Below are 71,364 nucleotides of genomic sequence, written 5' to 3'. Positions count from 1 at the left end.
TTTCAAAAGCACCTATTGCTGTACAACTAGTTTTTGTGCTACTGTTATAATGATACGTTCTAATACTTTCTTATTGTAAACTCCATTAATCAATCAGTTTATCTGTGTGTAGCAGTAGGTCGGAGTGGTTTGCATTTTATAGTTCCTATGCAGCAAGGCCCTTCATTATAAACTCTGAATAGCTTTGACAAGTGACATGTGACATTTCTGGTAACCATTGGTTCATTTGCGAATTATTCAGTTAGTAACAATTCATATTTATACTTGATATAACAATCTACCTACAGTTTGTATTTCATTAGTAAGGAGAAGTTCTTTGTGATGAAACTGGTCCGTTATGTTGGATATTTAGGCACTGCCAAAAGTGGAGCTCCTGATGACTGATGAGCAAAATATTTGCAAGTCCACAAAATCAACCTGAATAGAATAATATCATAGCATATGAACCACTGAATTGTGTAGTGTAGTGTGTTTCTCGTCAGTAAATTGCTGCATTGTCTTGTGACAGTGATACCAATAATGAAATACGCATGGCAGTTACGAATACATATTTATTCCTTTCTCTGTCACCGCATGCCATGCACCAGAAACAACACCACGACATTTATTATGGTGTGACTCTGCTGGGTGCCTGGTGGACAGCAGTGAACCAGTGCTTTCACTTTACATCATTACAATATAGTTACCATCGAATATCAAACTCGATATGTCAAACAGTTGTCTGGTTACATCTGTCATGTCCACATGCTTTGGCATGCATGCAGTATCATTACCATAATTACCATGCACCTGTTCCTGATTAGAGTGCAATCACAGCACATACATATAAGGATTTTCAGTAACACATAGACTTTTTGAAGTATATGCTCTGTACTCTGCATATGACATTATCAAGCTTTATATTTTGGATCGCTATTCTAGCTTTGACCCCGTTTGTGTTTCTGGACTGTGAGTATTATATTAACTCTGATATCCTCTCTGTGCCTCAGTCAACCACTGCCTGTTTTTTGACTCTGTCTTTGTGTTTTGGATCTGTTTGCCAATGTGTTTTCAATAAAACTCTTCCTGCACTTACATCCATCTATCACCCTGATGTGACAAAAACTGTCAACTGTCCAACAAGCTAGTGGACTAATAAAACTGTTTTAACTACTTTTATATGAAACTGTCATGAATATTTTCTGTAAAATGTGTTAGTAAATAATCCCACATTATTTTTTTTAAAAAAGCAAGTTAAAAATAAGTACTGAAAAAACTAACTGTCTTATGTAAACAAAGGTACAAATTTCATTGTCTGGTGGTCAAGTGTTTGAGATCTGTTACCTTGCACTTATGGTTGGGTTCCCTGTGGTGGCACATGTTCATTATTTGTACGTATGTACAGATGTCGTATGGTCAAAGTCATCAAAAATCAGGCCAATGCATTTATCTTAAGTATGGGGCTCTGCTCTGCTAACAGTTAGTTCAAATTATTATGTAGGGTTGTGCCGATTATATAATTTAAACTATTATTTGCGTAAATTAATTGAGAAAATGCATAATCAGAATAGATTAGTGAATCAAGGACACTTGTAGTAAAGCATCTAAAGCAGAGATGCCATCCACACATTTGGCAAGCTAAAATGTCAGATTGTTTTTTCAAGTTATATTTCAGTATAGGCTAAATTTAATGACAAAAATACTAAATACTGTATAAAAACCCATCTATATTATGTAAATAAAGATTAAAAAAATTTGTTATCTAGTGGTCAAGTGTTTCTGAGATCGGATCTTGCACTTATGATCAGGTTCCCTGGCGGTACACATTCATATGGATGGATGTCGTACAGTCAAGCCATCACAAATCAGGTTGATGCATTACCATATTCTCTTAAGTATGGGGCTCCGCTACAATTATAATTTGCGTTCATAGAATCTCCTTAAGCCCTGTGATGACCTGGTGACTTGTCCAGGGTGTACCCCACCTTTCACCCGTAGTCAGCTGGGATAGGCTCCAGCTTGCCTGCGACCCTGTAGAACAGGAAGCAGCTAGAGATAATGAAAGATGAGATGAGAATCTCCTTATTCAGATAATATACTGTCTATATTTCTTTCTGGATTTTTAAAGTTAAACATGTTTCACCCTGGTTAAAATAAATTACACCTGTATTAACCTTTCTCACCTTGGCTTAATTATCCAATTAATCTCACATGAAAATCTATGTCAGATCATCACCATTACCATAAGTACACTGAGCTACACAGTCAACTGACATGATGTTCAAACATAAAACAGCCCAGAAAATGACATGTCAACATGTCAACAAAGATCTATGTCATACAAATTGTCAATTTGACATCAAAATTGATTAAACCTTAGGTTTGCTGCCCATAGTAAGGGTAATGAGCTTATTAATTATTCTAATATTTTTTGCTCCAGATTTACTACAATCTGACCAGGATGAAGCACTTACTGAAAATGAATGAATGAATGAATGAATGAATGAATGAAGGAAGGAAGGAAGGAAGGAAGGAAGGAAGGAATCTTTTATTAGCATAAAACAGAAACAATAACACTTGTACCTGATAATTTAACTGCTTAGTATTTAGGACAACAAGCAAAAGAAGTTGGATAAACAGTTTCATGGTTTCAAGGCAAATTTAATTCATTTTTAAAAGCAAGCAAGCATTTGGTGATGAAAAATATCAGCACCAAGGAGTCTAATAACCTAACCTTAATATTTACCACTTTATACCCTTTGAACACTTCTTGAGATCTCCATATGACCAGCTTTGGTCCAAGCAATATTTCTATTTGGTAGTGTTGCACTGGGAAATTGTATTGCAAATGTCAAAAGGATCAATGTCCTACTTGTTCCCCAAGGATGTTTTGGATCTCACATATAGAGTGAAAATGATTAATGTTTCATTATAAATATTTAGGTCAATGTTAATATTCTAACTGAGGATTCTCTCCATGGACCAAATACATAATTCAAGGTGATATTTAAGCTTGCTTCCTATAGTTTGACAAGAAATGGTGTCAAGCTTAAATGAAGAGATTCTTCATAACAAATTACATAAACAAAATGATTATATTCAGCTCAGTAGCAAATCCTAGGCCAGACAGACATTATGCCATCAAAATGCTTCATAATTGTCTTCCCTTCCATAGTTAAAAAGAAAGGAGGGAAAAAAAGCATTATTTAAATGCAATCTTTGTTCAAGCATTTCAAGGTTATTATTTATAAAAACAACAAATCAGTATTATTTATCTTATAAAAAAAACCTAATGCATGGCTTCAGTAAAACATTTGAGGGCATTGACTTTAGACTTATAAGCATTTCCTCCACCCACACACACACACACAAAGCAAGCAGTCTGTACACACACACACAAACAAACACACACACTGCATCTAGTTTCCCAAGTGTTCTGGATTTGCCTCACAAATAGAGTCACGGAGGATTTTTTAGCACAAAAGCAGAGACTGTAATGAAGGATTAGTAGAGAGGTCTGAAATTGAACCTAGGCACGCATAAATCATGCATACATTTACAGGGCAAAAGCAAGCTTAAAGATCAACTTATTGAACTGCTGTAATAAAGACAGAACAATCAGAATGAGTGAACACCACTAGTCAGTCACAGCTGAATGTATGACTGCTACTGAGGAGCCGCAACTGCAATTGTCCTCTCAGTGTGCCTTGGAGAAATTAGAGGACAGAGAAGGTGAGCTGAAGACTTACCAGGCTCAAAGGAAACAAAAGCATTTGGACTTATCAGAGCAGCCCTCTGAAGGAAAATAAGTGCAAACAAATACAACTGTCACCTCTCACATCTGTTTTTTCAGAAGCCCACTAATTGCCTTGTCAAGCTCTTTAGGTCACTGAGACAACAAAAGCACAGGTTTTGTGCTTGACATAAACAAGCAAATAGACATACTGTATGTACTTTACATACATTATAGGAGAACAATGTGGTGTAATTAATTTTTTTTTATTGTAAAACAAATACGTGCCATATTATTCAGTTAAGAAGGAAAAAAATACGTGTCATTTGACAAAGTAGACTGAGTGCTTCATTTATTCCTTCTGGCTATAGTTTTAGTGTGGCAAAAGTGCCCCCTACAGCATAATCATGGTATTACACAGAGAGAACCCTAGCAAATGCTGCAGAGCAGGTGTGTTTAGATATGCTTTATTTTCAGCAATGAGAGATGTTTTTTTTTTTCCAGTGGGATCTTTTTTGCAACCATATTATATCCTTAACTAGTTTTTTCTTTTTGTTTTGGGGGGATTGTTTTTGTTTTTTGCTATTATAACCAATCAGAACAAACTGTAATAACATTTAACTGAAAATAGGATAGTGAATAATGTATCATTGCTGGGATAATTTCTGTGTGAGGTTTCTGTGAATGTTGTCTCTGTGTGAATTTTTGCATGTTGCCCATTGGTGTGAATGAGTGTGTGAATGTGTGATGGACTGGCATCTCATTCAGGGTGTGTCAGATACCTTAATGCCAGTGATCCTGGGATAGGCTCTGGATTCACCACAGTCCCAGCTAGGATAAAGCAATTACTAATAAAGATGAAGAAATGCAGTAATGCATTCTAACCTATCATTTTCATTTTCTTTTACAGCTAAAATACAAAATACTTTTACAGCTGAAACACTTTTACAGTGTTTGATCCATTTGTTAAAGTGAGTCAGACCTGAGTATCAGCATTAGTACAGAATTGCCCATTTAAAGAAAAATAAAATCAATAAAAGTTTTCAACAAATGCTTGATATTAGGTACATGAGTATGATCATCATTCCTCTTTTGGTGATGAAGACAATGATTTGATTTTTTTTTTTTAATGTAAAATATCAGCTAGTCATATCTTTATATAATGAGGCCTGGTGGTGTAATGCTTTTCTGTACCTGCCACAAACACACCTCGGCTCTCCTGTTTGGGCCTGTTTTAGCCCAACATGTCTATTGTCCTGACAGAGGAGTGTGTGAAGTGCTTCAAGTGCCAGGAACAGGTGTTGGGCAGAGAGAGAGAGAGGGAGGCCAGTGTGCTTGAACCTGGGCCAGTCATAACCTCCCAGTGTACTGAACTGAGGAACTGCAGGTAAGCAAAACCTACACACTATCCTCATTTGGCTGTATGATTTAGTAATATTTCGTTATTTATTACCATGATGGATGTGCTCAGAGTTGTAGGAAGCATGTAAAAAAAATTTAAGGGCAAATCCACATCTTTGATATATTTGACCATACACTGTCAGTGGAGGCGGAGGTCAGGAGGTTCAAAACCCTCTGAAGATGTATGGCCTGTATCTGGAAGCAGTGAATGACTACATAAATGAGTCCTATGGGGAGGATGTTTGGAGGCTTATCGAGGCCCGGGCAGAGATTCCTCACCTCAAGTTTGTACGGCACCAAATGTACAAGTAAGTCTCGTATTTATCAGTCGGTTCCAATAGAGTGAGAATAAGCAGTCTTAAATATTTATATTATATACAAGTGAGTGTAAAAGTTGTTATTCCTACATAGCAAAATGAAAACAAAATGTAATTTATGACTACTCCGGTCTCAGAAATGTTCTTTCATTATCAGCGAGAAATAAAATGGTCAAATAGTTTATGGCAAAATATTAATAGTGGGTGGAAAAAAAAACCTGACATCAGTAACCTAGTAAGTTGTATGGACACATTTTGCCTTTATAACATTATAACTGCCTTCAATCTCTTTTGTGTCCTCTGAGCAGTTTCTTCAGTCCTCTCAGTTGTAATATTTGGGCTCTAATTCTCAGTGACATATTTTTAAAAAAAAAATAACTTTTATAACAGGCTTCTTTTTTGTTGATATGTTTTGGATTTTTGTCTTGTAGCAGGAATTCATCCCCATTTTATTTTAAGATATTGGAATTGTATCTTTTATAGGTTCACTTTGTAAAATAAAGGAGCGTCAGTCATTTTTCAACAGAAACTATCAGGGATGCAACTTCAGCATCTTCCATATGTACTGTATGTTTATAGGTTATGCAGAGTGTTTTACATGAGTGGTAAGACAGCAAGAGTATTCCACAGCTCACAGTATAAACTCATCGTATACATTCACTAGTTATTTACAAATGTTTAAAAAGGAAATGCTTGAATTTCTTGTTCTAGTGACAATCTGATCCTTCGTCTGGCTAAAGCAGCTGGAGAGGTTCTGGGAAAGACCCATGATGAGCTGATGTATGCCTTTGGAGTCTATATGGTCAAACGAATAGGAAACTATGGCTATGAAAGGATTCTCAAGGTGACTGTGAAGTGCTTCGCAGACAAGAGCCAAGCTTCCAAATGAAATCTTACTTTACTTCATGCACATTTAAATAGAAATAGGCACTACTTCACATTATTTCACATTCCTAGCTCATGCACTAATTAATATACTCAAATACTCTAATTAAATATTAGACAAGTCCCAACCCCTTATTTCATCTCTGCACCTGTTTCCGTGTGGTTCAGGTGTTGGGTCGTAATGTACGAGACTTCATCAATGAGCTGGATAACTTGCACGAGTACTTCCGCTTCTCGTTCCCCAAAGTGCAGCCACCCAGCTTCTGTGTGGAAGAAGAGTGTGAGACGAGTCTGACACTGCATTATCGCTCCACCAGAAAGGGTTTTACTCAGTTTGTCAAAGGTAAGCATACACCTAAGCACAGGCTGGGTGTGAAAATAAAATATTTATCCAAGTAGACCGCATGGAAAACATGTTTGTGGAATCAGTGACCAAAAACAGAATCAATGCAAAATGCAATACGCAAAGTGTAGATAAAATGGAGATGCTGTTGATAACCTTGTTCCCAATGCATTATTTACCTTAAATATGCAAAAAGTCTTTTCACTTCCTTTTTATAGTTGGAATGAGTTAGAGCTTGTTCCACTTAATTCCCCAAAAATGTTTCTAAGCATAATGAAATAGATTTTCTGTTTCATATGTCGTGACTAACTAGCAAAATAAATCAGTTTTTACTACATTGTGCTATTAACCTCAATTTATGTCATGCATTTCTGTAGGGCAACTATCTCAAGTGGGCCGTCAATTTTACAACACAGACATCGAGGTAGAGATTTTGTCTAAAGAGGAAACCGAGAAAATGACATATGTGGTAAGTGTTTTAGGAAAATAAAATCAGCACTTGATCTCGAGTATGCAAAAGATGAACAATAACTGAAAATGTTTGAAGTCTCACAAGGCTGGAAATTTTAATCTGTCTAACAGATTTTTTTTTTTTTTTAATTTTCACCTCAATACTTCTTTAGGTGTACAAGATGAACTTTGACAATGCTGCATTTAAGCACCGCATGCCCCAGCAAAAAACAGCACCTGGTTATGAAAAGCTCCCAATGAAAAGGGGCATCTTCTTTGACATGTTCCCCTTTAGCGTGATCTTCCGGAGGGATATGACGATGTACCGCATCGGAGATGGGCTGAAGGAAGTGTTCTCAGATCTGCAAGGCAAAAAGGTCAACGAGGAGTTCACTCTGGTGCGGCCCATGTTGGAGTTTAGCTGGGACAATGTAAGTCGGGCAGGTAGATATGTATGCTTGAGCTTAGTAGACACTTTCTATTCAATAATGGAAAATGTGCCAAAGAGACATTTGGTGATTTATGAATTCTCAGCTACTTAAGATATACACAGATTAAAGAAGTTCAGCAATGAAAGATAACATCACTGGTCCATTCAAAACAAAGTGCATTATGAACAGAAGTTAGAATGTCAGCACAAAATATGAAATGAGAAAAGGCACAATGCTTCTCAGACACAACAAAGACATTTTCACTTATTGATTCAGGGCTGGCCTGTAGGCATTGGAGGACGAATTGAATTTACATCTCATTTCCCATCTTCCTGTGACACGAATCACTAACATCAGAACAGATAAAGGTGGAAGGTGGCTATATTAGAATAAACAGATAACTACACTGTCTGTAGGATCATAAGTGAACCCCCTGAAAGATAGAGACATGTGTAGATTACTGGAGCCATCTTATCAAATGAACTGCACAGAAAAACTATGAGGCCACACAGTGTTCTTTGTGGCTATTGGCCAGCGCTTCATTCTGTATCTGTAGTGAGCAGCAAAATACATATCCTATGTGTTCTCTTTCAGATCTACACTCACCTCAACAATGTGTTTGAGCTGTTGTCAAAAGCAGTTGTAGAGAGCAAGCAGAAGGTCAACATCCCTAAACTCAGCAAAGAAGAGCCAGAGGAGAAAGAGGAGAGTGAGAAGCCAAAGAAGGAAGAACGCGGTAAAGATTTGCTGTCAGGTTGCTATGATCTGACTGGAGCATAACAGCAACATTTTCACACTGCATTTCATCCCACTAGTGTTGAGTTGTTTGTGGTAAGATTAATAAAGTCCATTTCAAAGAACAGTTTTTGAAAAAACTGTCAAAAATGTTCAATATATAAAAGCTGTGTGAGACGTATTGATATAAAATTTTATTAAATATGAAAACCATGTTTGCTTAATATTTCACATTATGTTCATTCAAATGGTAAGACATTTACACCCAGTACGCATAGTGCTAATGAGCATTTTTTAAAGACGAATACATAATTGTGTTTCAAGTAATATGGTCCTACAGTGGGGCAAAAAAGTATTTAGTCAGTCACCAATTGTGCAAGTTCTCCCACTTAAAAAGATGAGAGAGGCCTGTAATTTTCAGCATACGTATACCTCAACTATGAGAGATAAAATGAGAAAAAAAAATCCAGAAAATCACATTGTCTGATTTTTAAAGAATTTATTTGCAAATTATGGTGGAAAATAAGTATTTGGTCAATAACAAAAGTTCATCTCAATACTTTGTTATATACCCTTTGTTGGCAATGACAGAGGTCAAACGTTTTCTGTAAGTCTTCACAAGGTTTTCACACACTGTTGCTGGTATTTTGGCCCATTCCTCCATGCAGATCTCCTCTAGAGCAGTGATGTTTTGGGGCTGTTGCTGGGCAACATGGACTTTCAACTCCCTCCAAAGATTTTCTATGGGGTTGAGATCTGGAGACTGGCTAGGCCACTCCAGGACCTTGAAATGCTTCTTACGAAGCCACTCCTTCGTTGCCTGGGCGGTGTGTTTGGGATCATTGTCATGCTGAAAGACCCAGCCACGTTTCATCTTCAATGCCCTTGCTGATGGAAGGAGGTTTTCACTCAAAATCTCATGATACATGGCCCCATTCATTCTTTCCTTTACACGGATCAGTCGTCCTGGTCCCTTTGCAGAAAAACAGCCCCAAAGCATGATGTTTCCACCCCCATGCTTCACAGTAGGTATGGTGTTCTTTGGATGCAACTCAGCATTCTTTCTCCTCCAAACATGACAAGTTGAGTTTTTAACAAAAAGTTCTATTTTGGTTTCATCTGACCATATGACATTCTCCCAATCCTCTTCTGGATCATCCAAATGCTCTCTAGCAAACTTCAGACGGGCCTGGACATGTACTGGCTTAAGCAGGGGGACACGTCTGGCAATGCAGGATTTGAGTCCCTGGCGGCGTAGTGTGTTACTGATGGTAGCCTTTGTTACTTTGGTCCCAGCTCTCTGCAGGTCATTCGCTAGGTCCCCCCGTGTGGTTCTGGGATTTTTGCTCAACGTTCTTGTTATCATTTTGACCCCACGGGGTGAGATCTTGCGTGGAACCCCAGATAGAGGGAGATTATCAGTGGTCTTGTATGTCTTCTGTTTTCTAATAATTGCTCCCACAGTTGATTTCTTCACACCAAGCTGCTTACCTATTGCAGATTCAGTCTTCCCAGCCTGGTGCAGGTCTACAATTTTGTTTCTGGTGTCCTTTTACAGCTCTTTGGTCTTGGCCATAGTGGAGTTTGGAGTGTGACTGTTTGAGGTTGAGGACAGGTGTCTTTTAAACTGATAACGAGTTAAAACAGGTGCCATTAATACAGGTAACGAGTGGAGGACAGAGGAGCCTCTTAAAGAAGAAGTTACAGGTCTGTGAGAGCCAGAAATCTTGCTTGTTTTAGGTGACCAAATACTTAATTTACCGAGGAATTTACCAATTAATTCATTAAAAATCCTACAATGTGATTTCCTGGATTCTTTCCCCCCATTCTGTCTCTCATAGTTAAAGTGTACCTATGATGAAAATTACAGGCCTCTCTCATCTTTTTAAGTGGGAGAACTTGCACAATTGGTGGCTGACTAAATACTTCTTTGCCCCACTGTATATGTGCACATTGTGTTGTATAAATACAATACAATAAAGACACAGATGGCACAGTGATGTAGTGGTTAGCACTGTCGCCTCACAGCAAGAAGGTTCTGGGTTTGGGCCCAGTGGCTGATGGGGGCCTTTCTGTGTGGAGTTTGCATGTTCTCCCCGTGTCTGGATGGGTTTCCTCTGGGAGCTCCAATTTCCCCCACAGTCCAAAGACATGCAGGTTAGGCTAATTGGTGGCTGAATGTGAGTGTGAATGGTTGTTTGTCTTTATGCATCAGCGACTTGTCCAGGGTGTACCCTGCTTCTTGCCCATAGTCAGTTGGGATAGGCTCCAGCTTGCCTGCAACCCTGCACAGGATAATGGATGGATGGATAAAGACAAACCGTTACTAATCACATCTACACTGGACATCTGCCAGTAAATCAGAATTGCAGTCAAATAATAAATCAATGTGCCAATGTGCTCCTTCAGATATCAAGGCAATGGATGAGATGAAAGGAGCTGATCAGGAGTACAGCAGTGCTTTGACCCAATACAACAGCTCAGCAAACTCTGGAGGAGAAGACATTGAACTGCTTGCCTTCCAGACTGTCACTGGTGAGATGTGATATTTATAGACCCACTTACAACCCCCCTGATCAGTACAGAACCATGCTAAGTAACTAGACAAATCGTGGATCATTCATAGATTAGGATAGAATACTAGATGCCATATTTAAACAAAATGTAAGATAAAGAATTATAACCTCAGTTTTGTTCAGCTAACACTTATGTCAGTTGAACATGCTTGAAAACACACTTGCACCGACTATGTACAGTAGAAGTGATTTGACTCACTGAGGCTCTCTTTTCTTTTGTTTCTAGGCAAGTGCAGTGAAACTATATTTGAAGACATGCGAGAGCCACCTAAAAAGCCTCTCCATCTGAAGGGCCAAATGAAATACGTGCCTCAGTGGGATTCACTTATCTTCCTTGGCACCCCCATGTAAGCTTTAATAACATATGCCATGCTCATAGTATGGCACTGTGGCCTGGTCTGGTGCAAAATGTAGCGTTTCCTGTTTAATCAATATGCTTGAAGCAATATAGAGCAGTCAATAGCCAGCCTGATCAAATTAGAGCCCAGCACTAAAGCTTAACATTACTTGGTTTATCATTTTAGATGTCCAATTTGATTGTCTAGATTTGTTTGATCAAACATACCATAAAGTCAAAGCTAAACAAGCATCTATGAACCAAAACAGTGCTACAAATGATTTACGCTACATTAAAACCTATCCAATTTCCTGTTTAGTATTGAGACTGTGGAGGACATGATTAAAATGGGCGTTTATGTCAATGACCTCAACCTGCATGATTCTAGCAGAGAGCTCATTCTCGCAGGAACTCAGCAATCAGCCGAACTGCAGCTGGCTCTGGACCAGGTACATACACCATGTTCTCAAGTGTCAGCACTTAGCACTTCCTAACCATACACTCCAAAACATTCACTTTCTGTAAATGAAAATATCTTGAAAATGCACATTTATCAAATATTATTTGTGATTATTATAAAAACAAATTACTGTGCCTATCTCTAGATATTGGTAATAATTTCAAGCTGAAAGAAACATGTTTTATTGGCAGATAATTTTGCTTCTTTATAGAAATAAGCATTTGAAATTAGTATAACCTGCAAATAGAGCAAGACAATTTTAAACTTGATGAAAATAAAATGTCTCGGATTAGTAATGTTTAATTTTTCCTATATTTGAATATATGTTGTATGTCACTTGATGAGGTGTTGTTTTTGTAATGTATGACACACTGTTAAATACCTGGGTTTTATAAGTAGGCATATCAGACACTTGCTGGCTATGCTGTGAAAATTGTGCATGCAGACGATCATCTAAGTTTCCAAATCTGTCATTGCTTAACTCTTGAATATTTTCTATTATGAATACTATCATTAAAAAGCTTATAATTTCTGCTTTCCAAAGAAATGTATCTCATTAAGATCTGTTCAGTACTTTGGGAGTAATGGCAGGTTGAAGTTGGTACAACAAAGTGAAAACTCTGCTCGCGTGACGTCAGGAAACTGCCGGTGCTTTTTGAGTCACGGGAAAGCGGTCAGGCGCTCTCTCTTCTGATTGGTTTCCGAGTGGGTTACTCATGAATCTCAATCAAATAACTTTTATAGGGATGTTCTCTCGCTCTCACTGTTTTTGATGAAGTATTCAGCAAAATTTTCCATCTGCTAGTTTTGATATTATGACTCACAGAAGACTTTGAAGTGTTTTCATAGCTTTATCTACTTATTTTTTTCAAATAAAATAAATAACTATTTTAGAATATAACTGTAGTTGTTTTGATGAAAAATATTGAGATGTTAGGGGTCGGAATGATATTTTAAAAAACCGGAAGTCAGAAAAACGAGTGTCAATTTCAATTAAATTAAATGGAATTGTTTATTGTATGTGGCTCATACAGTTTTTTCGAGGTTCGCCTTGAAAGCTGTGAATATTATCATTTATATTCTTTAATATAAACACTAGTAGGCCCTACTTTTGAGAAATACAAAGGCCTGCAGAGCACAAAGAGGGTATTAGAAATAATCTTTTATTACTTTTTTTACTGAGTGTACCAATTTAACATTTTACCTAATTATGATAATTAATACTAATTAAAGCTAATTTGCATAATAATTTTTACTATTTTTTTTCAAACTTTTTATTCAGTATACAACCATCTATGTGCCTGTCAATTTCCATGTACATATCTTGAAAAATAGAAAAGTTATTAAGAAAAAACATTTGATCTCATTCGTTAATGAGGCCCGTTTTGGACCATGTGATCCTAATACAGAATATTACATCTGTTTTCTAAAAAATTTAGACATTTTTTCAATCTTTGATTTGTAATATCTCTGATTTGTAATATCTCAAGAATGGGTAAACATATTTTCATTCTGTAAAAAGTATCTTGTTCTGCATTCAATTCTGAATTCAATGAGAACAGTTTCAAGCAATTTGGATTGAATTTGAATTTTCACCTGATATGCCTATTATAAGTCAAAAAATAAAGAACATTGTGGGGTTCTGAGTTTCCAGCTTAGGTTACAATAAAGGAGAATGTGTACTGCCTATACAGGAGCAACAAAAATATGCCCAGCTGCAAGAGATCATTAAGAAACTGGATGAGGAGAAGAAGAGAGGTGACTCTCTGCTATACGCTATGATACCAAAAGCTGTGGCTGATCGACTGCGCAAAGGCATCACAGCACTAGAGACCTGTCAAGTACACACACACACACACACACACACACACACACACACACACACACACACACAGCCTGTTGAGCTAATTAGTTGGCTAACCATTGCATCATTTACATAACAGGCTTTTGTCCCTTGCCAACACAATGTCCTCATCAGATACTCTGTCAAAATAAACTTTATCCCTGATAAGCAAGAAATGTTCATGTTATTATAATCCTGCTATTTGTAGTTTGTGGCTGATTTCTGTCCTGTGGCTCTATTATCCAGGTTTTCCCTGATGTGACCATCCTGTTCAGTGATGTGGTCAAATTTAATGAAATCTGTATCCACATCACACCCATGCAGGTGGTGGACATGCTCAATGAGATCTACATCGTTTTTGACACCCTCAGTGAGAAACACAATGTGTATAAGGTAACAAAAGTTACATTAAAAATGCACATCATTTAAAAAGGACATGAATCAAATCAATGAAGACAATGCTTTCTGACCTCTTTGTTGTTCCTGGTCAGTTTAGAGCTTCTGCTAAGCCTCAGAAAAGTAATAAACAGAGATTTGGGTTAACAATAACCGTATCTTTAACCAACTTGTTTAGAAATCCTATTCAGCTGGGTAACATGGTGATACAGCAGGAAGTGTTGGCACCTCACAGCTACAGGGTCCAGAGTACAATTCTGAGTTCAGGATACTGTCTGTGTATAGATTCAGATGTTCTTGCCATATTTATATGACTTCCCTCTAGGTTGACCAGTTTCTTCCCACCTCCTGAAAACACACCAATCTATAGATTGGTGACTCTTAAAAAAAAAAAAAAAGTGTGCGAGTGTGATGCCCTATGATTGCCTCCTTTGGGACAAGAATCCCATCCAGGGTGCATTCCTACCTTGTGCCCATTGTTCCTAGGATAGACTCCAGAGCCACTATGAGCCTGAAGATAAAGAGTTTATGGAAGATGAATAAATGATTGACTGAATGAGTCTTGGATTTATGACAATAACCAAGACACTCTGATGTATACTGTTCCCAGGTGGAGACCATAAGAGATGCTTACATGGTGGTGGCTGGAGTGCCTAATAAGACCACATTTCATGCTCACCATATCTGTGACATGGCTCTAGATATGCTGAGCTCCATTGATCACCTCAAAGACCCCTCGACCGGGGATAACATTCAGATTCGTGTCGGTAGGTGCACCATAACCACTGAGACCTGAAGCGGATCGTATTCATTTCAGAAATGGTAGTCCTCACACCTGACATTTAACGCTAAATAAAGGGACATTTTGCAGTATATCCAAGAGGGTCATTTCATTGGTCTCTTTTTTAAAGTCACATTCAAAATGTGTGGCAACATTTAAAAATATAATTAAAAAATTAGCTTGATAAATGTTGATCAAAGGTTGATAAGTGTATTTGTCCCTCACAGGAATCCATTCTGGTATGGTGGTGGCAGGGGTAGTGGGGCTGAAGATGCCACGCTACTGTCTGTTTGGAGACACGGTGAACACTGCCTCTCGCATGGAGTCCAATGGTGTGGTAAGAGATGATCTAATAGTGTCTCTGGTACTGTAACTATCCCTTCATTTATAAATTATGAGACAAGACAGCATGAGGCAACATAGCAGGTCTCAGGACAAACAAAGGATTAAGAATGTTAATCACATTAATTGGAATTGGGATGGAGTTATATGGATGTCTTGTTTATCAGTGTCTTTCTCTCTGATTAGGGCATGCAAATCCACATTAGCCAGACCACCAAGGACCACTTGGAGCATGAGCCATATATCATTGAAGAAAGGGGCAAGATTTTTGTAAAGGTATATATTACTCTACACTCCCATCAGAGTCTACTGAGCATAGAGTGGATTCCTAATGGATATAGAGTACGTGGCTTCCAGACAGTATATGCCAAGGGATTCCCAAGATTTTTATTTAATGTGCAATTACTTAATAAAATGTATTTATGAATATATAAAACAAAAATAATAATTATGATTAAGGGGAAGGGCTACATGAAGACATATTGGTTGAAAGGGAAGAAGGACCTGTCTTTTAAAACCCCAGCTGAGCTTCGGTACAGCAGCGAGCAGAAAGACTCTGAGGATCGAAGCTCTAACGGGTGAGTAATGGATTTTGACACTAGAATTGAACAAATTCACTGCAACAATAACTAGAATCATCACAATAATAATGGCAAAGATGGCAAACTCGGTATCATGATTTTATCAACACAGGCCACTCTTTGTTGCATTTACCTGACCTCTACCAATGCACATGACTGTTTCCCTTCTCTTTCCTTCTCATTGGTGTCTGCTTTGTGGGCAGTTCGACTTGTACCAATACCAAGCACTCTAACTCCAACCTAAACATCCCCAATGAGGAGCAGGCAGAGGGGAAGCCCACCCCTACAGACCTTCCCCCTGACACACTCCCACCATTGGAGGGCGCCACAGACTCCACTGTGGTTACTAATGAGCCTCAGGACAAGGAGAAGGTTAAAAAGATAAAGAACAACAAAGGAGGCAAGGCAGAAAATGCCTCGGCTAATTCACAGGACAGTTCTCCCCCTGCTGGTAGCCAGAAGGCGGCAGGCCCAGTGCTCAATAACAAAAAGCACAGCTTCAGGAATCAGTACGCACGGCTACCAGCCAACCTGCCCATGCGCAGTGCAGCCTGCGCCATTCTGTGAGATACAAGCAATCATTCATCCTGTACTTTAAACCAGACTGAACTTGTAAAAGCCTTACTTCACTGACAGAACAAAATCTCGAACCTGCTTAACTCAAATTCAGGAATACTTAGTTTATTACCATATATTAAGAGAACTGAATTCCAGAACTTGATGTGAGATGGTTCTGGTTGTGTATCCTGCAGTGGGAGAAGGAAAACTGGCTTCTGTGGAGATTTATACTGCATTTAAAACCTGTTAATTTATAATCCTTAATACTGTTGCCATAGCAATATGCTAACCAGACATCCCAACTGTTTTTATGACATAACTGACACCTGAATTCACAATCAGAGGAAGCATTTCAGTAGCACACTAAATGTATTTCTATGATTACTAAACTTTTCGTTTAAAAAAAGAGAACTGTTTGGCAGGTTTTATAGATGGAAACTGATATGAAACCCAGTTTTGTCCTCGTACAAATGTGGAGCTTGTGGTTTCTGTAAGTGAGTAAGAGGAACAAATGCAGCATATTCAAATCTTATGAAATCATAACTGAATCCACAGGATACTCCGACCACAAGCTGTGCTACATTCATGTAATAAATGTTAAAGAGAGCCATATGCTGCTGTTGTCAGGAGAAGAGAGGTGCTTTCTTTGAGCCAATGCATCAGACGTTTAGCATCATGCTTTCAAGTCTGATACGCAGGCTTACTTTCTTTAGTTCTCATGGTGGGATGTTGGAGCATATTTCAGTGTCTCATTTATGTATACACTCATTGGATTTCAGTGGATTAATTTCATTAGCATATATGTATGTACAGTTACATTTTCTTCTCAGATTCATTGATGACTGTGAATATAATAGGTAATATAATTGCTATGGGATAGTAAATCCACATCAAATCTGCATTGTATTTGTTTTGTCTTTGCTTTGTCAGAGGTGGGTGAGTATGTTGTGATTGTTTAACTGCTTTACAGTAAGGATATTTATGGAATAATGTTGTGTACCATTTTTTTATCAATACAACATTTTATGCCTTTTGATGTTTGGTTAATGACTAAAGCAGTGTTACACATACAGGAGGTAACAGTATACTACTGCACTATACTATTACATGCAGTATACTATTGGCTCACAGTGTGTAAATGTTTTAGATCTTACGCGTGCGCACACACAAATATCATTTTCGTGATTATGGGTAATACTAGCACAAAATATTATTATTATTATTATTATTATTATTATTATTAATGAGATTGTCAATGACAGCGTAGTTCACTCCAGCCCCATCTAGTCCAGAAGGAACAATCTAAAGTGGGCCACCTTGCGCAATAAATGTTGCAAGCTACGGTATATACACTACATACAAGCTATATATAGAAGCTCTATACACCCTAGGAATATCCATTCACCAGAAAGAATCCAAAACGGTGAAGAATTGACCAAGAAGAAGCTATTTTTGTTGAACTGCTCATTAAGGCCTAATTAGTCCATAACTTCATTAATAATTGTAACTAAGCAAACCTGGGTAGAAGTTATATGCACCCTAGGTACCCCTACCTTCATGCCAGAAAGAATCAAAATCAGTGAAGAATTGAGGGAGAAGAAGCGATTTGTGTGAAAACTGCTCATTAGGGCTTAATCACTCCATATCTTCATTAGTAATTGCAATTATGGAAATTTAAGTAGAAGCCATATGCACCTGAGGCAGACCTACCTTCCTGCCAAAAAGAATAAAAATCGGTGAAGAATTGAGAGAGAAGTTTTCATGAAATGTAGATGACAATGGATGATGGCATAAGCCTATTGCCTATCGGTTGCTTGAGATAATAATAATAAATCAACTTTGTGCAATTTTCCAAAGTCACAGTTTATTCAAAAGCTTTGGTATTTAGAAAATAAAATACTGTAAGCAAAAATATAGCATTCATTTGCAACTAAACAACATTAATGAAAATGAAGATTTCTTGTGGTTGGCCTTGGTGACCTAAATTGGGGAGTTTCCTGTTTTTTTTTTTTACTTTTTTTCCCTCGTTGAAGCTCAGGTAAAATGAAAACATGTATAGGTAAGCAAAACCTGGGATTTGATCAAGTTATATATTCCTTTCAGCAAGCACACATGCATGTAATCATTTCAGATGTCATGCTACGATAAAGAGGAAGTCATCAGGAAACCAAGTAAGCGACACTTCCTGTCTGTTGCCATGGAGACAAACCTAATTCCGCAGTTGCCTTTACTCTCCTTGCACTACTGTTCTGTTTCTGAGGCACAGAATAATTCTTATCTCAGAGAAGTGTGTTAAACAAGAAATCACCTTCCTGCGCAGTCCGATCCATTTTAACAGCAACACTAAAATAAGGCTATTTGCTTTGATTTACAATTAATCAGTGACTTTTTTTTTTAAACTACGTCCAAAGAAATAATAAGCCTACTTGATGTCTACTTTTGGGCAACCCTGGTCTAATATCACTTCATCTGTCCTCTTGAACTAATCCCTAAATATAAATAATTTTAGTTTCACATTAGTTTAAGATTTTGTATTCGACCATAGTAGTCATCTTCTTGTACATCCTCAAAAGGCAAAGGCGTTGTTTTCACAGCTTTGCACTCAGTGATATGATATAGATGACTAAAACTTAACTGACAAAGTTGACTACAACAGTAGTCTTACAGAAATAAATTGAACCATAGTTTCAGACTTCATAGCTCTCTGCAAGGTGTCACGGTGGTGTAGTGGTTAGTACTGTCGCCTCACAGCAAGAAGGTTCTGGGTTCAAACCCAGTGGCTGACGGGGGCCTTTCTGTGTGGAGTTTGCATGTTCTCCCCGTGTCTGTGTGGGTTTGCTCCAGTTTCCCCCAAAGACATGCAGGTTAGGCTAACTGGTGGCTCTAAATTGACTGTGAAAGTGAATGGTTGTTTGTCTCTATGTATCAGCCCTGTGATGACCTGGCGACTTGTCCAGGATGTACCCCGCCTCTTGCCCATAGTCAGCTGGGATAGGCTCCAGCTTGCAGGATAAGCGGTTATGGATAATGGATGGATAGCTCTCTGCAATTGTATATCACTGATCAAAAAGTTAGAACTGCATTTAAATTGACTCCAAAGTCTGCAAACAATTTCTGGGTAATGGCCAAAGCCAACAAGCCGCATGGAGATTTTAAGAGATTGATTGATTCTCGTCCAGATGGTTGTAATTCAGATAATAGACAGATAAGCATTCATCTTTGGACTTCGTCTGGGCTGTACTACGATGTGCACCCAAGCAAATGCATGATTGTAATTTTTAAAAATGAGGGGCTTTAAACCAGGCATTTAATTGGAGAAATGAATACTAGTATTTAAATAGTAAATTATACATAGTATATCCGAGGTGTGGTGTAATTTGAGTTCAGAGTACAAAAAAAATTTATCCAAGTTTTTTGTTCCAAGTTTCAAGAATGAGCTGCAAAAGCAGAGCAGTTCCTTGTTCATTAACCACTTCTACTAACATAATGCATATCTGCAAAATGTAGTTTCAGTTAAATGACATATAGCATGAGTGCTAGACCTTCCATGAAATTGCTTTGAGTTTTTCAGCATTCATCCAGGACAAAAAAAAATCATAAAATGATATAAACATCTGTGAAGGATTGTTGTTGTTAAAGATACACTCAGCTGGAGTCATGTCAGTTACTGGAACATTTCTCTGCAGAAGTATTAAAATTTTTCAAGCTTTTACAGTTGGACTGTATCACACTCATCTGCCAAAGAGCCAGTTCTCAGGGGACATGAAGATGAGTCAGAGTGCAGCAGTAGTGGTGGTGTTGAGGCTGGCTGCATTCCAGTAATAGTGATCACAAAAAAAAAAAAAAAAAAAAGAGTAAAACCTTCCCTCCCCGTTGAAATGTCCACATCCCGGGATTACTACTAAATACTTTACAGGGGTTTCACTTGTTGGGACACGCTGGTGCTCTGTCAGCAGCTAGCGGAGTGAAAGGGCGGTTTGTGAGAGTATCTGTCTGTGTGTGTGTGGAGAGAGAGACAGACAGACATGCATACTTAGGGGTGTGTCTTAGACAATTAGTTCCTCAAGGAAGTACAACTCAGATTATCTTGAAACAGAGTGACGAGCAGATCAGAGAATTTCTTTGAAGGTTTTTGCGTGGTTCCATCCTTGCTTAAGGAGAGCATTGTTTAAAAACAAAAAAAACCCTGGATGTTGATCACCTGAGCTGCACACACAAGGAGGACAGAGACTTGACCGAGAGGAGGGAGGGAACGAAAAGAAAAAGCAGGTAAGAGCCCTGTGTTACTGACCTATGCCCTCAGCTTGATACCACGCTCTGCAGCTCGAGAGACATGTTTGACATTGCGGAATCAGTAAACTAACCGTAAAGCTAAAGAAAACAAATACAGATCTCTCTTATTAGTTTCTCTAAATCTAAAAGAGAAAGCAATCTGTTTTTTTCAGCAGCTGGCTCTTGTACAAATTCCTGGTTCTATCTTTCCCACCTCCCTGTATGAGCAGTAGTTTGGAGGGAATTTATTCTGTGTTCAAACTGGAACAGGTACCGTGTCCTGCCTCCTATGTTAGGGGCTGATTAGAAAAGATAGAGCCACTTGCTGCAATTAACACAGGCAGACTTTAAACACTGGAGTTTCCCTGTCTACCACTGACCTAATTAAGCAGAGATGTCCACTGCTCCATTTGATGTAGAGTAGCCATTGCCTGAAAAACTAAAGGGTCTCTGGTTTAAGAACTGACTCAATGTCTTGTGAAATTGTGAAAAAGCAAATGACTGGCAACTCTTCGCTGCTGCCTAACAGAACAGGGTTTCACTTCCTTTATGAACAACCGCGTACATTCCACTGTCATCTGTTGAAAAACAACTGAAGTGTTGAACAGGGCGTCAAGAATATGGCACACACACTAAGAGACATGGAGAGTCTGTACTTGCCATGTTGCCATGGTATAAAGCAAACATTCCACACACAGCTAACATGTGCTGTCATTATCTATGCCACCTTGTTTTCTTTGACTCAAAACCTCAAAGTTACATGCAGTACCTCAATTTCACATAAACTATACATGAACAAATGTTTTAGGTAATGTACCTACAATACAATACTAGTAAGTGAAGTGCACATGTATCAGGATGTCTAGTAAAGTATATACTCGTATAGTTATTTACAGAATGGTTATACAATCCTTGGACACCAGAAAAGTTACAAAATCAAAACCTCACAAGAATAAATGAATAAAGCTTCTAACCATACATGTATAATGTAATACAGTTATTGTGAAATGCATGGCAGTCTGCCTGCTCTGTCTGAATCAGAACATTAACTTATTAGTGACGTTAACATGTTTGCTAGCCAACAGTCCCACTTCTCCAGCAGCAGGTTATGACCTGTTGTTTAGCTGCTTTCTAATGACCTGGTTAGTGCTGGTGCCTCGTACACAAGACAATAGGACACTTTACATCCTATAAAAGCTTCAGGCCTTGCTTCTTTAGATGCACCAACACACTCAGCCCTGGGCTACGTGCTACAGTCATCTGAAGAATGATAAATATTTACCTTGCTTGTAGATAATTCTCCAATCACACTATTCCCTAACTCATCCGTGCGGCTTAGATTCTCAGCTCACACTTTGAACCAACTACTGTATCTAATGAATGCTGCCAAAGGAGAAAAACTTTTAATGGAACTGGAATGAGAACTTGTTCATCCTAAATGTATATAATACATATCTGTTTACACCACATCGCATGAACAGTAAAAATTTTTGATGCAAAACATTTTCTCATCAGGTAGTCTACAGTTTGATCAGGTCTTATAGATACACTATAAGGAATGTTCATAATCATAACAGATTAAAGATGATGCTGCATTCCACAATCACTGGTATTAAACCATGAAATTGGAAAAAGTAACTTGTTTAATAGTAATTGAAAATCTGCTGCGATTCAAATATGACAGTGCATTAGGTGGGTACATATCTTCATTTTTGCTTAAAAAAGTTGATAATGATACCATCACATATGTTGCTACTGACCCAACACCCAGCCATCCATCCATCCATCCATTATCCGTAACCACTTATCTTGTGCAGGGTCACGGGCAAGCTGGAGCCTATCCCAGCTGACTATGGGCGAGAGGCGGGGTACACCCTGGACAAGTCGCCAGGTCATTGCAGGGCTGACACATAGAGACAACCAACCATTCACACTCACATTCACACCTACGGTCAATTTAGAGCCACCAATTAACCTAACCTGCACGTCTTTGGACTGTGGGGGAAACCAGAGCACCCAGAGGAAACCCATGCAGACATGGGGAAAACATGCAAACTCCACACAGAAAGGCCCCCGTCGGCCACTTTGCTCGAACCCAGAACCTTCTTGCTGTGAGGCAACAGCGCTAACCACTACACCACCGTGCCGCCCATCTGACCCAAAACAATTAACATATTTATTCTTTAGCATACCTCACATACTGATTGGCTGAGCTAATTAGGCATACCACCAGCATGATAAGGCTCAATTGCACATTTGTCAAGTGGCACAATCAGAGAGTTCTACTGTGCACTGTCAGAAATAGGGGTACAGCACGAGTCCATTTCTGTCCCTCAAAGTACAATCTACACTAATGTACCCACTAGGGCTCATTTTTGGACCTCAAGGTAACTATGTGTACCTTTTTTAGGGCCAAAAAGGTACATATATGTTCCCAAGCAGTATATAAAGTGTACAAATAAGTACTTTAGAGGGAACTGCCCCAGTGACAAGCCATTATCCCCCGAAAGGTACAATAATGTACTTTCTTTTCTGTGTGTGTATACAATTAAGTAATAACAGGAATTAGTGTAAAAAGCAATAAGGGCTCAAAATAGTAAAGCGTATTAGGTAAATTTTGTCCTTCTTTTCACTGAGAGCTGCTTCATGTGGAGCAGCTTTGGGCTCTGGTGTTCCTGTTTTGATGGCCCAATCTGGAGGTGCATGTAGAAACTTGCGAGCTATGCAATCACCTTTTCCTTCATATCTGCCTTTGCATGCTCAGTCAGTTGCAAGAAGCAAAAAGACCATAACAGGAAGTGCATTCTGCTCATGTCTGTCTCTTTTAATAGATTTTGTAGTCTACTCAATGGCAATTTGTCTGAAATTACATATAAAACCTACTGTTTTGGTATTGAGAAAGATAAATGAGATCTAGGCTGATATAGACTTTAGTTTGTTTACATGACATGTTAGTGCTGATGAGGTCCTTTAGGATGCAATTTCCCCTCCCTCAAGGTTACTTTTCCTTCAGCATGGCCCTGAGTTTGTATCCCTAAAGGCTGAAAATTTCAGTAACACAATACACAAACAGAGACAAGAAACAGAGGATGTGGTACTGTGAACCGCATACAACATAAAAGAATAACATGCCCTTTGCTGGCTTGAATTTTATGTTTTGTGTAGCTCCATATCAGCTTTGTAATAAGAATGCACTCATGTACATATTTTAGATATCATGGGTAGTATCTATTTACAAAAAACAAAAATACTCAAGTTACAACTGAGCATTCACCATTTCAAAGCATCCTGCTAACTTTTATCCTTTTCCCTTTTCAAGAAATGGAGAACTTCAACTCCAAAGACTTCGCTATGAAAGCCCAGAAGAAGATTCTCAGCAATATGGCCAACAAGTCAGTCATGCAGATGTTCATTGATGACACCAGCAGTGAGATCCTAGATGAGCTGTACCGTGTCTCAAAGCAGTACACAGGGAACCGCACAGAGGCCCAGAAAGTGATTAAGGACCTGGTTAAAATCGTTGTGAAGGTTGCTGTGCTTTTTAAGCACAACCGTTTCAGTGAGGATGAGCTCCGCTTAGCCCAGACCTTCAAGAAAAAATTACACATGGGAGCCATGACGGTCATCAGTTTCCATGAGGTAAAGCCCACATATTCAGAGACAAAAATGTTCCAAAGGTCATATACATTATATCATAATTGCAACCAAAATTTCACAACTGTGAAAAGAGCATCACCACTGCATTATCTGAATCTTTTAAACGACAGGGCTACGTGGACAAAATGGGAGCAAAACAGAATACAATGGGCCTAGAAATGTGTGCTTTGTTTTTAAAAAGACTTTATAAGTGCTTAAAATATCACAAGTAATGCATTACTGACACAGTCATCGGTAGCTAAGTCTGGGCTACTGAGGGTGTGCATAACAGCAATACAGCTTCTGAAGCTGAGAAAAGACCAGCTGAAACATATTTAACTCACAGTACATCCATGTGAGTTCAGAAGTAACAGCTAGCACTGATCAGAAACCACATTAATATCCATTTCATTATACGGTGTGAAAAACGCAGTTGATATATTTAATGTTGTGGTTACTTTGTGTGTGCTTTTCCTATAGCTGTACCTGACAAATGTCATCTTTGCCAAATGCAAGTTTGCCACATACAAATTCATGTAATGTAATGTGATTTGTGGCACCTCTATTCGATTCAGAAGTTTACTAAAACTGAAGACTGACAAAAACCTCTCGTCATAACTGCATTTGTTTTTTTCAGGTCTTTGACACATCAGCATTATTGGGGTTTTTTTCTTCCATTTACTTTCCATAAATCACTGCTCATTCAGTATGAGTTATGCGCCAAACTGCATTGTAATTGTATAGGCTCATGTCTAAAGGATTACTAGTTCATGGGAAGAATATATGGTTTATCTCCTCTCATTATGTATGACATGGCATTCCTGGAGAAGGCCAGTGTGCAAAGTACAAAACAGTTAAAGTTTCCTCAGCCAATAGCTAACAGTATTGTTGTCAAAACCCTGTGGTATATACAGTATTATTCCTGTAATTCATCACAAACACATTTGTAGTAATCCCTGATGTGGGTGAGGCACAGAAGCACAGCAGGCGAGAGTAAGTGTTCACACAGACACTATTTTGCTGTTTTCCTTAGCTTTTCAGCTTTTCTCAGTCACACACGCAACACACACGTGTTCTGGTCAGGGGCGAGATTCTTCTCTCCTCTCCCCCTCCCTTTATACTCCATCCCTGCAACACACACACACACACACACACACACACAAATTGACACCAGGTGTAATGACTTAGCCACTTACCTTCCCCGACCCCGCCCTCCATTCACAGACTGCTGCTTGGCCACGCCCCCGCTGCCACATACCCCCACCGCCCAACTCAGGCCAGGGAGCCGTCCGGCCTGAAGCTGACTCCCCCGCCGACGGGACAGGAAGTCCACCGCCACCATCTGTGCCCCCGGCCTGTGGATCACCTCGAACTTAAATGGCTGGAGAGCGAGATACCAATGGGTGATCCGCGCATTGGCATCCTTCATGCGGTGGAGCCACTGGAGGGGCGCGTGGTCCGAACAGAGAGTGAAAGCGTGCCCTAGCAGGTAGTATCAGAGGGCAAGGACCGCCCACTTGATGGCGAGACACTCCTTTTCAATTGTGCTGTACTTGCTTTCGTGCATCGTCAGCTTTCGGCTGACGTACAGCACCGGGCGCTCCTCACCCTCCACCTCCTGGGAGAAAACGGCCCCCAGCCCCCTGTCCGATGCATCAGTCTGCAAAATAAAGGGGAGAGAGAAGTTAGGGGAGAGTAAAAGTGGCCCCCCACACAGTGCAGCTTTTACCTCAGAGAAGGCCTGTTGGCATTGCTCCATCCACTGGACCGGATCTGGAGCCCCCTTTTTAGTGAGGTCGGTTAGCAGGCTGGTGACGTCCGAATAGTTAGGTAGAAACCTACGATAATAGCCAGCCAGCCCCAAGAACCGCCTCACCTCCTTTTTGGTCTTGGGCCTCGGGCAGGCCACAATCGCTGCAGTCTTGTTAATTTGGGGATTCACCTGCCCATGCCCCAAGTGGAACCCCAGATACCGTACTTCCACCCGCCCAATCACACACTTTTTCGGGTTAGCTGTGAGGCCTGTTCGCCTCAGCAACTTTAGAACAGCCCTCAGGTGTTCCAAGTGCCGCGGCCAATCATGACTGTAGATTATTGTGTCATCTAGATAGGCGGCTGCGTAGGCAGCATGAGGGCGGAGGACCCTGTCCATAAGCCGCTGGAATGTAGCAGGTGCCCCAAACAACCCAAAGGGGAGCGTGACAAATTGGTATAAACCAAATGGTGTGGAAAAGGCCGTTTTCTCTCGGGATAGAGGAGTCAAGGGGATCTGCCAATATCCCTTGGTTAGATCCAGTGTCGAATAAAAGCGAGCAGTGCCTAACCGATCAAGCAACTCATCAATGCGAGGTATTGGGTACGCGTCAAATTTAGACACTGCGTTGACCTTTCTATAATCCACACAGAACCGGACTGACCCATCAGTCTTGGGAACCAGGCTGCTCAGTGCACAGTGGCTGCTCCAGTCACTGTGGGACTCCTCGATTATGCCCATTTCAAGCATGGCCTTGAGTTCATCCCGAACCACCTTTTTCTTGTGTTCGGGCAAGCTGCAAGGGCGGCTACGCACTACCAACCCCGGGGGCATTTCGATGTGGTGTTCTATGAGGTGGGTACGACCCAGAAGGGGCGAGAACATGTCAGAAAATTCCTTCTGCAACTTGGCTACCTCCGTGAGTTGGGTTGGTGAGAGGGGGTCTCCACAAGGAACCGGAGTGGTCAGAGATGTTATCTTTTTTTTACCTCCGGCCCCAGCTCCGCCTTCTCTGGGACTACCGACGCCAACTCCATGGGGACCGCCTCATTCCAGCGTTTTAAAAGGTTGAGGTGGTAGACTTGCAGTGCCCCACCCCTATCCGTTCACTTCACCTCATAGTCGATGTCCCCGACTCGCCGTGTGACCTTGAAGGGCCCTTGCCACTTGGCGACTAATTTAGAACTCGACGTGGGCAATAATACGAGTACTTTGTCTCCCGGCGTGAATTCTCTAAGGTGCGTGCCCCTGTCATACAGCCAGCTTTGACGTTCTTGTGCCTGCCGTAGATTCTCCTGGGTTAGTTGCGTGAGGGTGTGGAGTTTTGCGCGCAGGTCAAGAACGTACTGGATTTCATTTTTAGTCAGTGAAGGTCCCTCCTCCCAATTTTTCCGCAGCACATCCAGAATGCCACGTGGCTTACGCCCATATAATAATTCAAAGGGAGAGAACCCTGTGGAGGCTTGTGGGACCTCTCGTACTGTGAATAACAGGGGCTCGAGCCACTTATCCCAATTACGCGCGTCTTCCCTTACGAATTTATGGATTATGTTTTTGAGCGTCTGGTTAAATCGCTCTACTAATCCATCCGTTTGTGAGTGATAGACACTGGTGCGGATAGACTTAATCCGCAGTAACCCATACATCTCACGCAATGTGCGTGACATAAACGAGGTGCCTTGGTTTGTCAGGATTTCTTTCGGAATCCCGACCCGGGAGATAAAGCGGAAGAGAGCCTCTGCAATACTGCATGCTGAGATATTGCGGAGAGGCACTGCTTCCGGATATCGCATTGCATAGTCCACTAGAACTAAAATAAAGCGATATCCCCATGCTGACCGATCTAATGGCCCGACGAGATCCATCCCAATTCGCTCAAACGGGGTCTCAATTAGAGGAAGAGGGTGCAACGGTGCTTTTGGAGTGGCCGCAGGATTGACTAATTGGCATTCACGGCACGCCGCACACCATCGACGGACATCCCCGTGAATCCCTGGCCAATAGAACCGGGCCATTATTCGGGCTAGTGTTTTGTCTTGCGCCAAGTGTCCAGCCATGAGATTAAAGTGAGCCGCATGGAATACGAGTTCCCTATGGCTCTTTGGGATTAACAACTGGGTTACTTGTTCCTTAGTTTGAGTGTCCTGCATCACTCGGTACAACCCATCTCTAATAATGGCAAAATAGGGGAAGATCGGTGCCGCACTCGGCTGAAGAGTTTGACCATCGATTACTCTCACTTGGTCAAACGCATGTCGCAGAGTCTCATCCCACAACTGCTCTAACGGGAAATCCCCAAGGGACTCCCTGAGAGAGGGAGGAGGAGCGGGCTGCTCCTCACTCTGACGCGGTATCGACGTGGACGGCTCTGCAACAGCTTCTCCAGCCAATGCCACACTGGGATCTTCCCATGACCTACTAAGGCAGGACCCACTATGTGTTAAATACTCCATTAATTCTTTAAATCCCAGCCAATCAGTTCCCAAAATCAATGAGTGGGTAAGACGAGGACTAACCGCCGCCTTTATTCAATGTGTTTGGCCCCGGAATAGAATATGGGCAGACACTAGCAGGTAATGGTGAACATCCCCATGCACACACAACACCTTCACCGCTTGTGCTCCCCCCAATGCCTCACCTTGCACCAGGCGTTGGTGAATTGAGGTTTGATTACAACTGGAATCCACCAAAGCATGATATGTATCCCCTTGAATACTCACCGGTATGCAATACGTTCCGGCCCGAGCGGGGGCGGTTTCTGGCACGTTGGGGATCTGGATGACAGCATCCACCTCCCTTGCGGAGCTCTGACTCTGGAGACACTCCGATTCCCTGCTGCGCCAGCACACCGGCCCAGGCTTTCCCTCTGCACTGGTGTTATGGGTGTCACTCACCTGAGGGGGGAGACAACACAGACACAGAAGAGGGAGATGGGAGGACACCACGGGTGTGACGGGCTGGCTGGGGAGGAGCCAGCCGCCGCCTTCGTGGCAGGGGAACGGGGTGGAGAGGGGGAGAAGAGACAGGAGAGAGAGAGGGAGAGAGAGAGGGGGAAAAGAAGCGAGGGGAGCCACCTCCAGATGGTCCTCTGCCAGCTCGATGGCTCGTTCCAGCGATGCTGGGCGGGGACACTGGACCCATTCCACCGTTCTTTCCGGAAGTTGAGAGATAAACTGCTCCAGTGCCACCAGATCGACGATCTCCTCGGCATCGCGGTCTTCCGCCCTCAGCCACCGCCGGCAGGCATCCCGGAGTTGCTGGCCAAATGCAAACGGCCGGCCGACCTCCTCCAGTGTCAGCGTCTGGAAGCGCTGATGGTGTTGCTCCGGGGAGTGGCCGAGCCGCTGCAGGATGGCTTTCTTTAGGTCCGCATAGACCAGCCGGCTGTCAGCAGGGAGCTGCTGCGCTGCTGCGCCTCGCCAGTCAGGAGCGGGAGGAGGCACGCCGCGCGCTGCTCCAGCGGCCACCCCCACGCCTCAGCTGCTTGCTCAAAGAGAGCGAGGAACGCTTCCAGAAAGTCCTGCGGTCCCATCTTCATGAGGGTGGCGGCAGTGGGGGCCAACGGCCCAGCTGGCGTGAGTAGGTGCCGGAACACCTGGCGATCTTCCTGCTGGGCTAGCATCAAGGCTTCGAAGCGCTGCTGCTGCTCCTTCTGGAGAGTGATCAACGCTTGATGCTGGTTCTGCTGGGCGATAGCAAGGGCAAGGATGAGCTCTTTGAACAGGGAGGACTCCATGGGGTGGTTCTCTTCTGTGTCCCAGGTTTCGGCACCACTGTAGTAATCCGTGATGTGGGTGGGGCACAGAAGCACGGCAGGCAAGAGTAAGTGTTCACACAGACACTTTATTTTGCTGTTTTCCTTAGCTTTTCAGCTTTTCTCAGTCACACACGCAACACACACGTGTTCTGGTCAGGGGCGAGATTCTTCTCTCCTCTCCCCCTCCCTTTATACTCCATCCCTGCAACAAACACACACAAATTGACACCAGGTGTAATGACTTAGCCACTTACCTTCCCCGACCCTTCCCTCCATTCACGACTGCTGCTTGGCCACGCCCCCACTGCCACAACATTAAAAGCAACACGAACAATTATCAAGTATGTAAACTGGGCTGTTAGGAGATTTCATTGCTGCTTTTCAACGTTAATACAGAGTAGGACAGGATTTTGTTCGATTTGACCAGCAGAAGGTTTGTATAACTTTTTAATTTTTGCATAAAATGTTCATTCATTCATTCTGATACTCTCTAATTTTTTTTCCCTCTGTGTTTACAGTCAGTGTACCACAAGGAAAGAACATAAATGTGCATGCTAACAGACATTTACATGCACTAAGAATTATAGTAGCTTAAACAAGAAAGAAGCTTCATAGTAGATAAAATGAAAGCAAAAATAACAAGAATCTTAACCATATGGCCATTTTTTCTGATAAAACTGAGCTGTTATTGTGTACGAGTTGAGGATTCAGGTAAAGTGTCGATGCTACTTAGCTTTTTGTTAAGTGTTGTGTGAAGGAGAAACATTTTAAAAGAATAGTCTGAGCAGAACTTGGTCCAAATCTAAATAATGTGTATCTCAAGAGAATAAAGATATGATTTGAATATACTTTGTGTGTAGTTGAAACAACGCTAACCAAGCTAATAAATAAAAACCAGCAGCTAATAATTAACATGATTCAAAGCACAGGGTTAAATGATACTTATCTCAAACTGCATCATAATTAGTAACACTGAAGCTCACAGTTTGCTCTTGAAATAAAATAAATTGCCTCACGTATTTATTGTAAACCATATTACTGCCCAAACCAGTGTTTTAGCATATTTGCAGTATGCTCTGTATTAGTGGCTAATCATGACTTTTGCTCCTGAGCCTTATGGCTTTTATGCAGCTCTACAGACACTGAGCATCAATATATTTCCATGTACAGTGAACCATTTAACAGTTATTCCATGAAATCGAGTCGTACATGAGCTGATAGCCGACAAGGTGTGCAGCACCGAGTCAGCTATAAGCCAGGTATGACGAGATTCTATCCACACTCACTGGATTTTGAGAAACAGAGCATTTTTAGTTTTATTTTTTGCAAATTCAATAAATAAAAACTTTGTACAAAACATCCAACAAAATAATTTCCACTTAGAATATAAACAAACCTCTTTGCTTATGTACATGCTGATGGTTAAACTAAGCTGTAACAAATATATGCTTAATGGAAAATCAATAAAAACTGTTAAAGAAAAAAAAAAAAAGAATGTAAACAAACCAGCAAAATGACAGTAGCAATTTGTGAAAAATGCTGCTATAATAACTAGAATGCATTTCCAGAGAAAACGCGAAAGTGTGCTTGCTCTGGTGCGCCGCCATGGCGACCCGGCAAGAGAGGCGACCGCACGCCAAAATGACAAGTTTTGTGTCAACACGCAAAAGTTTGGCCAAGACACAAGGCGGCTTGTCATACGGAGATGACAGGCTGGCTAGGTTCTTTACAGGGACATCCCAGAGCATCACTAACATCAAGATTTAGATGTAATTCTAAATCCGTAAAGAGATGACCCAAAACACGTTTTTGCTCATTGTGGCGCCCCCTAGTGGCCAAATTACACCAAATTTGATGAGGGCACATGAACTGGTGCCGAAAGTCATTTCAACAAATATGGTCTTGATACATCAAAGCGTTTTTAAGATATGAGCCAAAATACGTTTCTGCTAATTGTGACGCCCCCTAGTGGCCAAATGACACCATATATGATGAGGGTACCTCGGATGGTGTCTAAAGTCATGCCACGAAATATGGTCTTGATATGTCAGAGCGTTTCCAAAATAAGAACTCACTTCCTGTCTGGTGGCTCCATCATCGAATTTGATTGGCTGCCATGGGCGAACGCCGCGACGTATGAGAGGGAAACGAATATCACGTATTAGGCATGGACTGGAGGTCATGTGTGCCAAGTTTCGTGATGATCGGACAAAACATGCGGCCAGGGTCACTTTACTCTCACTTTGGACAAAATTCAAAATGGCGGAAAATCTAATTAGGCGGAAAATGACGTCATAGGGTGCGTTGGAATCGTCTCCAAGGGTTCCAACGGCACATGAAAACCGGACAGACAGATGAAGTTACGTGCATGAACGCATGTAAGAATGTGATCAGTTGGTGGCGCTAGAGCGTGAGACGTACCAACATGAAACTTGATGAAATCAATCAGGGTCCACTTCACTATCAGTGTACCACGTTTCATGACTTTACATCTTACGGTTTGGCCTCCTGAAGGAAAAATCTGTTTTTTGTGTCGAGCGCCCATTCATTTCAATGGGGAAAAATGTTTTCGAAAAGCGCGAATTACGGGAGAACGACAAGGCCTATCGAAAAGCTGTATGCAAGCACACATCTGCACTACAGGCCGGAGAAGTGAGAAGTGGAACGGCATGTCTAACTCGAATGCCCCGGGAGGAGTAGCGGCTCACAAAAGTGGGAGCAGAATAATAATAATAATAATAATAATAATAATAAACGTGTCGGAGAACAATAGTGTGCTTTGCAATAATAATAATAATAATAATAAATAATTCTTGAAAAATAAAAAAGATACTTTCATTACATATTTTGTTGCTTTTTTATATATTTTTCGGGGTTTAGTTTTCAAGTAGAGTTTTTATTTCATCCGCGGTTAGTTCAGTAACATGCTTTGCCATTTTCTTCTTTTTTTTTTTTTTAGGTTTTTTGGGCGGTTGGCAAACCAACTTAAAGATGCATTATTGCCACCAACTGGGCTGGAGTGCGGAGCAGGCAATATTTGGGGGGGGGACTAGATTCTTTTAGCTATTTCTTTTTCTTTTAAATACTTGATAAAGTCATATCTGACTTGATGCGCTCTGCCATTTTGTTTTTTCTCTACTCAGGGTATATGAGCTGATATCCTAGTAGTAGAATAGCTAATCAGAGTGTGCGATTGCTCATATCCAGTGAACGTGGATAGAATAACAGCTATTATACAGAACTTGCAGGTTTGATTATTAATCTAGCCCTGATTATGTTTTAGTCTGTTGCAGGAGATAACTGTTCAGGTTGTGTTTACTATCAGTCTATTATAAACACATACATTTTCTACTTGTTTACCTTGTCTGCTTCAGGTGGAGTTCACCTTTGACAAGGCAGTGATGGCAGAGATCCTTAACTCATGTAGAGACATGATGCTCAAGCTTGTAGCTGTTCATCTCACACCGAAATCCCACGGACGCATCAACCATGTCTTCAACCATTACTCCGACCCTGAATTTCTCACCCAGCTTTACAATCCAAGTGGTCCCTTCAAGTCCCACCTCAGTAAAATCTGCAATGGACTCAACAAACTGATCGAAGAGGGCACATTATGAGAGTGTGGTGCCAGTGGGACTCGATACAGTATTTTCTTTAAAGAAACCAACAAGGTGCTGGACTAGAAAGCAAGGCAAGAATTGTAAACTCAGCACACACACAAGGTCATTAACTCACTGATGGCAGCCTCTTCAAGTTCAAGTTTTTGTATGGTATATTTCACCAATGGTCTCTTCTTATGATAAGAATCATATTTCACGCCATTGCTGGCAGCACAGAGAAATAATCAGTTTTAATTCTTGTTCTCCAACGAGTGACAGTCATATCAGCAAAAGTGTTTTGATATGAGACATTTGTGGATGGCTTTCTTTGATCAATAAGCACCATATTCACATCCACTTTTCTGTAAACCAGTCCACCACCACCACCCCCCAAAGTAACACTTATCTTAAAAGCTTTGTGAATGTTTTCCAGTAAAGGAAAAATAATTGAAAGAATTATAAGTAGTGAAGGAAAGAAGGCAAATTCATTTTTACAATCATAACCATGATTTAAAAAAATTAAATAAATTTTTTTTTATATTTTTATTTTCACCATAATAAAAAAGGGATTTCATAATAAATACCAGTACTGAAATTTTTCAAATTGTCTGTTACTGAAAAGGGAATATACGCTCTGAATATTCAAGGGTTAATGACGAAATAATGAATGAAAAGCTGCAAATAGCTGCCAGATTTTTTTTCTGTCCACAATCCACAAAATATATTTGTAAAATTATGCTCTGAAAAAAATATGTACTGGGCTCAAATCCCAGTTCCATATTAGCAAATCTCTTCATTGCCACCTGGTGTAACTTTGTAGTAACTGACCTCCCTGTCTGCCAATAATGCACTAAAGCACAAAGTATATTGACAATTCTCTATTACATGCTTTTGTTGCCTCAAATTCAGATGGCCATATAAGCCATCTATCAAAACAGCAAGGAAAATAAGATTATTAATGAAAGTTCATGTTACTTGAAAGAAAATTAAATATTTGAAAGCAGCAGTTTGCAACAATGAGCAAACTGATTATTAAAGTTTCTACAGAATATTTTAAAGGAACAGTCCACCGTACTTCCATAATGAAATATGCTCTTATCTGAATTGAGACGAGCTGATCCGTACCTCTCCGAGCTTTGCGCAACCTCCCAGTCAGTCAGACGCGCTGTCACTCCTGTTAGCAATGTAGCTAGGCTCAGCATGGCCAATGGTATTTTTTGGGAGCTGTAGTTAGATGCGACCAAACTCTTCCGCGTTTTTCCTGTTTACATAGGTTTATATGACCAGTGATATGAAACAAGTTCAGTTACACAAATTGAAACGTAGCGATTTTCTATGCTATGGAAAGTCTGCACTATAATGACAGGCGTACTAACACCTTCTGCGCGCTTCGACAGCGCATTGATACGGAGCTCAGTATCAATGCGCTGCCGAAGCGCGCAGAAGGTGTTAGTACGCCTGTCATTATAGTGCGGACTTTCCATAGCATAGAAAATCGCTACGTTTCAATTTGTGTAACTGAACTTGTTTCATGTCACTGGTCATATAAACCTATGTAAACAGGAAAAACGCGGAAGAGTTTGGTCGCATCTAACTACAGCCCCAAAAATACCATTGGCCATGCTGAGCCTAGCTACATTGCTAACAGGAGTGACAGCGCGTCTGACTGACTGGGAGGTCGCGCAAAGCTCGGAGAGGTACAGAGCAACTCGTCTCAATTCAGGTAAGAGCATATTTCATTATGGAAGTACGGTGGACTGTTCCTTTAAACCACTAAGGATTTTCATCTAGGGGCATACATCCTGTATATTTCCATCATAAAGAATCCTTTTTGTTAAGTAAGTAAAAGTGTTTTTATAGTTTGTATATCCTACAAATACAAATTTAGTCCTAAAAGAATCCATTAACTCTTTAAGAGAGGCAATTCAACTTAGCTGCTGTGCATTATTTCTCATCGGGGATAATTAGATCACAAATTATGCACACGAACAAAAATAGGCAAATTCACACATTTACATAACACAGCATTTATTCTTCCTCAGTCCTCATTTGTGTCTGCTCTACATATTGTTCACATTTGTGCATAGGGTATGTAACACGCCCAGACCACAAAGCATGATTTTAAGCAATTCCTGCTGGCAGTCTGCAGGTCATCAACCTGTACTGTACAACCTAGGGATGTAACTGGATATGACTCCGATATTTGATCAAATAATGTGTTTTGAACAGATACAAATTCAGACATGAATAAAAGGCACACTATTCTGTTATTTTTTTAATGTTTGTTTTGGCAGAAAAGTTCACAGTGTATCTTGTCAAAATTAGAGGTGTGCATCAGAATCCCACAGAATGCAACAAAAAGTCACTCAAGCAGAAGATTTTTTTTTTTTAAACATTCATGTGGGTAAAAGTGTGCAGTCAGATATGAAGCTCAAATAAAGACTACACTGATGAACAAGAACATGCCACAGTCCTTACTAATTGTCTGATCCCGGTCAAATGGTTTCAGTTAAGCTACTAATTTACTTATTTTACTTTGGAAAGTAGAAGCAACTAAACTTGTCTGAAAATACTGGAGGTAGGTTTAAACAAAAACTGTAAAATAACTATGCAAGCTAGATTAAAAACGGTCCCGAGCAAATCTCTTAAGTCACATGAGGGAGGTAGCATTAGAGCCAGAATTCATGGACAGTGCTGACAATGGCAATTTTACCTCTGGGATTTTTCAAGTGTTTAATAGGGTTCCTATATCCATCCATCCATCCATCCATCCATTATCTGTAGCCGCTTATCCTGTGCAGGGTCACGGGCAAGCTGGAGCCTATCCCAGCTGACTATGGGTGAAAGGCAGGGCACACCCTGGACAAGTTGCCAGATCATCGCAGGGCTGAAACATACAGACAAATAACCATTCACACTCACACCTACAGACAATTTAGAGCCACCAATTAGTCTAACCTGCATGTCTTTGGACTGTGGGGGAAACTGGAGCACCCGGAGGAAACCCACACAGACACAGGGAGAACATGCACAGGAAGGCCCTCACCGGCCGCTGGGCTCGAACCCAGAACCTTCTTGCTGTGAGGCGACGGTGCTAACCACTACACCACCGTGCCACCCTGGTTCCTATATTATATCGCAAAAAAGTAATTAAAAAAAAAAAAACACCTTCAAGTTTAGACCACACCCACTTCATATTTAAGTCCAAATACAGATCTGGTGTACTAAACAGATACAGATGTGCCACTGTATTACATCCTTAGAACAAACAGTACACCACCATTTTAAAATCTCAGCAGTAACATGCCAATTCCTCTGACAAACATAGAAGCCAGTGCATATGACCTAGAAATCCATGTTGACTCACAGTAAGAAAGAACGGAAGAATATTGCATCTAGGCTATGTTTGGTTACATCACTAATGATGATATTAAGGAAGTGTTTCAGAGAGGATTACTCAATATGCTGGGAATGTTAATACTCATTTTTCCTTTTGGCTTAAGCGTGGCTAACTGAGCAATCCCACTTAGTGAAATAACCCCTGGCAGTGTAGCAGCTACATGACCAAAACAAAATGTGCAGTATAACATACAACATGAGAACAAAATCATACAAGTGCTTGAATAAGCAAGGTAAATTTGTAAAGTGCCCATGAGAAATTAATTTAAACTTGGTTTAGACAGTTAAAATTAATTTGCTCTGCAGATCAAATATATAGCTTATGTTTTCCTTGATTCCTAAACAAATTTCCAATTCTAACTAGAACCACATTACTGATCCATGTGCAGCAAATGTGTAACCTGTCAACTAGGCACCTTACCCAAAGACATGAACAGTGCTCATTTTTGCTCTGTAAACAATTAGGCTTGGATGCCAACATGGCACATGATCTAAGGCCATATGGGCGCATCTAGTCAGGTGGCAGTGCACATCAATTCCACAAGTGATAATAGATCCTTGCAGTCTGAAGAAAATCAGCAGTCCTTTTTTTTTTTTTCATTGAACTCAGTCCCTCCTCCATACAACCTTCACTTTTCATTTGCTCCTGCGGACGTAAACACTTCACACTGATCAGGAAGTACTGTTAAAAAGCCAGCATCAGAGCTGAAAAATCTCATCCTCTCTGTCCCTCAGTTTCTTGGTACGTTTAGTGATAGTGAGTGGCACAGACCCCAACATGGCCTGCTGAACCGGAGAAGAGCTGCAGGAGTCCTGATTGCTGTACTGGACATATTCTGTTGAAGAAAACCTTTAAAAAAAAAGAAAAAAAAACCATGACAATTTGTCATATAACTCACATTCAGATGACTGTCAAACACACTAATCACATACTAGCTTATTAAATGTGTGTGATGTACATATTTCAGGGAACCTTAATTCCAGTCCTGAAGGAACAATGCCCCACAAATCTTGTCCTGCTCCACAAACACCCCAGACTTTGTGTCCTTTTTATCAAGGACAACATAAGCATGATCAGGTGTGTTTAGAGATGGTAGAATTAGATATTTTGCAGCACAGTGGTCCTTCAGGATTGGAGTTCAGAAACCTTGGATTTAATCCACTTCTGTAGAGTATCCAGAATGGAATATGTCAAACTACTGGATAAACTGTAAATGGAGCATTTTGACACAAAATATAGCATAAATTAATAACTTCAGTGGATATTAAACATTATGTTGTAAAAAGACCCATGAATGCCATAATAGCCATGGGCGTTAAGAGGTTTTATGTATAAGGTGTTATTTAAGAAAGCATGACATTGCAATGTGCTGCTAATGTTCATCATACTCCTTACAGCCAGTGAATTGGAAATACACTTTTTGCAAATACCCTATATGGTCAAAAGTATTTAGATCACTGAACATCACACCAATGTGTGGGCGTTTCACCAAACTGTTCCCACGAAAGTTGGAATTGTATAGGATGTTTCTGTATGCTGTAGGTTTAAGATTTCCTTTTACTACAATTTGTTGCGGGGCGGCACGGTGGTGTAGTGGTTAGCGCTGTCGCCTCACAGCAAGAAGGTCCGGGTTCGAGCCCCGTGGCCGGCGAGGGCCTTTCTGTGCGGAGTTTGCATGTTCTCCCCGTGTCCACGTGGGTTTCCTCCGGGTGCTCCGGTTTCCCCCACAGTCCAAAAGACATGCAGGTTAGGTTAACTGGTGACTCTAAATTGACCGTAGGTGTGAATGTGAGTGTGAATGGTTGTCTGTGTCTATGTGTCAGCCCTGTGATGACCTGGCGACTTGTCCAGGGTGTACCCCACCTTTCGCCCGTAGTCAGCTGGGATAGGCTCCAGCTTGCCTGCGACCCTGTAGAACAGGATAAAGCGGCTAGAGATAATGAGATGAGATGAGACAATTTGTTGCAGCAAGGTTGGTGTGGAAGAACTCGAGTGACTTGCACAGAGCCCTGACCACAGCCACGCTCTAGTGGAAAGCCTTTTCAGAAGGGTGGAAACTATTATAACAACAAAAGGGGGAACCAGCTTTGGAATGGGATGCTCAAAAAGCATGTATGGATGTGATGCTGAGGTGTCCGCATACTTTTGGTCATATTGTCTCTCTGCATAAATGTAATACATACAGGATATTACATGGTTGCGTGAAGATATAAAGTTTATCTTTGAGTGGCGAATGTATATAATCACGAGTGAGCGAAGCAAACAAGTGAAAATATTTTCAACATGAGAAAATAAACTTATTTATATTATATGGACACATCCACAAAAATATGCAAGTTAATCAAAAGAATTTTATCTTTGAACCGATTCGCCATTTTGACGACGCGTGTCTAGTCAGCAGGAAAACAATGAGAGTGAAGTCATCAAGTGAAATGTCACTCAGATCTGCAATGTATTTCGTCTGAAAAAGACGAGTTTTTTCCAACACGTGAAGATAAACTTCATATCTTCAAGCCAATGTGCGAGTTTCTTTTGATTGTATAGACATATTCACAAACAAAAAGTACCCAAATTTATCAAAATAATTCATCGATTTCCTCATGAGTGACATATAGAGATTTATGTCACAGTTATGATTCTCAATGTCCCAGATGTAGCTCATATGAAAATACAAGTGGTGTATTTCCCAGTAAAACACTCATGTCTATGTAATATAAATGGAATAATAAAACAAATTTCACCAACAAGACTTTGAGTGTATTAGGTTTCACAAATGCTTGTTTATCGTCATATGGTTCAAACAGTAAAATGTTGCATGTTAAGATAATGACAGAAAAAAAAAATCAGTTTTCAACTTCCTTTCTGAAAATGATAAATACAGGGCGTTTCAAAAATCTGATATTATTTGAGATGTAAATATCCCAGAAACTACATAGTCTAGGCAAATGAAACTGAACAGGCTTAATGTTGAGCAATATAAGATTTATTCCTCAAAATTTGAATGAGAAATTCAAAGGTATGTGGATTCCATGAACCAGTTCACAAGTTTTCAATACGCGTGCCACCTGAGACACACACACATAGCCTTCCTCTTTGAACTACTTGGGCCGTGTCCAAATCTGCATTGCAGTTGGTGCATTTTTAGAGAATTCTCTCATAAATGCAAGCCGCACAGTCTTGTTCGACGGTGTTCGAGCATACTCTAATACACAAAACGCACGGCGGGGCGGCACGGTGGTGTAGTGGTTAGCACGGTCGCCTCACAGCAAGAAGGTTCCGGGTTTGAACCCAGCGGCCGGTGGCGGCCTTTCTGTGTGGAGTTTGCATGTTCTCCCCGTGTCTGCGTGGGTTTCCCCCACAGTCCAAAGACATGCGGTTAGGTTAATATGGGACGGCCTTGAGCGAGGCACCTAACTCCCAACTGCTCCCCGGGCGCGGTTAGCATGGCTGCCCACTGCTCTGGGTATATATATGTGTGTGTGTTCACTGCTTCAGATGGGTTAAATGCAGAGAGGAATTTCACAAGTGTGTGATGAATAAAGTTGTGCTTTCTTTCTTCTTTTCCACTGAATGGCATTTCTATACCTAAAAAGATGAAAACAAAAACATAAAATTTTTGACCTGTTTCCACACATGCTGTTAAAATTTGAGGTCAGTTGAACGAGAATTGGTAAAGTTATTAGATTGTGAAATTATATCAAATTTCTGAAACACCCGGTATATTCTAATAACTTGTAAGCTCACATTTTATAACTTTATAACTGCCTTCAACCTCTTGTGGATCCTCTGCAGACTATTGGATCCTCCCAGTTGTAATATCTGCCCTTCTCAACATTCCTGACATACATCTAGAACAGGTATCAGATTACTTGCCCAATCTTTTCCCTTTCTTCGTGACATATAGGTTACAATTCTGCCTTCTTCGGATCAGGTCTGGAGACGAAGAGCATCATGGCACAACATAAATAACGACATTTGCATTTACTTACTTTTTATCTCCTTCTTGACATGTCTTTATGGCTGCTTGTTTTGACTGATTAATCAAGCAGTCTAGCCTTTTCAAATAGTCTGATGGAGAAATATCTGCAGTCACATCTGGACTTGCTGAGACTGTTTGGCCATTGTTAACAAGAACTTGTTGATCCTGATGACTTGATTCCTCTTCAAGCAACTCGTCCTGGTTAGTAAATGACAGTGAGTCAGTGAGGACAGGGATGGAGAGGAACTTCTTCAGGAATATTGAGTCGTTGGTGTACAGTCGGTTTGCCCTTTTGATTTGCTCCATCTGCAAAGAACAGTTGAAAAAGTCGCGTCAAGAGCAACTGGTTTAGTAACCATGCTGAATTAAAGTAGCTTTTAGAGCTTCAGCTTACAGACACGCCGTATTTGAGTGACAATCCTTGTAAAGTTTCTCCCGGTTGGACTTGGTGTTGGATTCGGTTTTGTCGGACCGGTGAGACACACGACGTCACCAAGCTGCCGTAAGACTTAGCGCGCTGGCCGCAGAGGAGGCCGTGTGCTCCGCTCTCCGGAGGAGATTTATCCGCGGACATGATCCTCACTTCCTCCACAAGCCCAAAGATGGCTCACACTGACTGATATTTTGCTGTGTACGGTGGTAAATACGTAACGACTGGTGTGGTGAAGTTATCTCGCTTTTCTAACACTTCGCTTACATTTATGTAGATAATATTAGTCACATAGCTAAATAACACACATTTCAATAGTTCTCTATAACAATATCGGATATAACGTTTGAAAATGACACTATGCAGTTTAACAACTAACCAGCTAACACTGAGCATTGCAGTTTACTCTGTTATTAAGCAGCGCTACAAATTATTTGCACCCTCACGCTATACTTGCTTGACTATAAACAACACTGGCTTACGTTTGAAGTCACATAATAATAATAATCCTTACACGCGTACTAAGGCAGCTTTCTCAGTTTCATTATTTACGAACAGCTACCTACATAGTAACTAGTTTCTAATCGGATAACCAAAACAAGCTAGTTAGCTAACAGCTAAGCTACTCTTCCTGTGTTGCCATGGCTCCGTGTTTCATCAAGCACCACCTTCGTATCCCATAATTCCGTTTTACAAACAGGAAGTGCTTCGCACTTACCAGTACAACAAAACAGTTCTAATTTCAGCTGTCCTTCCTTGGCTGTTTGTGATTCCATCTGAACTTACAAAAAGAAATAAAAGATTAGTCCAAACTAGTGCCCGCTTATTACATTGCCCAAAGCAGAGGTGGATAAAGTACCCAATTTCGTTTTATATATATATATATATATATATATATATATGAAAGTATGTCCCTTTACACACTCATCCAGAAGGGTAATTCTGCACAAGGCCATCTGTCTACAGCAGAAAGAAATAAAATAACAAAACGCGTCTGGAAAAATCCCAAGGGAGTCTGGAACCAGATTTGTGACGTCACCTGCGGAAGCGCGAGCAGGCTGCGCGAGCTTTGCGCAGTCTCAGTGCACAGCCTGTGTAGACCAAGCGCTCCCATTTCTCTCTCAGGCCCACTTTACACGGGGACGGTATAAAACAAAAATGCAAAAGTCCGTTTTCGTTCTCACTTTTTTCAGCGTCTACACGACCGTTTTCAAGGAGAAAATCTGCGTCTATACGGTGATGCATAAATGTCTCCGCTATGTCTGCACGCATGCGCAACGTCTTCTGTCTTGTCTGATCTGCACATCTGCGCCGCTGTTCTGTCAAGTTATCCTACCAAGCCTACTACGCATGCGCGAAATCCAGGAGGGTAGGAAAATTCAACGGTAGTTTTGTCCCACCGATCAGCTGGGCTGATAGAAAATCGGTGAGAATTTCACGCATTTGCCGATTTTTATGTTTTGTGCGTATTGGTCGAGTCTTTGGCCGAGTCAAATAATTTGTAATGACTTGTTTTGAATAATAAAACGGTCTGTATGAGAACTTGCTAGGATAACTTTACAGAACACCGGTCCGGCTGAGGTACTGTAGTGCTCGAGGGAGGAGCAGGAGCAAACCGAAACTCTTTTAATCTGCCTTTATTAAGTAACACTCACTCTTGTTTCGGTGAAGAAGAGAAAAGGCAGTGTCCATCTCAGCAAAATAAACCCGTTCGGCTGCTAGTTTTGTTTTCAGTCTCGGGTTTATGGTTTCACGAGCGGCTTGAATAGGCGGCGTGCACGTGCGTGTGTAACTTGGCGACACCAAACTGAGGAGCTCCAGCTGGGCGGGTGAGCAGGAAAACACACCTACTGCATTAAAACACAGAGCAGCTTGAAGGTCCGTTGGATCGATGTAATCAGACATGCTCTTACTTTTTTACTTACTTTCTTACTTCCCGGGCTGGCATGTGCAGTATATGACATATGTATGACGTAAACGCGTACCCGACGCGAGCAGATCCGAGCAGAGTTTGGCGTATTGGGTAGTTTAGACGGATATGCAACGGGGGCCGTTTTTAACTTATCCACTCTGTTAGGCGTTTTCAATTTTATCCGTTTTTCAGCCTCGGAAACACCGTCCCCGTGTAAACGAAAGGCACTTCTGATAAAATATTTAGTCGTTTTTACCCGACAGCGTCCTCGTGTAAACGGGCCCTCATTGTCCGGTCTTTTGGGAAACGATGAGTACTAATCCCATCAAGATTGGTGTTGCTACACCCTGCTACGATACATCTGTTAACCATTTTAATAATTATGTTGAAGAAATTTGCAGAAAACCACCAGGTCGTTTTCTCATAAACAAACCAGCGCTGACGTAGGATTCAGAGGGAGGTGTCCCGCACGTGACGTCACGAAAATCAATGTTTGCCGGGAAATCCAAATGGCAAGTTTTTTCAGAGACGGACCAATTCAACTCAAATGGCTTGGCTTCAACTGAATTTTTCTGGTATTGCGCAAAGTAAAAAAAATTGCACAAAATGCAAAATGTGACAGATATTTGACCAAAGTATAATATAAAATAGAATTACAGTGGGGCAAAAAAGTATTTAGTCAGCCACCAATTGTGCAAGTTCTCCCACTTAAAAAGATGAGAGAGGCCTGTAATTTTCATCATAGGTACACTTCAACTATGAGAGACAGAATGGGGGGAAAGAATCCAGGAAATCACATTGTAGGATTTTTAATTAATTAATTGGTAAATTCCTCGGTAAAATAAGTATTTGGTCACCTACAAACAAGCAAGATTTCTGGCTCTCACAGACCTGTAACTTCTTCTTTAAGAGGCTCCTTTGTCCTCCACTCGTTACCTGTATTAATGGCACCTATTTGAACTCGTTACCAGTATAAAAGACACCTGTCCACAACCTCAAACAGTCACACTCCAAACTCCACTATGGCCAAGACCAAAGAGCTGTCAAAGGACACCAGAAACAAAATTGTAGACCTGCACCAGGCTGGGAAGACTGAATCTGCAATAGGTAAGCAGCTTGGTGTGAAGAAATCAACTGTGGGAGCAATTATTAGAAAATGGAAGACATACAAGACCACTGATAATCTCCCTTGATCTGGGGCCCCACGCAAGATCTCACCCCGTGGGGCCAAAATGATCACAAGAACAGGGAGCAAAAATCCCAGAACCACACGGGGGGACCTAGTGAATGACCTGCAGAGAGCTGGGACCAAAGTAACAAAGGCTACCATCAGTAACACACTACGCCGCCAGGGACTCAAATCCTGCAGTGCCAGACGTGTCCCCCTGCTTAAGCCAGTACATGTCCAGGCCCATCTGAAGTTTGATAGAGAGCATTTGGATGATCCAGAAGAGGATTGGGAGAATGTCATATGGTCAGATGAAACCAAAATAGAACTTTTTGTTAGAAACTCAACTTGTCGTGTTTGGAGGAGAAAGAATGCTGAGTTGCATCCAAAGAACATCATATCTACTGTGAAGCATGGGGGTGGAAACATCATGCTTTGGGGCTGTTTTTCTGCAAAGGGACCAGGACGACTGATCCGTGTAAAGGAAAGAATGAATGGGGCCATGTATCGTGAGATTTTGAGTGAAAACCTCCTTCCATCAGCAAGGGCATTGAAGATGAAACGTGGCTGGGTCTTTCAGCATGACAATGATCCCAAACACACCACCCGGGCAACAAAGGAGTGGCTTCGTAAGAAGCATTTCAAGGTCCTGGAGTGGCCTAGCCAGTCTCCAGATCTCAACCTCATAGAAAATCTTTGGAGGGAGTTGAAAGTCCGTGTTGCCCAGCGACAGCCCCAAAACATCACTGCTCTAGAGGAGATCTGCCTGGAGGAATGGGCCAAAATACCAGCAACAGTGTGTGAAAACCTTGTGAAGACTTACAGACCTCTGTCATTGCCAACAAAGGGTATATAACAAAGTATTGAGATGAACTTTTGTTATTGACCAAATACTTATTTTCCACCATAATTTGCAAATAAATTATTTAAAAATCAGACAATGTGATTTTCTGGATTTTTTTTTCTCATTTTGTCTCTCATAGTTGAGGTATACCTATGATGAAAATTATAGGCCTCTCTCATCTTTTTAAGTGGAGAACTTGCACAATTGGTGACTGACTAAATACTTTTTTGCCCCACTGTACATTGATCTTGCTCCTAAATATACCCAAGATGTGCTCTTTAAGTTTAAAAGCAAAGTACTTGCTTTTAAAAATACTTAAGTATTAAAAGTGTATTTTCTGTCAACACATTGTTGTATTATTGCGACAAGGCTTACAAAACTGAATGCCGTTACCAAAGACAGAAATGTGAATTCAGAAAATGAACGCATGCTGTGCCATCATGGTGGTTTAATGTTAAGCTAACTAGTCAGTGAAGCGCCACCTGACATGCTAGCAAACTCTTTTAAAACTTGAAATCATATTAGGTAGCTAATGCTACTAGAAAAGAAAGATTTCTACATTATGTTTATTTAGCATGATTATGCTAAAACATATTGCAGTTGGAACAACTGAATGGTTCAAGGTGAAGGTGGGACTTCTTCAAGGATCTGCTTTGAGTCTTTTGGGTGGCACGGTCGCCTCACAGCAAGAAGGTTCTGGGTTCGAACCCAGTGGCCGGCGGGCCTTTCTGTGTGGAGTTTGCATGTTCTCTCCATGTCTGCATGGGTTTCCTCCGGGTGCTCCAGTTTCCCCCACAGTCCAAAGACATGCAGTTAGGTTAACATGGGATAGCCTTGGGTTGAGGTGCCCTTGAGTGAGGCACCTAACTCCCAACTGCTCCCCGGGGTGCTGTTAGCATGGCTGCCCACTGCTCTGGGTACTGTATGTGTGTGTGCATATGTGTGTTCACTGCTTCAGATGGGTTAAATGCAGAGAGGAATTTCACAAGTGTGTGATGAATAAAGTTGTGCGTGCTTGCTTGCTTGCTTGGCATAGTGATGGATAGCTTGACGGACGAAGTGAGGCAAGAGTGACCATAGAACATGATGTTTGCGGATGATATTGTGATATGTGCTGGGCTCACGCTAGCCGCTCGCACGTCCGCAAATTGCGAAGTTTTATTCCAATTTGCGAAAAGAAAATCATCTGTATTCGCATTTTATGCGAAAGTCATTTAAAGTTTAAGCAAAATCCATCAAACAATTGTGATTTCTCAAGATGAACAGTACCTTTCGTGTCTATCTTCGATGTTTTGATTTATAACCAACGCCCCCGAGTTTCGAAGATTCTTATTGGTTGACCGCAAATTACGTCTTCCAATAGCAGCGCATAGACACATAAACATAGACACCGCCTTCTGCGTAGAATCATACGTCATTCTCGCCGCCATATTGGATGTGGCAAAGTGGAGATTCTTCAACCGGCTCTGGTATAGCGTCTAGACAGTAGCCGAGAATAAAGATGCCTCATTCATGTGCTGCGTTTAACTGTACCAACAGGTTTACCGTCCAAACGAGATCACATGGGATTACCTTTCACAGGTGAGACTGGAAAAATACTTTTCAATACTGCTCCTTCAGTCTTCAGTTTCCCAGCTCATCTCCACCGGGTAGGTGTAGAGTTATAAGCAGTGAGAATTAGATAATACAGCGCCACACTATGATGAATGTTTTTGAACATATGATGAATGTTTTTAACCTTTCTGAATGTGAAGGAATCAGTGATGTATTTTGTTTTGGTATGACGTTAGAACCTGGCCGAACTCAGTTTGGCGGTCATTCAGAATATTGACGGGTATTTCGCACACTATTTATAACCATCACATTAAAAGTTATGTGTTGTTTTGATGCCTGTTTGTTTCCCAAATATATACATGTGTGTCTTAATGGGTGAATAAAAGGCATCGAGTTAAATATTATTGTAGAAAGGGGCTTTATGAAGTTCAGTCCATTTACTTGCATTGGTTTACGGGGAAGATTTGCCACATCCAATACGGCGGACACTCTGATGTATCCCAGCAAAGGGCCACCAGTTCAATGCGGCGTCTATGTTTATATGTCTATGTAGCAGTGGACCTTACATATAAAATGATCAATTTCCGAGTTGCGCTGATAATGTCGGCAATTCTCGCTCATTAGTGAACAAGATTATAGCGAGGTTTGTTTAAAATAAATTATCCGACTTTACGTATGACAAACTTATCTAAAAAGTGAGATAACACATTAGAATGTTAGCTTTCTCAGTTAGGGATAAAAACACGATATAACCATTCTAAAGACGCATTTTCTACATAATATCAACCCTGACAGAACTTTGGAAGAACTCACAGATGAACCAGGATATATCGACCAAGTGTACCTTGTTTTCAGGGCGTTTTGACGCACATGGTTCAAAGTTTTGACTGCAAGTGTTTCATTTGAGAAATTAATGGTGAATATCATTTATATTTGGCTTATGAGATTAATTTATAAGAAACAACCATTGATTTTAACTCCCTGAGCTCCCTTCATCCTACCCATAAAGACACCCCACCCCCCCCAAACACACACACACACACACACACACACACGGATCCCAATTACACACACATACACACGTCTCAATAATGAAAACACACACGAGGCAATACCAGTGGTTGAGATGTTAAAATAGAATTTTGGAAAAAATAAAATTAAAAATAAAATTAATTTAGCAAGGACAGCCACTGATATTGGTCAAGTCAGACACTCATGTTGGCCAGGCCAACTTGGCCAGTTCAAATTTAAACATGACCCATAGGTGTGATAAATCCCTGATTGAGTTGGAAGCCACTCACCATGCAGTTATGTTACACAGCCAGTCAGCATACTACAGAGGGTGACTAAGGGCTAAAAGGTGCATAGATGGCAAACAATGCAAAGCACATCACACCAGATGTTAGATATCTCATCTCATCTCATTATCTCTAGCCGCTTTATCCTGTTCTACAGGGTCACAGGCAAGCTGGAGCCTATCCCAGCTGACTACGGGCGAAAGGCAGGGTACACCCTGGACAAGTCGCCAGGTCATCACAGGGCTGACACATAGACACAGACAACCATTCACACTCACATTCACACCTACGGTCAATTTAGAGTCACCAGTTAACCTAACCTGCATGTCTTTGGACTGTGGGGGAAACCGGAGCACCCGGAGGAAACCCACGCGGACACGGGGAGAACATGCAAACTCCGCACAGAAAGGCCCTCGCCGGCCACAGGGCTCGAACCCAGACCTTCTTGCCGTGAGGCGACAGCGCTAACCACTACACCACCGTGCCACCATGTTAGATATAATTATAATGAAAAATATGGACTCCGTAAACCATATTAAGCAGGTTAAATTAATTTCACAATTTCATTACATATATACAGTTGATGAAATGATCAAAATAAGAGGATTCAAGAATAAATAAGCATGCTATGAACATAAATCAAGAACATGGAAAGACAAAGGCAGGAAACAAGCTTGCAAACACTATTGAAACACCAACAAACTACAATAACAATTCATTTTTCAATATTATGTCAGTGCAAGAAATATTTAGAAGTATAACATATCTTGCTAAAAAAATTACTTTGCTAAAAAGAAAATTGTTCTTTTAGCATTTCTTGCTAAGCGAAATTGCAAATTGCTAAAGAAAAATTTGAGTCTTTAGCACTTTTCGCTAAAACAATTTGGGTCCTAGAGTGAGCACAGATGTGGTGAAAGTAGAAAGGAGGTTGAGTTGGGTTTGGAGAGATGGAGGTATGCATTGGAACAAATAGGAATGAAGGTGAGCAGTAGCAAAACAGAATACATGTGCATCAACAAGAGTGTAATGAAGATGCAAGGAGTAGACGTAAGGAAAGTTGGTGAATTCAAGTACCTGGGGTCAACTGTGCAGGAAAATGGGGGTTGTGATAGTGAGGTGAGAAAGAGGGTGCAGGCAGGGTGGAGCAGTTGGAGAAGGATTTTGGGAGTCATTTGTGATAGGAAAGTCCCAGCAAAAGTGAAAGGTACCATAAGATGTATAAGACAGTAGTGAGACCAGCTGTGATGTATGGATTGGAGACCGTACCCTTAATGAAGAGACAGGAGGCAAGGTTGGACAGGATAAGGAACGAGCACATCAGAGGGACAGCACATGTGGAGAGCTTGGGAATTAAGCTAAGAGAGATGAGACTGAGATGGTATGGGCACATCCTGAGAAGAGATGCAGAGCATGTTGGAAGGAGAATGTTGAGGATGGAGCTGCCAGGCAAACAAAAATGAGGAAGGCCAAAGAGGAGATACATGGATGTGGTGAGAGAGGACATGAAAGTGGCAGATGTGGTAGAGAAGGATGCGGAAGACAGGGAGCAATGGAGACGAAAGATCCGCTGTGGCGACCCCTAATTGGGAGCAGCCAGAAGAAGAAGATGATGCTAAAACATAACTTATCTGAAGTCCTTTCAGAAATAACATTATTCATGTTGGCGTAACTCCGTTTTTACATGCTAACTAGCAGTGTCCAAGCTAACTAGCTATGTTAGCCGTGGACAAGGCTATGACAACTTGGCAGGCAAATCCATAGAAAGTCATTTGACTAACCAGACTGCATAGCTACGTTATCACTAGCTCTAAAAGCACAGACAACTTTGTTGCAAGCTTTCTCTTGGAATAAAATGTTTACAGACCTCAATATGCTTCCACAGGTTGGGCGGTGAGTTTTTGTAGGCCGTGATGTGGTTCATTTTTGACAAACAAAGCAAACACTTAAAACGAAACGAATCTTTAATCTTTTCAGAAAACTGAAACATGGGTCATGGGTGTGTGCATTCCCCAGAAGAACCACCTCCTTCCATTTTGCCATCAACTGATCATGTTCAAATAATGCTGTTGAGAAATAATTGATCTTGGTTTTATACAGTCTGTGGACGTGACGTGACCTTAGTGATTACTGATCGGCTGTCTCAGTGTCACCTGTGAAAAAAAACAATCACGTTTTAGAAAAGAAAAAACATCCACTTTCAAAGCTGCTTCATAGTAACGAGTAACGAGGACCTTGATAGAAATGTAGTGGAGTAAAAAGTATGATATTTGCCTTTCAAATGTAGTGAAGTTAGTCATAAGTTTCCAAAAAAATTAATAAAGTACAGATACTCAAAAAGTGTACTTAAGTACAGTACTCAAGTAAATGTACTTCATTACTGTCCATCTCTGGTCCAAAGCTACATACAACAACACTGCAGATAAGACAGTGGTATTTACAGATGGTTCAAAAAACTCTGAATCTGGACGCACTGGTGCTGCAGTATACAGTATATCCCACAATATGGCACAGCTATAAAAAGCAGAACAACAGATCATCTTTCAGTATACACAGTAGAAATTGTGGCCATAATGCTAGGATTACTATGGGTAGAGGAAAACAACCAAAATAATACACTCATAGCAACAGATAGTTTATCAGCACTCATGAGCATCAGGTCAGGGAAATCATGCAGGCAAGCTATCATAAATGAAATATATCATATACAGAATACACAGAATGGGTTTAAGTGTATGTTTCATTTGGGTTCCTGCTCATGTACAGTAGGGGTAGAAGGAAATGAAAATATAGACATATTGGCAAAACAATCAGTGAAATCGCAAACAATTCATCTGCAAATTCCATTATGTAAAGCTGAGGCTAAAACCATCATTAAAAGTCAAACAGAAAAAGTATGGCAGGAGAACTGGGACACCAGTGATACAGGAAGACATCTCGACAATATACAAAAGCATGTGGGTGTTGGGAGAAAGGTGGGGAGAAACAGAAGAGAAGAAACCATCATCATCCGTCTAAGAATAGACTTAGACAACCTTTATTGTCATTCAGTATGCAACAACGAAATTTCGTTGCAATTTGGCTCAGCACAGAATTAAATATGAAGTGTATTAAATTAAATTATGCAGTAGCAAAAATATTATAAAGTGCAATAGTGTAAAGTGACCTGTGAAATTAGGAAATGTTCAAGTTATAAATAGAAGTTTAGAGTTTGGATTTGGAGTTCAGCAGTCTGGTGACCTGGGGGAAAAAGCTGTTACAGAACCTGGTGGTCCTGCACCGAATGCTGCGGACCCTCTTTCCAGAGGCCAGAGGGGAGAACAGTCCATAGTGAGGGTGTGAGGGGTCACTGATGATGTTTCTGGCTCGAGACATGCAGCGCCTTGGTGCAATGTCCTGAATGGAGGGAAGAGAAATCCCAATGATACAGCACTCAACAAGACACTTCATATAATAGGAAAACATCTGACTGGGTTATGCAGACACTGCAATCAGCCAGAATCAGTGCAGCATGTGATAGTGAAATGTGACTTCTATAAGGAAGAGAGAAGAAGAAACCTTTGTTTGTCACATGCACACTTCAAGCACAGTGAAATTCATACTCTGCATTTAACCCATACACACCCCCAGAGCAGTGGGCAGCCATACTAGAGCATCCAGGGCTTAGGTACCTTGCTCAAGGGCACTTCAGCCCAAGGCTACCCCACATTAACCTAATTGCATGTCTTTGGACTGTGGGGGAAACCAGAGCACCCAGAGGAAACCCACACAGACACGGGGAGAACATGCAAACTCCACACAGAAAGGCCCTTGCCGGCCGCTGGGTTCGAACCCAGAACCTTCTTGCTGTGAGGCGACAGCGCTAACCACTACACCACCGTGCCGCCGGAAAGAAACTAACTGAAGCACTGAAAGAAATAAAGCTTAACTTCACACTAGAGAGCATATGACATAAGGCATTAGGACACATATATGGCCAACTAATAACATTTTTAAAAGAAACCGGTATAGAGGTTTTCGACCCATGTGACCGTTGCCATGTCAACAAGTAGCCGGCGCCATTTTGACGGTCACAAATATGGCGACTACCGGTAGCGATACACTGTTGATCATGACGAAGTCTTATTGTCGAGTATTTTATCTGGCCTAGATGAGGCGAGTAACAAGCGATATCACCAGAAAATCAATGATGCTGGTGTATGTGATCCATACACGTTACCAGGCTATCTTTTTCTGGCTTTGCAGCGCGGGTGATCTTCCTGACCTGCAGTCAGGCGTGTGGGAAATACCAGGTAAAAAACATAAAAGAAAAAGGAGCGAGATGCAGAAAACACCTTCACTATCCAGCGATGTAGGGCATTTACAGGGCGAGCAGAGGGAGAGGTATTTGCAAAAATTGAGGTTAGCAGGCTTAGAGAACAACGTTTACCTGCTTCCACCAGGATTGTTCACTGACGTACGGAAGTACACCAAGCCCTCGTCTTTACCCGACTTCAGCCCACATGATCTGTATACCTATGTCGTTAAAAACCAGGCTGGGTAACATGCCTACATCAGCGGGTCGTCCCTGGAGCCGGTGGTCGCCATCTTATTACAGCTAAGGTTTGTTCACATTTTCATTTACTTTCGGTCCTCAGGATAAACAAAATGTTATTAAATGTCATTGAAATAACTTCTTAGTCTGTTGAGACATGGCCCGTTATAAATTTGCTGTTACCAGGCAATGACCAAGAACTGTATTATTAGGGTCGGTGTAGTTGTAGTAGTGCACTAGCAGCTAGCTGTTAGCACTAGCTAATGTCAACAACAGTAGCTGGTATGTTACTGTAGCAATGTTTACGTTCAGTCATTTGGATGACTGTTAAAACCTTTCAGTCTCAAGTTTTTCCTTTACTGTATTTACTAGTTTACTCGCTCCCAGCCTGCCCGAGCGCGCTAGCTCAGTAAACTAGTAAATACAGTAAAGCAGGGGTCTTCAATCCTATCCGCAAAGGGCCGGTGTAGCTGCAGGCTTTCATTACAGCCAAATTGGAGGCTCACTTGATAGTTGATTGGAGACGAGGGTGAATTGATTAAACAAGTGAAATCAGGTGTAGCTCCTGCTTGGTTGGAATGAAAGCCTGCAGCCACACTGGCCCTTTGTGGATAGGATTGAAGACCCCTGCAGTAAAGGAAAAACTTGAGACTGAAAGGTTTTAACAGTCATCCAAATGACTGAACGTAAACATTGCTACAGTAACATACCAGCTACTGTTGTTGACATTAGCTAGCTTGACCTTCAAAATGGCGGACACCGGGGCGTCACGTCACCTGTGACGTCACGTCGAAATCCTCTATAATAGAGAATTTTTTTCCCCTGCCAGGTTTCTGGTCCGGGCGGCACGGTGGTGTAGTGGTTAGCGCTGTCGCCTCACAGCAAGAAGGTCCTGGGTTCGAGCCCCGGGGCCGGCGAGGGCCTTTCTGTGTGGAGTTTGCATGTTCTCCCCGTGTCCGCGTGGGTTTCCTCCGGGTGCTCCGGTTTCCCCCACAGTCCAAAGACATGCAGGTTAGGTTAACTGGTGACTCTAAATTGACCGTAGGTGTGAATGTGAGTGTGAATGGTTGTCTGTGTCTATGTGTCAGCCCTGTGATGACCTGGCGACTTGTCCAGGGTGTACCCCGCCTTTCGCCCATAGTCAGTTGGGATAGGCTCCAGCTTGCCTGCGACCCTGTAGAAGGATAAAGCGGCTAGAGATAATGAGATGAGATGAGATGAGGTTTCTGGTCCACACTCCAATCCAGTAGGTGGCGGTAATGCACCTTTAAGCTGGCATGCCAACCGCCATTAAACCCAGAAGAAGAAGAAGGACGTTTTTGGAGAGCTGGACTAGCTCAAATATGTCTTTTAAAAGAGAAGGTGATGATCACAGTCAGCTAAATGTCTTGAAGGTAAATAGATAACTGTATTACCTTTTTAATAAATTAAGGAGTAAACATATCCACAGCATGTCCCGTCGTGTGTTATTCCTTTTGTATAATAGTACTGTGGTATATACCTCAACAATCATTTGAGTTTATTACTACAGTATAAATTACAGTTCTAATGTAGGCAGCTAGAGCGGTGGCTACAATTATCGACACCTTAACGATCTTTTGGCTATTGCAAAAGTATAAAAGACTTTCAATACGTAAATTGTGCATGAATAATTACTCAGACTTACACTGGGGAAAAAAAGAGTTGATTCCCGATTACTTAGCATTTCAGGTCACGTGACACCGTTCCACAATTATCGACACATCCACAGTTATCGACATCCAGAAGATTATTTATTTAAAAAAATAATCTGTATGTGGTCTTAAGTTAACAAAACATAGTTTTTATTTTACCTACTTAAATTTAGTACAAAATATATAAATATATGGATGTCGGTGCTTAGGTAAATGAGGAAGTAATTCTGTTTGTAAACAAATGAACTGATAATGTTTAACCTGTGTCAGAAAATCTTTTTGTTCCCCTTTCTACCCACTTTCTAAGTATTTTCGTAGATCACAAATCATCTCATCTCATTATCTCTAGCCGCTTTATCCTGTTCTACAGGGTCGCAGGCAAGCTGGAGCCTATCCCAGCTGACTATGGGCGAGAGGCGGGGTACACCCTGGACAAGTCGCCAGGCCATCACAGGGCTGACACATAGAGACAGACAACCATTCACACTCACATTCACACCTACGGTCAATTTAGAGCCACCAATTAGCCTAACCTGCATATCTTTGGAATGTGGGGGAAACTGGAGCACACATGGACATGTGGAGAACATGCAAACTCCACACAGAAAGGCCCTCGTCAGCCGCTGGGCTCAAACCCAGAACCTTCTTGCTGTGAGGTGACAGTGCTAACCACTACACCACTGTGCTGCCCCAAAATATAACATGTCTACTGATATTGTAATATGTGGTAGATATTTACAACAAACTGCAAAAAAAAAAAAATCTGATTATTTCAAGCGTATGATTTTTTTTTAAAAATATGCTAAGAATTTAATTCTGGTCTAATTCTGTTTATTGCAATAGGATTCCAAATACTCTATAAGCATTCCATTCTGTTATGAATCAGGAGGAAAAATTATAAAATCACAGCACTTTTATTTTTTAAAGTACTTCATCTACTTCAACAGTGTTACACAAAGATCGATCCATAACAGTTGTAAATGTCACTTAATTCCACAGGGCGTCAATAATGGTGGACACCGGTGAAAGTGATCACTATTATCGACACCTCATGTAACTTCTCAAACGTGCGTTTAGGTCAAATGAAAGAGTAAGAAACAAAGTAGGTTTCGACAAGGAGATCATGAAATATCGGTGAATTTGATCAGTAAAAACATATCCATGATCTTTCCACCATGCTTACCTGCAATGATAACATCCGGGTTAGCTGATCGTGCTAAAAATATTCCATCTCCGGTAACGAGCTGTGTCATCAGACAACAGGGTCAAAGGGCGGGGGGGGGGCTTCCGGTTGATTAATTAACCAATAATAACTGTTGTACTGTAACTGAAACTCACCATTGTAAAATTGTTTTTTATTGGTAAATCTGAAAAGGTGTTGATAATTATGGACTGTCAATAATTGTAGCCGCTGCTCTAGTTTGGTAGCTAACACATATATATCCTTAGTGAGCACAGTTATAGATGAGATGGTTTGAATTATATTATAAGGACTGTGGTTGTGGTTGTAGAAGCGGCGTGTTGCAGACTTGCTGTCCAACTTCATTCCTGAAGATGAAGCTACTCTGATGAAAAATGGAAGGTGATGTTACTTTATATCCACAATATACAGGCATGATTACACAAACTGATTTTAAAAAAAAACATGTTGTGGCCTACATGGTGCTCTATGTTTACATAAGATCTAGTACAGATCCTCTACAGTGCCAGTCTTATCTTCCATAAGGCTCATAATTAAAGGTACTTTTGTGTAATCTTCATATTCTGCAGTACACACACATTGTCAACAACTAAAACTTTTCCCACAGCTCTTCCAAACACTTTTAACATAGATTATTTGAAACATCATGGAGATCCATCATTAGTCAACTCATATAGCCAGTTATGCAGCTAATTTAACTGCTTTTGAAATAATCAGAAGCACGTTTACTGCCAAGTCTGTTCTCACATACAAGGAATTTGCTTTGGTGATTGGTGCTTGAACAGTTAAGATAGAAGAATTAAAAAAAAAAAGGACAAAATTAGTTCTATAAATAGAATAAAAAATAAGAAGAATCTAAAATATACAAATTTGAAAAGTGGATATATTTAAGGGGTATGTGCGTGGGTTGTTTTGAAAACCAAACTGTGTATAGTGTGTCCCAGAATGTGCAATAATAAGTCACAGAATGAAGATGAAGAAGAGTCATACATGAATATGTGAGAAGAAGAGAATATGTGCAAAGGGCTAAATAAATCGCCAAGCTGTACAGTGCGTGCTGGAATATGCAATAAAAGTTTACAGAATGAAGATGCATGACATGACCATGAAATGTGCAAAATTAGATCACACTAATAAAATAATTGAAAAGATGAGCATTCAAAATGCACTGTATGACCAAAAGTTTGTGGATAATTGACCATCACACCCATATGAGGGTCTTCCCTTAAATTATTGCCACAGAGTTGGAAGTGCACAAGATTTCTTTGTATGCTGAGCACTAATGTGTACGGTTACTGGAACAAAGAGTCCACACCTGTTCCAGCATGGCTATGCCCCTGTGCACAAAGCAAGATCCATAAAGACATGGTTTGCTAATGTTGGAGTAGAAGATCTTGAGTGGTCTGCAAAGAACCCTGACCTCAACCCTTCTGAACACTTTTGGGATGAATTGGAACGCTGATGCATCTCAGGTCTCCTCTCCCAACATCAGTGCCTGACCTCACAAATGCCACAAACATTTTTTTTTTTTTTTTGCCATATAGTGTATACTGAGATCTAGGCGACACTGACCATCACAATCACAGCTATGCTTTTTGAACATGCTTTTTTTTTTTTTTGCAGATTTAGTCCCTTTGCTGTTGTTATAATAATATAATATATATATATTTTTTTTAAATTTAAACATATTTGGGGTCAGAGTTTGCCCCAAGAGCATTAAAGCTCATCGAAGGGGGCTTACTCCGAATAACATTTTACACTGATATATAGAACAAACAAAAACAACAAGACAGCAGACAAAAAAAAAAGGGGGGTGGGGTGTAAGCAAACAGTTGGCCCAACTATTCCTGTGTGTGGAATCGTTTAGATTCCTCAATAAAAGTTTGGACATATGAAAATAACTTTCTGTTGTTATCAAAAGATAACAAATTGGAACCAAACAAATTGGTTTATAATAATATAATAACCTCCACTATAACCGACAGGCAGCCGGTGATTTTTGCCGCTTATAAAAGCTCCATTGCTGGCTACTCACTCACCCTGACGCGTGTAGGCTAATTGGTCTGTTGGTTGCCAATTAGTCAGTTGCATCTATCTTGAGCATGCTTGCTAGGCCTGTCATCCACCGACAGCTTTACCAGACAAACAACGATTCGCACCTATGGGCAAATTAGAGTAGCCATTTAACCTAATCCGCATGTCTTTGCACCGTGGGAGGAAACCTTCTGGAGGCACCCAGAGGAAACCCACACAGACAAGGGAAGGACATGCAAACTCCACACAGAAAGGCCCCCGTCAGCCCCGAGGTGAGAACCCACAACCTTCTTGCCGTGAGGCGACAGCACTAACCACTGCACCACCATGCCACCCATTGCCGGCTACTCGCAGTGGTTTTTTACAAAAAAATTTAAAATTTCCTTGTATTTTTATGTGACATGCTTTATTTGTTTTTATTCACTGAGAAAAGAGATCTTTGTAGACAGCAGGACTCGTGTTTGTGCTATGAAAACGGACATTGTTTACTAGTATCTGTGTCAGTACTGCGCATGCGTTATCTAGGTGAGTTAGTTACACTTCATAAAAGTGAAATCTGTAGATTCGTGTATTTTGTTGCCAGTAAAAATCACATGGTTTGATTGTGATTGGACAAGTAAAATAGACAAGTAAAAAATAAAAAAGTGAAATTTGTGTTAGCTTTTGTTTAGATTAATAGAATTACAATTCAATTGAAGTTTCAGTAACATTTTTGAATTCGTGTTTAATAGTTGTATAAATCATATTAAGAATAATTTACATTGGCTCAAGTTTTAGCTCATTTACCTTACCTTACCGGGTCGAGCTAGCTCGGCTATGCATGACCCTTTCCCTCCAAACGGCCCTATCGCTCATCAGAGCTGGTAGTTCCTCGGACCTACATCCTGTGTCGTCACACAGTTGGTCGATGTAGGTCCTTTTAGGGCAGCCTTTAGATCTTCTTCCATGTGATGGAGACTGGTGTCCCCGGCCAGTTCTTCTTTGCTGCGCCAGCAGTGACCAGAGAAGAGCAGCCTCTGTTGTCGGATAGATGATGATGGTGGTGTGGTGATGATAACTCCCATCCACCAGCTCCCCAGGTTGCGGATAGGGGAATGGCCTCTAGATATAGAGGTTGGCTGTGAATAGCCTTAATAAGCAGCGCCGGACAAAATCACGGAATGCCCTTTGGCAAGGCATTATATCCGTTTAGCCACCCATGCAGGGTTACGTGAAGACACCGGTGAGCAGGATGTTGGATTGGTAGATGAAGCAATGAACAAGTGACTGTGAATTTGGTTCAATCTACTAGGTGGCAAGGCGCTTCACTTCAACACTGTTGGATGTCGCGGTAAGGCACAATCACCCTTGATAGGGTACTGCGCATGTTTGTATGGAGCAGCGACTGCAAGTGTTTATCCAGCTACCGAAAGCTAAGAATTTAGCTCAAGTTCCTTGTTTAAAATTTTTCTCTCTTTAGTTCTGATATTTTAAAGTTGACTAAATATTTCAGTTCCACAAGATCTCTTTATTTTCTTGTTGTTGTTCTCATTTTGAAGCAGCTCTTCTTAGGGTTGATATTTTCCGATTGAAGCCTCTGCCCCTGTAGAATTTTGAAGATGGTCTCGACCTTCACAATAATAATTGAATATTCAAGAATTTAATATATGCAATGTGTGTGTATATATATATATATATATATATATATATATATATATATATATATATATATATATATATATATATAAAAGTTATTTCACAAAATTGAGTCGTACATGAGCTGATAGCTGACGAGGGGCATAGCACCGAGTCGGCTATAAGCCATGTACGACGACATTGAGTGGAATCACTTTTATTTTGTCCACATTCACTGGATTTTGAGAAACAGAGCATTTTTATTTTTTGCAAATTCGATAAAAAAAACTTTATACAAAACATCTGACAAAATCATTTCCACTTAGACTGTAAACAATCTGGCAAAATGACAGCAGCAACTTGTGAACAATGCTAGAATAATAATTCTTGAAAAATAAAAAGATATGTTCTTACCATCAAATACTTTCATTCCATATTTTGTTGCTTTTTTGTATTTTTTGGGGATTTGTTTTCAAGTAGAGTTTTTATTTCGTGCTCGGTTAGTTCAGCAACACACACCGCCATTTTGTTTTTCTCTACTCACGGTATATGAGCTAATAGTCTAGTAGTAGAGTAACCAATCAGAGCGCGCAATTGCTCATATCCACTGAATGTGGATAGTTATATATAATATACACACACCCATGATTGACCTCTAAAACTTAAAAATGGGTCAAATTGGCATGAAATCATCAGAGAGGCTTTACTTTCATTTTCATTAATTTTATATTTTTCACATATTACCCACGTAAATCATGAAATCAAGAAGAACCTTTTACTGACTCTGAAATGCAAAATGTTGCATTCTGGATCACTCAGAATGCACTATTTTACATCTGTATTTTAACACTTTTCCGGGGAAGGACCAGTGGACCGCCTACCTTTTTTTGCATCACGCTGGCAGCGTTGCTTACGCTTTGCGTCTGCCGACTACTCTTTTCCAAATGCTCCTACTCCAAAATGTATTGACGGGGCTGACTTTGGAGTTCAGTTGTGGGGATTTGTCCAGTCATCCACAAGAGCATTAGTAAGGTCATGCAGTGCCATTGGATGAGAAGGCTTTGGGGCACAGGCAGCACTCCAGTTCATCCCAGAGGTGTTAAGGGGGTTGAGGTCAGGGCTTTGTCCAGACCACACCAGCTTTGGCAAACCATCTTCATGTACCTCGCTTTGTGCACAGGGGCATTGTCATGCTGGAGCCCCTTAGTTCCAGTGAAGGGAAATTATAACATTACAGCATACAGAGACATCTGAAACTATTGTGTTTGTCAGACCTTGTGGCAACAGTTTGTGAAGACCCACACATGGGTGTGATTGTCAGGGGCCCACATACTTTTGGCCATGCAGCATATGTTCATGTATTTACTGTATGTACAAGTTAATTTGATTACTTCTGTTCCACACTCTGTTTGTGTAGGTATAGCTGTTTGGTGTGTTCACATCGTCCTACTTTTGACACAGTCGATATGCTGACAGTACACAGAAAAGGGAAGCGGCATCTCGAAGGTATGTTTCATTTTGTTTCTGATTTTTGTTTTGCTATATCAGAGCAAATTTTTAAATCCTTTTGGATCTTGCATTGTCCAGGTCTAAAATGGTTTTATGGCAAAAAAGCTCAGCTACAAAAAGAAATTGATAAGAGGCGACATCAAGACTATGTTAATGAAGAAGATGACCGGCAGGTAAACACAAATGGCATTATAGCTGCAGTATGTCAGTTTTATACCAAGTTGATATAAGCTTGTGATATTATGATTACAGGAAACAGGAAGCTCTGCCCCATTGCTAACACAGACACGGAAAATTACCCACCATGCCTTGCTGAGATCTACACCTTATAACAGCTGTCATAAAAAGGCCAGGTAATGACTGGACAGTTAACTTCCTTCCCTCACATTTAAAAAAAAAAAATCCAATATCAAGTTTTCTGATAGCATAAATGATATAAAGCTTAAAGTACAGGATCAAGAATAGTTATATATTGTATAAATGTATTTTACTGAAATGTATGAAGGTGGAAACTTCATTAATATCTTAATATTTCTCAGTGTCTCGGGCATTTTAAATCTTTAAAAAATCAGCTAATATTTCACTGTTCCCTTTGAAAATGTCTTGAATCATTATTATTTGATCATGTGTAGATTTTCTTTTTCTTCCTTTTATCTGAAAGCATGCCTTTGGGTGGAAACATTGGTTTAACATTTTTGTGTTTGTTGATCTTTTTAAGTGAAAGAGCCGAAAAACCAGCAACTGAGTTGAATCTAAGCTGCAGCAAAAACCACAGTGTTGATCAAAACATTATGGCCACAGCTAAGACCAAAATCAACACAGATACCACACCTGCTCATAGTCAAATATGTAAGTCTGATATTTTCCAAGGGGACACACTTCGATGTGGCAATGCGTAATTTCTTTGCAGGCACTAATCTTTCTCATGTTTGTGCTGTTTAGCAGATGCAAGCCAGTGTCAGATTGAGAACCACATGAGGAAAAAGAAGAAGAAACCTATTAATCCTGCTGAGTCTGAGCCTGTCACAGAGGAGAGACGCAGAGAACTAGAACGCTATCTCAAATTAAAGAGGTATGGTGTCATTCAGTCATTTTTATCATGACATAATATGTTGGTAGTACTTATGCAATGTTTCGCAGCATTAATGCATATTCCAGGCATTTTATATGAAGCATTGCAGGCAATTTTGTGTGTGTGTGTTAAAGAATCACTTTTAACTTATTAAACCGTAATCATCACAAACTGTCTTTTGCCCTGTTTTAATCTTTATTTATTTATTTATTGCTTGCTTGCTGCATTAGCGATGGATGGCTTCAGGACCCCAGTGGGAAATGGGTAAAAGATGAAACCGTGGAGTTTGACTCAGATGAGGAAGAACCACTTCCATTGCTCCCTACAAAGGAGACTTCATAAACTATTCTGGGACGTTTTGGAAACTTCATGTTTTCTGAACGTCTCCCTGCTTCCTCAAAAAGACTTCCTTTTCTGTGCAGAAATGCAAAAGAGGGATCACAGAAGGAACTGCTGACTAGTGAGGAAGCTAGTTACCCACAAAGCTGAATACATTTTTTTTCAACCTGTCAAGAATGTGTTTTGGCATCTTGCTAACAAGACTGTTGTACCAAATTGGTTATTTTTATATTAAAATAAATATCACTGACTTGAAAGGAAAGCATGATTTGTTACTTGATCTCATCTCATTTCATTATCTCTAGCCGCTTTATCCTGTTCTACAGGGTCGCAGGCAAGCTGGAGCCTATCCCAGCTGACTACGGGCGAGAGGCGGGGTACACCCTGGACAAGTCGCCAGGTCATCACAGGGCTGACACACAGACAACCATTCACACTCACATTCACACCTACGCTCAATTTAGAGTCACCAGTTAACCTAACCTGCATGTCTTTGGACTGTGGGGGAAACCGGAGCACCCGGAGGAAACCCACGCGGACACGGGGAGAACATGCAAACTCCACACAGAAAGGCCCTCGTCGGCCACAGGGCTCGAACCCGGACCTTCTTGTTGTGAGGAGACAGTGCTAACCACTACACCACTGTGCCGCCCTTCCTTATTTGTATTTCTCACAATTTAATAGTTATTACCACGAAATCGAGTCATACATGAGCTGATAGCCGACGAGTTGCAGAATGCTGAGTCAGCTATAAGCCATGTGTGACAAGATTGAGTGGAATAATGGTTTTATTCGATCCACATTCACTGGATTTTGAGAAACGGAGCTTCTTTTTTGTTGTTATTGTTGCAAATGCGATAAATCAAAACTTTATGCAAAATGTTTGACAAAATCATTTCCGCTTAGAATGTAAATAAACCGGCGAAATGACAGGAGTAATTTGTGAAAAATGTTATAATAATAATTCTTGAAAAATAAAAAAGCGATATGTTCTTACCAGGGTAGCACGGTGGTGTAGTGGTTAGCACTGTTGCCTCACAGCAAGAAGGTCTGGGTTCGAGCCCAGTGGCCGGCGAGGGCCTTTCTGTGTGGAGTTTGCATGTTCTCCCCGTGTCCGCGTGGGTTTCCTCCGGGTGCTCCGGTTTCCCCCACAGTCCAAAGACATGCAGGTTAGGTTAACTGGTGACTCTAAATTGACCGTAGGTGTGAATGTGAGTGTGAATGGTTGTCTGTGTCTATGTGTCAGCCCTTCAATGATCTGGCGATGTCCAGGGTGTACCCCACCTCTCGCCCATAGTCAGCTGGGATAGGCTCCAGCTTACCTGCAACCCTGTAGAACAGGATAAGCGGCTACAGATAATGGATGGATGGATGGCTGGATGGATGGATACATTCTAACCATCAAATACTTTTATTCCATATTTTGTTGCTTTTTTGTATTTTTTGAGGTTTTGTTTTCCAGCAGAGTTTTTATTATCCTTCTAGCATATAATGCAGGGGGATATAGCTATCGCTCTGTTTGTCCGTCTGTAAACATTTTAGTTTCCAGAGCATAACTCAAAAAGATTAGGAATTTTTTCCCAAAACCTCAGTTATGCTAAGTGCAAAGAGTAGTTGTGCCTTTTGACATTTTGGGATTTCTGTGATTTTTTTTTTTCCTGTATTTCCATGGCAACCAATTCAACTTAGGAAAATTTGGAGTGGGGTTTCATGTGGGGGCCGGGGGGACATGTCATCTCCTGATGACTCTTGTTTCATCCTTGGTTGGTTCAGCAACACGCTCTGCCATTTTGTTTTTCTCTACGGTATATGAGCTGATAGCCTAGTAGTAGCCAATCAGAGCGTGTAATTACTCATATCCAGTGAATGTGGATAGAATAATAGTATCAAGACTTGCACCATGAAAGGGGTCACAAATGCAGAACAGAATCACACATGAAATTGGAGCTCATAAGTCACAAAACTGAATCCTGTTCCAAAATGCCAGAATGGGGAGTGTATAGTGGATTGTCACTGCTGTCCTCTAATTCTGATCATGATGGCCTGTCGGAGGTAATAAGAAATTAAAAACTAAATACAAATGCATTTTAAAAACATCAACTATACGTTGATTGATTGATTTCACAAGTAACAATATTTATTTCAGCAATCACCTAGTAGCCTTGGTTTCAAATTCAGAATATTGTTTGTGGAAGTTCTCGAGCTTGACCTGTGTTTTTAGATGAGTGAATGGCTGTGTCTGTGGTCAACAAATAAAGACTTAAGAGATCAGCAGCTGTTCTGAAGGTGGGACATCAGTTTTCTATACACACCCCCTTCCCTCTTGACCTGGTATGAAGCTATATTTGGAGTTGTGTAACTAAATCACTGGGGGTTGATTTTCATAGGTATAAATAGGCAGATGGCAGAGGATAAATGAGTGTTATAGTGGGAAATTGAAAAGATCCGACTGTTCTGAGGTCAGAGGATTCAATCATAGCCAGCTCTTAATTAATCACACAATGATTCACCACAATAAACCTAACAGTGGTTGCATAATACTGACTATGAAAGTTTTTCTGTTCTATTAATCATGTGACTGAACTGAAATCGGAAACAATTTTATCATTATATTCCTAATCAACATTAATAAGACGTTTTTAAACCTGAGTAGTTCTGATGGGGATCATCAGTGTGGATAAATGGACGGTCTGATCAAATAAATTCTATGCAGTCCCATTTACTTAGGATTAAGTATGCATGTTAGATGAATAAATCACATTAAAATGTTGCCAATAGCGACACATTTAAAATGCAGCAGGCTTACTAATTTGCACTGTTTTGCGTAAATGCTCAAATAAGGCAGAAAATTAATCTAATCAGGAATTAATTAGGTGTGGCTTTAGCTTTATAACCAACCGTTTTCTGAGACGGTTGGTGACGCACAGTTTTGTGATCTCAATTTAACAAAACTGAATCCTGATTAGACATTGAAAAAGATAACATTTTATTTAAAATATGTACAGATCTTTTTGTTAGAAGCACCATATTTAAAAAAAAAATCATGGCTCAAGAAACGATCAAGTAGTGTCTTTTTACAAGTTTAAAAACTCTGATATATTGGAAGCACATGATTTTTATTCAGTGAGAACACATTTGGCTTGATGAAACCCAGTGTATACAAACACAGAGCAGGGCTGGTGTTAATGATATCCACAATGGGAGATGAATAGATGGTTAAAGCATAGCAGGCTAGTCTGTGTCACCATCTTGAGTCTTCTTAGTAGTGCTCCAACAGAGACCATTACAGCCTTCATCTCATCTCATCTCATCCTCTGCTGGCGGACTGAATATGGGAAAACAAAATAAACTGAGCAAAGGGGGCGAAAATACGCAGTCTGTTCCCTACGTACACTGATCATACAGTATACAATACTTACTTTTCTGTGTGATTTTTTTAACAATTCATGTATTAATTAATAACATACTGTACTGCAGTTTTCTGCATGTCAGTCATGTGTGAAAAGACTATTAAGTCCTTCAGTTGAATATCCACTTAATAATATCCAGGCTCCTCTATTACCAGATTTTCAGAATTCATACTCAGTGTCTTTTTCTTAGCTTGATTGTATTAAAATGTATTAAAGGTGTAATAATTGCTGTTAGTATAAATACGCAGGTGATTATAGAAAACCGCTGATTGGTCGAGAAATTTGGACTATTTCCCGATAATCACTGCGAGCGACTTGGCAAAATGGTGGCCAATTGCTTTGTCACTGTAAGTGAGGAAGAATTACAAATTATGAAAGAAAATGCTGTTACTAAAAGAATTAAAGATGCTGCAAAGTTTGGTCTAAAACTATTCAAAGGTAAGGTGGAATCGTGATTTATTTTATCGATTTCAGAACAAAGTATTTTTATGTGACTCGGTGTACATAAGACTACGTTCAGACTGCACCCTGAAACGACCCATATCCGATTTTTTTGCCCATATGCGACCTGTATCCGATTTGTTATTGACAATCTGAATGACACAGATCCGATTTTTTCACATGCGACTCAGGCCGTTTGGATATGTGGTCCTAAATCCGATGCATATCCGATATTTTCACATGCGACTGCAGTCTGACCGGACAGGTCGCGTTCATGCGACCTACACGTCATCAACAAGAGAAAAACGTCACTATTCTGCGTTGGCTAATCCCGCCTCTTTGGTGGAAAACAACAACATTTGTACAGTTTTCAGAATTTAAATAGACTTATAGAATTGATCAAGCTAATGGTGGATTTGGTAGGGACCTGGATGTTGATCTGTTAGCCTGATTAAATAAAACAGTTTCTATAACTGATTTATAACTTAAACCATCCTGTATTACAAGATTATAAGATTGTTCTGGAAATTTCCAGTAATTTGACACCTTCGGTCTCATTAGTCTGCTGCCCACATTAATCAGATTGTGAGTTCCGCCGCCGCCGCCACAAAAACCACATCACCAGGTCTTGCCTCATCTCCATAGCAAACTGCACTGGTGTTTCTGCACCTTGAGCCAGCGCTGAGAGAAGTTGCAGAATTCAGCTGGCTATAAACAATCTAAATAAATATTTATAAAAATGTAGAAAAAGTTTATTAATATGACGAAATAAATATGTGCAAATTATTAAGCCTGAATTAAGAGTTTGGTAATACAGCGGCCGTATCCCAAATGACTGCCTACTGAAGCTCGAGTGCACTATATAGAGTTTAAAAATCCATTACTTCCTAGTAACATGTAGTGCACTTATATAGAAATTAGAGAGACATTTAGGAGTTAACCCTCGTTACCAGGCTACACGTTTTCATTTCAGTTCAGAAACAAAAACACACACGAGACCTCACACTTTAACACTAACCAGATAATTAAACAAACAAACAAAAAAATCATTAAACTTGAAGAGTGCGCTTTTTTTTGTTTACGTATTACGTAGATGTGCTTATTACATGTCAATTTGCGCATGCGGGACACTTTTGGGTCGTTTTCCGTTCATATTGGAGATTGCACACAAGTCTTATATAACTGGTAATGTGAACGGCCTAACAAAAAAATCGGATTTCACAACAAATCGGATATGAGTCGTTTCAGGTTGCAGTCTGAACGTAGTGTATGTGACAAGTCTGCGTGCATTACATTTGCATGCCGCTTTTGAAGTTTGAAATAATTTATTTTTTAATACGATTTTTTTTTAAATAATCACCTGTGTATTTATACTAAAACAATTATCCACCTCAGGCTCAGTCAATATCGGTGAATAATAACCTTGACTTTATCTCGGTTATTATTCACCGATATTCACTTCACCTTCAGCGAATAATTGTAAATTGTACGTCGTGCTCTGTAATGTGATTGTGCACTCACAGTAGTCATTGTTTCTAGTGATGGCAATGGCTGCTCTGGCACGAGGGCCCTGCTGTGTGAAGTGGTAGCCAATCTTTAGGATGCTCGAGTTGTTTTCCAACATAGAGGCAATCTCCATCTCTACTGAGTCTCCCAGTTTCTGCCTCTGTATGAAGGAAACCAGAACCACAATTAAAACCTTGAAAAAGCACAAGCAGGTATTTTTTCTTCATGGGACATAAGCTGGTTGAGCCTTGTAACCTGGTTGTCAATCTTGATTTCAGCTAGGGTGGTGTTTTCAGACAGGGCTTTAATGACAGCCATCATTCCCCCACCAGTGATGAAGTTAGACTCGATGTTCAGGCTTTCCAGTGTAGTGTTCTCTATTAACATCTCTGCTATGGCCTGGCCAATTAGGACAAAAAGATTAGCTTAAGATAAAATGATATAAATCCCAAATGTTTCATGACTATGCTGCTATTTAGATGCATTTGCTTAGACCAACAACAAATCAATAACATTGGCTAATTTACATAATTTTCTAAAATGGCAAATAAACAAGTTTGGGAAAATTGTAATGTGTGTGGTGGCCTGGGAAAAGCCTTCACAGGATGGAATATTGACAATTTCTTCTGTATCCAGTACTGTGCAAAAGGCACCTTGTTTTTGATTACAGACTTTGTTATAAAGGTGATGTAGTGGTTAGCACTGTCGCCTCACAGCAAGAAGGTTCTGGGTTCAAGCCCAGTGGCTGACGGGGGCCTTTCTGTGTGGAGTTTGCATGTTCTCCCTGTGTCTGCATGGGTTTCCTCCGGGTGCTCCGGTTTCCCCCACAGTCCAAAGACATGCAGGTTAGGTTAACTGGTGACTCTAAATTGACCGTAGGTGTGAATGTGAGTGTGAATGGTTGTGTGTCTATGTGTCAGCTCTGCAATGATCTGGCGACTTGTCCAGGGTGTACCCTGCCTCTCGCCCATAGTCAGCTGGGATAGGCTCCAGCTTACTGTACCTGCGACCCTGTAGAACAGGATAAGCGGTTATGGACTTTGTTATAGATTTTTAATTTTATGACTTCCACATTATCGAGTCAGAACAACATTTTATGATTATTTTATGTTTTCTTAAAGGTCCACTGACTTTCAGATTTTTCAAGTGTAGGTCATAAAAAGAATTTTACCTGACATCCAATTATTTTTGTTTAGTGGATTGAAAGATACTGAATTTGAATCATAGACTTTCAATTTTATTAGTTTTTTTTTTTAATAGAACAATTAATGAATTTAGGGCCACATGGCCCTAAATTCTCTGCTATTTTTTCCTGCTTCACCATGACGCAATACAAGAGACTATGTCATGCATCACATGGTGGGCTTTCCCTGTTCGCGCAAGGCATTGTGGGATACAAATTTGAAACAGAAGGGAAAAATGAAGGACGTGAGTGTGCGAATGAAACATGAAAGACCAACTACAGGAACAGAAAGCGAGAAGAAAAGACCTTATGTTGTGAAGGAAAGGAAACGCAGGACCAAACTAATAAATATCGGCGGTCAGCAAGCAACTCGGTGTGATCAGCTGTTCGTTTAGCGACAGAATGATGTAACTGTCAGTGCACCGTCAAAGGTAAACCTGTGCATGCGCAAACGGACTTCCTCTGTCTGCTGACTGCGTGAAGCGAGCGATTTCATGCACATTATTTGATAGGGAATCCCCTCAAATTAAATAACTTCCCAGCCACAGAATGGCCTTTTTAAATTAGATATTACAGAAATAAACATATATCACAATGACTAAATTTCAGCGGGAACTAAATTTCACTAATTTTATGAAATCGAAAGGCCGTCTACTTTTAAAGTAGAGGTCAAATCAAAGTATGCTATAGGCAGGAAAAAAAAATAGCCAAAACCTGATGTTCATCTTTTTTGGCTGTTGGTCAGAATTCAGCAATAACCTTATCCAACAGATTTTCCCAGACTACACAAATGTCCAAGCAACACAAGTGTCATAAATGTAACCTAGAGTACTTACATAAGCCACAGGATCATTGCTGCGTGTCGCAGCAATGCTTAAGCTCAGTACGTGAGTGTTATTCTTCATACCCTGGAAGATCTCTTTCAGTGTTGGGATGGGAATGTCCTAAAGAATAAAGCAACTATTAAGGTCACTGTGCAACTATTAAGGTCACTGACAAGAAGCCATTTGTAACTGGCAAATACAGCAAAAAGGAACAATGCACAGAAAAAAATACACATCAAGAGGTAATATGTACATTAAGTTATATTAAATTAAATTGCACTATAACAATGTCATATTAAAAAATACATAAGGCACAAAATTGAGGAAATGTATCTGTTATGTTCAGTATAACTTGTATGATATTTATGTTTTTGGTTCTAATTGACTTAACACTTTAAATTCTTGATTGTCTTAATTATCACTAATGATACTTAATAAAACCTGCTCATCCTTTTTTAATGTGCCTTATCATAAATATTTTGTTTTGAATTCATACTCTTTTATATGTATAGTACTTTTATATGAGCTCAAGATGAAGTGTTATGTACCTATAGTCTTATAAAACAACAGTTAAGGGCATATTAATTCAAATAAACTGAAATGCACAGCCCACGAGTGTTTAACAATAATTAAAAGAAGTCAAGTGTAGGTTGAAAATGTACTGATGCAGAAGAAAAGCATCAGTTTATTTTATGCTATATGCTTGATGGTAGAAATGTCCTGTCACAATTTAAATTACCGGGATGTTGTTGAAGTTGACGTCTGTCAGGCTGCTGTCGTTATTCTGGATCCTGTGCAGTGTGTCTTCAACATCTGTGTCATTGGGAGGCTCATCAGGGTAGCTCTTATACACATCAGGTTTTACCACACCTGTAGGGGATTGTAGGACCGACCACGGTAAAGAGTTAAGGAAAGCAGAGAATAATCATATATAATGCTGTACAAATGAATGCGAGATGAGTGCATACTGTTGATCCCTTCTGTGTTGGCAATTCTACCAGTGGCACCAAGAGCATCGTAGTACTGCTTATTACTCATCAGTGTGTACATTCCCAGGATGGCTGCAAAGATGCAAATACAAGTAGTTAAAGCGAGATGCAAATTGTTTTCACATGCATCTTTCTTTACATGTATAGACTCTTACCTTCGTGTGAAATGTTCAAAGCAAGCACTGATAACTTCAACATAAGGAATGTGATTGGAAAATATGTCAGAGTTGACTATGTTGCACATCATCACCAACAGGTGGAAGTATTTTCTAAGAAACCACAGTTCCATTGCAGTTCAGTGATAAATGTGTTTCCAACTGCTGTGCTGTGAGACTCTGCATTTCCTACCCAGCTATGCTATTTATTTACTTTTAATGGAATGGGGAAAATGGATGGTAGAGATAACCTGGCAAGGTTACGGTTTGGTTTGTCTAGCAACACTGCACTGCAACTGGGACAGGAAGACTTTTTCAGGAGTAATGGCAGACATATGGACAGCTGCTTATACATACATTACTCTCCCTTTATACTATGGCTTATGCTCGCTATAATAATCCTACGACACTATTAATATCAAAGACAATAGGGCAGCTGCGTTTTATGAAACAGCATCCACCAGCCTGCTACATGTCAACTCGGTAAATGTGATTTTATTTTTCTTTCAAAAACACCCCAGACAGAGGAATGCCATAGCTGTAGAGGAGTTTTAATCCCAAACTGGATGTGTTCCAGATGAATGGCTGTACTACAGTAAGCTTCACCCAGAGAATTGCATTGTCCACCACCACCACAGCACAGAATGAACACTTAGTTTTCCTTTAATGAACGATTCAAGGGGGGAAAAATCTAGGATTAAATTTACACAAATTTTAAACAACTTTGTGTGTTTTCCACAAGCTGAAAAATTTAGTTTAGTTTAGTTTTTCCAACTGAATTTATGAGGCTAATCGGTTTTATTATTTGTACTGTACAGACTAAAGAATGCCATGTTCTGTCTGTACAGGACTACTCATCACAGTTTAAAGTAAGTATAATAATTTCAGCATCCAGTTTGCATGATGCTAATCAATGATCATAAATGTTCAATGTTAGCCTCATAACTATGAAGCATGCACAACAAGGAGATGGTTTTTCTAATAACCACTCTAAGGCCTCAGCAGTACTGATCATACTCTACACAGCTGCTACTGAAAACATGGCTTCTTTCTGCTGCTTTAAGCAGCATAAACAACCTGTAACACTATTATTTTCCCATATGGTTTTGTGAGTATCATCAGCCTACAGGCCC

The 71,364-nt window shown here is 40.5% G+C and overlaps 5 protein-coding genes across 8 annotated transcripts in view; 3 read left to right on the top strand and 2 right to left on the bottom strand.

Moving 5' to 3' along the window:
• The first annotated feature begins 4,956 nt into the window (after nt 1-4,956).
• LOC132886265 (soluble guanylate cyclase 88E-like) lies at nt 4,957-16,157 on the top strand. Its single transcript, XM_060920823.1, has 17 exons — nt 4,957-5,099; nt 5,257-5,421; nt 6,142-6,274; nt 6,484-6,658; nt 7,036-7,127; nt 7,282-7,539; nt 8,134-8,275; nt 10,684-10,809; nt 11,077-11,197; nt 11,507-11,636; nt 13,342-13,488; nt 13,737-13,883; nt 14,497-14,653; nt 14,895-15,004; nt 15,196-15,285; nt 15,469-15,587; nt 15,794-16,157. The coding sequence occupies exons 1-17, from the start codon at nt 4,957-4,959 to the stop codon at nt 16,155-16,157; spliced, it is 2,619 nt and encodes an 872-aa protein (XP_060776806.1).
• A 3,999-nt stretch (nt 16,158-20,156) lies between these two features.
• tnfaip8l2b (tumor necrosis factor, alpha-induced protein 8-like 2b) lies at nt 20,157-33,760 on the top strand. Its single transcript, XM_060921952.1, has 3 exons — nt 20,157-20,417; nt 23,740-24,059; nt 32,941-33,760. The coding sequence occupies exons 2-3, from the start codon at nt 23,742-23,744 to the stop codon at nt 33,181-33,183; spliced, it is 561 nt and encodes a 186-aa protein (XP_060777935.1). The 5' UTR covers nt 20,157-20,417; nt 23,740-23,741; the 3' UTR covers nt 33,184-33,760.
• Nucleotides 33,761-35,119: 1,359 nt separating this feature from the next.
• On the bottom strand, nt 35,120-41,644 carry lysmd1 (LysM, putative peptidoglycan-binding, domain containing 1). 2 transcript variants are annotated; one of them, XM_060921950.1, is made up of 3 exons: nt 40,939-41,643; nt 40,555-40,850; nt 35,120-37,414 (listed from the first exon to the last, which is right to left on the bottom strand). In XM_060921950.1, exons 1-3 carry the CDS (start codon nt 41,116-41,118, stop codon nt 37,264-37,266), a joined length of 627 nt encoding a protein of 208 aa, XP_060777933.1. In that variant the 5' UTR covers nt 41,119-41,643; the 3' UTR covers nt 35,120-37,263. The 2 variants fall into 2 exon arrangements, with proteins under 2 accessions (XP_060777933.1, XP_060777934.1); XM_060921951.1 differs by lacking the exon at nt 35,120-37,414 and adding an exon at nt 39,527-40,150 and having other exon boundaries at nt 40,939-41,644.
• Nucleotides 41,645-53,572: 11,928 nt separating this feature from the next.
• On the top strand, nt 53,573-61,985 carry scnm1 (sodium channel modifier 1). 2 transcript variants are annotated; one of them, XM_060921949.1, is made up of 8 exons: nt 53,573-53,675; nt 55,466-55,536; nt 60,221-60,309; nt 60,391-60,485; nt 60,565-60,665; nt 61,031-61,161; nt 61,258-61,384; nt 61,615-61,985. In XM_060921949.1, exons 1-8 carry the CDS (start codon nt 53,625-53,627, stop codon nt 61,724-61,726), a joined length of 777 nt encoding a protein of 258 aa, XP_060777932.1. In that variant the 5' UTR covers nt 53,573-53,624; the 3' UTR covers nt 61,727-61,985. The 2 variants fall into 2 exon arrangements, with proteins under 2 accessions (XP_060777932.1, XP_060777931.1); XM_060921948.1 differs by having other exon boundaries at nt 61,255-61,384.
• Nucleotides 61,986-64,822: 2,837 nt separating this feature from the next.
• The window catches only part of tmod4 (tropomodulin 4 (muscle)), a 13,569-nt gene continuing 7,027 nt past the window's right edge, over nt 64,823-71,364 (bottom strand). For both annotated transcript variants that reach the window (XM_060920583.1, XM_060920582.1), the window contains exons 5-10: nt 70,056-70,148; nt 69,827-69,957; nt 69,100-69,207; nt 67,336-67,479; nt 67,096-67,240; nt 64,823-65,048 (exon numbers count right to left, since the gene is read on the bottom strand). In XM_060920583.1, the coding sequence (XP_060776566.1) occupies nt 65,026-65,048; nt 67,096-67,240; nt 67,336-67,479; nt 69,100-69,207; nt 69,827-69,957; nt 70,056-70,148 (644 nt within the window). In that variant the 3' untranslated portion in view covers nt 64,823-65,025. The remainder of the gene's footprint in view (nt 65,049-67,095; nt 67,241-67,335; nt 67,480-69,099; nt 69,208-69,826; nt 69,958-70,055; nt 70,149-71,364) is intronic.

This window comes from Neoarius graeffei, chromosome 5, assembly GCF_027579695.1.
Source record: "Neoarius graeffei isolate fNeoGra1 chromosome 5, fNeoGra1.pri, whole genome shotgun sequence".
Taxonomy (NCBI): domain Eukaryota; kingdom Metazoa; phylum Chordata; class Actinopteri; order Siluriformes; family Ariidae; genus Neoarius; species Neoarius graeffei.
The sequence above is the reverse complement of the archived record's forward strand: the minus strand, read 5'-3'. Positions and strand labels throughout refer to the sequence as shown.

Coding starts and splice junctions, on each gene's coding strand:
- LOC132886265 (XM_060920823.1), top strand. CDS start 4,957: ATGTCTATTGTCCTGACAGAGGAGTGTGTGAAGTGCTTCAAGTGCCAG. Junction 8,276..10,683: donor GCCAAAGAAGGAAGAACGCG/GTAAAGATTTGC, acceptor GTGCTCCTTCAG/ATATCAAGGCAATGGATGAG. Junction 15,286..15,468: donor GGGGCAAGATTTTTGTAAAG/GTATATATTACT, acceptor ATTATGATTAAG/GGGAAGGGCTACATGAAGAC.
- tnfaip8l2b (XM_060921952.1), top strand. CDS start 23,742: ATGGAGAACTTCAACTCCAAAGACTTCGCTATGAAAGCCCAGAAGAAG. Junction 24,060..32,940: donor CGGTCATCAGTTTCCATGAG/GTAAAGCCCACA, acceptor TGTCTGCTTCAG/GTGGAGTTCACCTTTGACAA.
- lysmd1 (XM_060921950.1), bottom strand. CDS start 41,118: ATGTCCGCGGATAAATCTCCTCCGGAGAGCGGAGCACACGGCCTCCTC. Junction 40,851..40,938: donor CACTCAAATACGGCGTGTCT/GTAAGCTGAAGC, acceptor TGTTCTTTGCAG/ATGGAGCAAATCAAAAGGGC. Junction 37,415..40,554: donor TGTCAAGAAGGAGATAAAAA/GTAAGTAAATGC, acceptor TTTTTTTTAAAG/GTTTTCTTCAACAGAATATG.
- scnm1 (XM_060921948.1), top strand. CDS start 53,625: ATGTCTTTTAAAAGAGAAGGTGATGATCACAGTCAGCTAAATGTCTTG. Junction 53,676..55,465: donor GTCAGCTAAATGTCTTGAAG/GTAAATAGATAA, acceptor TTGTGGTTGTAG/AAGCGGCGTGTTGCAGACTT. Junction 55,537..60,220: donor ACTCTGATGAAAAATGGAAG/GTGATGTTACTT, acceptor CTGTTTGTGTAG/GTATAGCTGTTTGGTGTGTT.